The sequence below is a fragment of the Phyllobates terribilis genome, unplaced genomic scaffold, assembly GCF_046119375.1.
Source record: "Phyllobates terribilis strain yellow unplaced genomic scaffold, ASM4611937v1 Scaffold_10__3_contigs__length_209671492, whole genome shotgun sequence".
Lineage (NCBI taxonomy): Eukaryota > Metazoa > Chordata > Amphibia > Anura > Dendrobatidae > Phyllobates > Phyllobates terribilis.
The window spans coordinates 169,071,992-169,144,080 of NW_027362770.1; the positions used below are offsets into that span (position 1 = coordinate 169,071,992).

Consider the following 72,089-nt stretch of genomic DNA (forward strand, 5'->3'; position numbering starts at 1 on the left):
CGGTACTGGAACCCGGATGGGTAGCAGAAGGTACCCATGTAAAAAAAAGTTCAAGGCCGCGAGCCGGCCGCAGTTACCAAAACCCACAGTCCTACAGGGGGTGCTTGTCCTATTGGCACTATGGAACCAGCCTTCATTGCCAGATCCCGCAGCCCACATAGGAGTCACCTAAACTGCAGGCACCATAGAGTCGGCTAACCCGACCGCAACACGACAGGACAACGCATTGGAGGCAAAGTGACGTTGACACTACCCGGAAACAGCTGGCGTGCTGGAACCAGGCTGGGCAGGAGGGAGTACCCGTGCCAAGGACACTGCCGAGAACCAGCTGACGGTACTGGAACCCGGATGGGTAGCAGAAGATACAAGAGCAAATGGAACTACCGAGGACCAGCTGACGGTACTGGAACCCGGATGGGTAGCAGAAGGTACAAGAGCCAATGGAACTACCGAGGACCAGCTGATGTTACTGGAACTCGGTTACTAAGCAGGAGGTACCTGTGCCAGAAAGCACTACCAAGGACCAGCAGACGTTGGTGGAACTTGGATACCGAGAAGGAGGCACCTAATCCAAAGGCACTGCCGAGAACCAGCTGACGGTACTGGAACCCGGATGGGTAGCAGAAGGTACCCATGTAAAAAAAAGTTCAAGGCCGCGAGCCGGCCGCAGTTACCAAAACCCACAGTCCTACAGGGGGTGCTTGTCCTATTGGCACTATGGAACCAGCCTTCATTGCCAGATCCCGCAGCCCACATAGGAGTCACCTAAACTGCAGGCACCATAGAGTCGGCTAACCCGACCGCAACACGACAGGACAACGCATTGGAGGCAAAGTGACGTTGACACTACCCGGAAACAGCTGGCGTGCTGGAACCAGGCTGGGCAGGAGGGAGTACCCGTGCCAAAGACACTGCCGAGAACCAGCTGACGGTACTGGAACCCGGATGGGTAGCAGAAGATACAAGAGCAAATGGAACTACCGAGGACCAGCTGACGGTACTGGAACCCGGATGGGTAGCAGAAGGTACAAGAGCCAATGGAACTGCCGAGAACCAGCTGGCGGTGCTGGAGCCCAGGGTAAATACTAAAAACAGAGGAGCCAGAGGTGTATTTGGAGGAGGTTTTAAATCCATAGTACAGTGGATGTGGACAAAGCAGGAGAATTTGCCGGACACACAGCTGGGGATCAGCTGACGTTACTGAACCCCAATAACACTGGAGCAAGCGTTGACTGTGCAGACGGCACTTCTGAGCAGCAACTAGCGGTATTGGAGCCCAGGGTAAATACTAAAAACGGAGGAGCCAGAGGTGTAATTGGAGCAAGTTTTAAATAAGTAGCACAGTGAATATGGACAGAGCAGGAGAAATTGCCGTGAACACAGCAGGGGAACAGCTGACGTTACCGAACCCCAATAACACCGCAGCAAGTGTTGACTGTGCAGACGGCACTTCCGAGCGCCAACTGGCGGTGCTGGAGCCCAGGGATAAGAATGAAAACAGAGGAGCCAGAGGTGTAATTGGAGCAACTTTAAAATGTGTAGTACAGTGGATGTGGACAAAGCAGGAGAAATTGCCGTCCGTACAGCAGGGGAACAGCTGACGTTACCGAACCCCAATAACACGGCAGCAAGTGTTGACTGTGCAGACAGCACTTCCGAGCGCCAACTGGCGGTGCTGGAGCCCAGGGATAAGAATAAAAATAAAGAGGAGCCAGAGGTGTAATTGGAGCAAGTTTTAAATAAGTAGCACAGTGAATATGGACAGAGCAGGAGAAATTGCCGTGAACACAGCAGGGGAACAGCTGACGTTACCGAACCCCAATAACACGGCAGCAAGTGTTGACTGTGCAGACAGCACTTCCGAGCGCCAACTGGCGGTGCTGGAGCCCAGGGATAAGAATAAAAATAGAGAGGAGACAGAGGTGTAATTGGAGCAAGTTTTAAATAAGTAGCACAGTGAATATGGACAAAGCAGGAGAAATTGCCGTGAACACAGCAGGGGAACAGCTGACGTTACCGAACCCCAATAACACGGCAGCAAGTGTTGACTGTGCAGATGGCACTTCCGTGCGCCAACTGGCGGTGTTGGAGCTCAGGGATAATACTGAAAACAGAGGAGCCAGAGGTGTAATTGGAGCAACTTTAAAATCTGTAGTAGTGAGAATGTGGACAGAGCAGGAGAAATTGCCGTCCGCACAGCAGGGGAACAGCTGACGTTACTGAACCCCAATAACATGGTAGCAAGTGTTGACTGTGCAGACGGCACTTCCGAGCGCCAACTGGCGGTGTTGGAGCTCAGGGATAATACTGAAAACAGAGGAGCCAGAGGTGTATTTGGAGGAGGTTTTAAATCAGTAGTACAGTGGATGTGGACAGAGCAGGAGAAATTGCCGTCCGCACAGCAGGGGAACAGCTGATGTTACTGAACCCCAATAACACGGCAGCAAGTGTTGACTGTGCAGACGGCACTTCCGAGCGCCAACTGGCGGTGTTGGAGCTCAGGGATAATACTGAAAACAGAGGAGCCAGAGGTGTAATTGGAGCAACTTTAAAATCTGTAGTAGTGAGAATGTGGACAGAGCAGGAGAAATTGCCATCCGCACAGCAGGGGAACAGCTGACGTTACTGAACCCCAATAACATGGTAGCAAATGTTGACTGTGCAGACGGCACTTCCGAGCGCCAACTGGCGGTGTTGGAGCTCAGGGATAATACTGAAAACAGAGGAGCCAGAGGTGTATTTGGAGGAGGTTTTAAATCAGTAGTACAGTGGATGTGGACAGAGCAGGAGAAATTGCCGTCCGCACAGCAGGGGAACAGCTGACGTTACTGAACCCCAATAACACGGCAGCAAGTGTTGACTGTGCAGACGGCACTTCCGAGCGCCAACTGGCGGTGTTGGAGCTCAGGGATTACAGTTCAGGTGGTAGAAACATGAACAGAACAGGAGACCTGGATACTGTTGCCAACCAATTATTTATTCTGGAAGAGGACTGGCAAATTCATGAGAGATCCAGGCCTTGTTCATTTTGAGAAAAGTAAGCCGGTCAACGTTATCGGAGGATAGTCGCATGCGACGGTCTGTTAGTACACCACCTGCGGCACTAAAGACGCGTTCCGATAATACACTAGCAGCAGGGCAAGCTAGCACCTCCAGTGCATACTGACTAAGCTCTGGCCATGTATCCAGCTTACAGACCCAAAATTTGAAGGGAGAAGAGCCGTCTGGGAGTACACTAAGAGGGCAAGACATGTAGTCTGTCACCATCTGACGGAAACGTTGCCTCCTGCTGACTGGAGCCGTCTGTGATGGTGTAGACATTTGTGGCGGCGGGGACACAAAACTTTGCCACATTTCGGCCATACTGGTCTTGCCTTGTGCTGAGGCGCTGCTTCTGCTCCCTCTTTGTGCAGAGCTTCCTCCACTGCCTCGACGCACTGAGCTGCTTTGTAAAGCACTAGCAGCACTGCTCTCGGTTGGAATGGAGAACATGATGGAATGCACCAGTGCGTCTTGGTACTCCCGCATTTTACGCTCCCGGTTCAACGGTGTTATGAGGCTTTGTAAGTTGTCCCGGTAGCGAGGATCTAGGAGGGTGGACACCCAATAATCAGCCGTGTTGAGAATGTGGGCGATGCGGCGGTCGTTTCTCAGGCACTGCAGCATGAAATCAACCATGTGCTGCAGACTGCCAACTGGCCAAGAAACGCTGTCCCCTGCTTGAGGCGTGATCTCTGCCTGCTCTGCATCACCCCACCCTCGCTCTAGATACTGACTACTAGAGCATTGTGTACCTCCCTCCTCTGGACAGATGTCTTCCTCATCCATTGACTCCTCCTCATCCTCCTCACAAAGTGTCCCCTGCCTAGGCCTTTGTGAGGAACCACGTTGCGCAGACTGTAGAGAAGCAGATGGCATTTGTGACTCCTCATCCTCCACCTCTTCCAAAACCTCGTCCCTTAGTGCTTGCAGTGTTTTTTCAAGCAGGCAGATAAGGGGGATAGTCATGCTGACTAGTGCATCATCTGCACTCGCCATCCGCGTGGAATAATCGAAGGCACGCAAAACGTGGCAAATGTCCTTCATAGAGGCCCACTCAGTGGTGGTGAAGTGTGAACGGCGCGCACTGCGACTTGTTTGCGCCTGCTGCAGCTGGTACTCCATTACTGCTGCCTGCTGCTCACACAACCTCTCCAACATATGTAACGTTGAATTCCATCTGGTGGGTAGGTCACATATGATGCGATGTTCCGGAAGACATAATCGGCGCTGCAGAGCTGCAATGCGTGATCTTGCATTGCTGGAACGCCGCAAGTGAGCGCACTCTATGCGGACCTTGTGAAGCAGTGCATCAAGATCCGGATAGTCCCTCAAAAAACTCTGCACGACCAAGTTGAGCACATGTGCCAGACATGGGATGTGAGTGAGGTTGCCTAGGCCCAGAGCTGCCACCAGATTTCGGCCATTGTCACACACTACCATGCCTGGCTGGAGATTCGCTGGCACAAACCACACGTCACTCTGCTGCTTGATGGCATTCCAGAGCTCCTGCGCTGTGTGGCTTCGATTCCCCAAAGAAATTAATTTTAATACGGCCTGTTGACGTTTGGCCACGGCTGTGCTCATATCGGTCATCATAACAGGTAACCGTTCACAGGTCGATGTGGAGGTAGACCGTGACGGCTCCTGCAGCGCTGATTCAGAGGAACTGGAGTATGAGGAGGAGTCAATGTGTACAGACTGGATTCCTGCAATCCTTGGAGTTGGCAGAACACGTACAGCGCCACTCTCAAGATCTGTACCCGACTCCACAACATTTACCCAATGGGCAGTGAGGGAAAGGTATCGTCCCTGTCCATGCTTACTGGTCCACGCATCAGTGGTCAGGTGGACCTTGCTACTGACGGCGTTTTGTAGCGCATGTTTAATTTTTCCCTCCACATGATGTTGCAGGGCAGGGACGGCTTGCCTGCTGAAATAAAAGCGGCTGGGCACGTTGTATTGTGGGACTGCCAATGCCATAAAGTTACGGAATGTGTCAGTCTCCACCAGCCTGAATGATAGCATTTCAAGGGCCAGTAGTTTAGCAATGCCAGCATTCAGAGCCTGTGCTCGGGGGTGGTTTGCCGAGTATGGGCGCCTTTTCTCCCATGCCTGTGCTAACGATGGCTGTAGACTGGCCTGGGAGTGTGAGGATGACTGGGAAAGTGGTGCTGTGGGTGGAATTACACTGTGTCTCTGTACAACAGTGCCAGAGATTCTTCCATGGCGATCCTGTGAGGAAGCCGAACCAGCTGTGTGTGAGCTGGAGGAAGAGGCTACAACACGAGCTGAAGAGGTGGTAGGTGGCGCTGTAGGTTGGCCTAGGTCTTCAGTGTGTTTGTGTAACTCCACCACGTGCTTGGTCCGCACATGTTTCCACATATTTGTGGTATTGAGGTTGCTGACACTTTTCCCTCTTTTCACCTTCTGATTACACAGCTTGCATTTGACAAAGCAAATGTCATCTGCAACTGTGTCAAAAAAGGACCAGGCACTGCAAGTCTTGGGAGCGCCCGCTTTGGATTTTGGAAGAGCCATGCTCCTAATGGGTGCCGAAGTGGAGGCTACAGGCAACCAAGTCTGCCCCCTCCCTCTCCCTCCTTTTTGGGCCGTTCGGGGAATCTCTTCCTCAGAGCTACTCCCACCACCTTCCTGTCCCTCACGCCATGATGGGTCAAGGACCTCATCATCTACACCACCCTCTTCAAACAACTGCTTCTCCTGGGTAGTCTCGACAGCACAGTACGCACCAGAAAGTGGCACCTGAGTCTCATCATCAGATGCGTACTGAGGTGTGCTGCTGACCATAGGCACTGGCCCACCCGCCTCTTCAGATTCAGAGAGACAAAACGGTTGCGCATCACTGCATACTACCTCTTCTTCAAATTCTCGAATTCTGCTTGGCTGGCCCCCTCTTTCCAAGCCAAGAGATTGAGAGAACAGAAGTAGAGATGGCTCCTGTCCAGGGCTCTCTGACTGCCTGGGCAATTTGGCAGGTGGTGAAGAGACAGATGGGTGCTCTTCAGTGCTCAGGACCTGAGAGGATCTGGAACTAATTGAAGTCGATGCGTTAGCTGCCATCCATCCGACAACGGCTTCAATTTGGTCCTCGCGCAGCAGTGGGGTACGGCTAGCTCCTACAAAGCTGCGCATAAAGGACTGTTCCCTGGTAAAACTGGGGGATGCTGAGTCACTGGTGCCCGCAGCAGGCACAGAATCCCCACGTCCTCTCCCTGCAGGCACAGAATCCTCACGTCCTCTCCCTGCAGAAACTCCACGCCCACGCCCACGACCACATGCCTTACTCCCTGCCTTCTTCATCTTGGTAGACTGATAATGATAGGCAGAAAAGTACTAAGGGCTTAGTGTGCTTATTCCTGAACAGCTGCTAACAGGTATAAGAAACACTAATTTTATAAAGTGTGGACTAGACTTTAATATGAGCTAATGTGGCCTACACAACTGTAAAGTGGAGTGTTTGGTGAACTTTATTTAGGTTTTTTTTTGTCACAAAAAGACACTGGATGTGCCTAAAGATGTAATAACGATAGTATCACAAACTTTTTGTAGCTATTACAATGTAGGAAGGTAACCTACAATGCAATAGATGAGGCTGCAAAAAATAGGCTAATACTAATCTGGCTGGGGCTGCAGGGCCCAAGGCTGCAGAAAGGCTCCTCTATCTACTCCTATATAGTGTGTTTGGAATCAATTTAGCTGAATACGGATGGAACCACCACACTAATAGGAGAAATCAGGAAAAATTATGAATTGGCAATAAAGGACAATGTATGAGGCAGTGACACACACTGAGTGCACTACAACCAGACGGGGTTGAAGCACACACTACAGGGTGAGCTGCACTCACACACCAGACCTTGCAGACAGCGGTGAACAGTACAGATGCAGAGCACTGTGCACTAGCGCTGCAAGACCAAAAAAATTTCTCTATCTACTCCTATATAGTGTGTTTGGAACCAATTTAGCTGAATACGGATGGAACCACCACACTAATAGGAGATATCAGGAAAAATTATGAATTGGCAAAAAACGACAATGTATGAGGCAGTGACACACACTGAGTGCACTACAACCAGATGGGGTTGAAGCACACACTACAGGGTGAGCTGCACTCACACACCAGACCTTGCAGACAGCGGTGAACAGTACAGATGCAGAGCACTGTGCACTAGTGCTGCAAGACGGAAAAAAATGTCTCTATCTACTCCTATATAGTGTGTTTGGAACCAATTTAGCTGAATACAGATGGAACCACCACACTAATAGGAGATATCAGGAAAAATTATGAATTGGCAAAAAAGGACAATGTATGAGGCAGTGACACACACTGAGTGCACTACAACCAGACGTGGCTGAAGCACACACTACAGGGTGAGCTGCACTCACACACACAGACCTTGCAGACAGCGGTGAACAGCACAGGGAACTGTGCACTAGCGCTGCAAGGCACAGTGATTTAGAAAGTAGCTTGGGTAAAGCAGTATAGAGCAAAAAGGTAGCTAAAACTGTCCCTCAGAACAACAGCGTCCTATCCCTAACTGAATTCACAGCAGAGTGAGCTCAAAATGGCGGCGGTGGCTTTTATAGTGCATCATGACATCATTTCAGCAGCCAATCACAGCCATGCCATTAGTTAAGATGCCTACATGCCTAACAGGATGTGCCCACACTTCTTAGGATCCTCATTGGCTGAATAAAATGAAAATGTCTCATTGCATTATGGGAACTTCCGATTCCGGTATACGATATTGCAAAAGTATCGGAATTAAGTATCGGAATTCCGATACCGCGAATATCGGCCGATACCCGATATTTCAGTATCGGAATGCTCAACACTAATCCTGAGACATAAAACTGCACAAAGCAAATGGGAGACAATTATTAGCATCCTGAATAGGACCTGTGCACAATATATACCCTATGGGAATAAACATGCTAGAAATAGGAGGAAACCACTATGGCTAAATAGAGCTGGAAGGGGCACAATAAGTGACAAAAAGAAAGCATTTAGAGAACTAAAGCAAGTAGGTAGTGATGAGGCATTAAATAAATACAGATGATTAAATTCTGTAAAAACCAAATCAAGGCAGCAAAGATTGAGACAGAGAGACTCATGGTCAGAGAAAGTAAAAATAATCCCAAAATATTCTTTAACTACATACAGGTGCATCTCACTAAATTAGAATATCATCAAAAAGTTAATTTATTTCAGTTCTTCAATACAAAAAGTCGTTACAGACAGAGTGATCTATTTCAAGTGTTTATTTCTGTTAATGTTGATGATTGTGGCTTACAGCCAATGAAAAGACAAAAGTCATTATCTCAGTAAATTAAAATAATCAACAAAAAACACCTGCAAAGGTTTCCTAAGCATTTAAAAAGGACCCTTAGTCTGTTTCAGTAGGCTCCACAATCATGGGGAAGACTGCTGACTTGACAGATCTCCAGAAGGCAGTCATTGACACACTCCACAAGGTCCCAGAGTTCCAATTTTCATTTGGAAATCAAGGTCACAGAGTCTGGAGGAAGAGTGGAGAGTCACACAACCCAAGCTGCTTGAGGACTAGTGTGAAGTTTCCACAATCAGTAATGGTTTGGGGAGCCATGTAATTTGCTGGTGTAGGTCCACTGTGTTTTATCAAGACCAAAGTCAGCACAGCCGTCTACCAGGAAATTTTAGAGCACTTCATGCTTCCCTCTGCCGACAAGCTTTTTGGAGATGGAAATGTCATTCTCCAGCAGGACTTGGCCCCTGTCCACACTGCCAAAAGTACCAATACCTGGTTTAAAAACAATGGTATCACTGTACTTGATTGGCCAGCAAACTCGCTTGACCTTAACCCCATAGAGAATCTATAGGGTATTGTCAAAAGGAAGATGAGAGACACCAGACCCAATAATGCAGACGAGCTGAAGGCTGCTATCAAAGCAACCTGGGCTTCCGTAACACCTCAGCAGTGCCACAGGCTGATCGCCTCCATGCCACGCCACATTAATGCAGTAATTGATGCAAAAGGAGCCCCGACCAAGTATTGAGTGCATTTACTGAACATACATTTCAGTAGGCCAACATTTCGGATTTTAAAAACATTTTTCAAGCTGATGTTATGAAGTATTCTAATTTACTGAGATAATGACTTTTGTGTTTTCATTGGCTGCAAGCCATAATCATCAACATTAACAGAAATAAACACTTGAAATAGATCACTCTGTTTGTAATGACTCTATAAAATATACACACGTGGTCAAAATTGTTGGTACCCCTCGTTTAATGAAAGAAAAACCCACAATGGTCACAGAAATAACTAGAATCTGACAAAAGTAATAATAAATTAAAAATCTTTGAAAATTATCAAATGAAAGTCAGTCATTGCTTTTCAGCCCTGCTTCCACAGAATTTAAAAAAAAAATAAACTCATGAAATAGGCTTGGACAGAAATGATGGTATCCCTGAAAATAATGTGACAAAAGGGACATGTTAAATCAAGTTGTGTCCACTAATTAGCATCACAGGTGTCTACAATCTTGTAATCAGTCAGTGGGCCTGTATATAGGGCTACAGATACTCACTGTGCTGTTGGTGACATGGTGTGTACCACTCTCAACATGGACCAGAGGAAGCAAAGGAAAGAGTTGTCTCAGGAGATTAGAAAGAAAATTATAGACAAGCATGTTAAAGGTAAAGGTTATAAGACCATCTCCAAGCAGCTTGATGTTCCTGTGACTACAGTTGCACATATTATTCAGAAATTTAAGATCCATGGACTGTAGCCAACCTCCCTGGACGTGGCAGCAGGAGGAAAATTGATGACAAATCAAAGAGACGGATAATACGAATGGTAACAAAAGAGCCCAGGAAAACTTCTAAAGAGATTAAAGGTGAACTTCAAGCTGAAGGAACATCAGTGTCAGATCACACCATCCGTCGTTGTTTGATCCAAAGTGGACTTCATGGTAGACGACCAAGGAAAACACAATTGTTGAAAAAAAATCATAAAAAAGCCAGACTGGAATTTGCCAAACTACATGTTGACAAGCCACAAAGCTTCTGGGAGAATGTCTCATGGACAGATGAGACAAAAATGGAAGTTTTTGGCAAGGCACATCAGCTCTATGTTCACAGACAGAAAAATGAAGCATATCAAGAAAAGAACACTGTCCCTACTGTGAAGCATGGAGGAGGCTCTGTTATGTTCTGGGGCTGCTTTGCTGCATCTGGCACAGGGTATCTTGAATCTGTGCAGGGTACAATGAAATCTCAAGACTATCAAGGGATTGTAGAGAGAAATGTGCTGTCCAGTGTCAGAAAGGTTGGTCTCAGTCGCAGGTCATGGGTCTTGCAACAGGATAATGATCCAAAACACACAGCTAAAAACACCCAAGAATGGCTAAGAGGAAAACATTGGACTATTCTGAAGTGGCCTTCTATGAGCCCTGACCTAAATCCTATTGAGCATCTTTGGAAAGAGCTGAAACATGCCGTCTGGAGAAGGCAACCTTAAAACACGAGACAACTGGAGCAGTTTGCTCATGAGGAGTGGGCCAAAATACCTGTGGAGAGGTGCAGAAGTCTCATTGACAGTTACAGGAATCGTTTGATTGCAGTGATTGCCTCAAAAGGTTGTTCAACAAAATATTAAGAAGAACCATCATTTCTGTCCAGGCTGATTTCATGAGTTTAATTTTTTTTAAAATTCTGTGGAAGCAGAAAAGCAATGTCTGACTTTCATTTGTTCATTTTCAAAGATTTTTGATTTATTATTACCTTTGTCAGATTCAAGTTATTTCTGTGACCATTGTGGGTTTTTCTTTCATTAAATGAGGGGTACCAACAATTTTGACCACGTGTGTATGAGTTTCACTTTTTGTATGGAAGAACTGAAATAAATCAACTTTTTGATGATATTCTAATTTAGTGAGATTCACCTGTAAATAGTAAGAAACTAAAAAATGATAGTGTTGGCCCCCTTAAAAATAGGATGGGTGAAATGGTGGATGAGGAAAAAGCCAATATGCTAAAAACATGATCAGTGATAACAAAAAATCTCCATTAAATATCACTTGCTTAACCCAGCAGGAAGTACGGCGGCGTCTAAAAATCACTAAAGTTGACAAATCCCCGGGCCCGGATGGGATACACCCGCGAGTACTGCAGGAATTAAGTAAAGTCATAGATAGACCATTATTGTTAATCTTTAAAGATTCCATAATAACAGGGTCTGTACCACAGGACTGGCGTATAGCAAATGTGGTGCAAATATTCAAAAAGGGGACAAAAACCGAACTTGGAAATTATAGGCCAGTAAGCTTAACCTCTACTGTGGCTAAAATCCTGGAGGGTTTCCTAAGAGATGCTATACTAGAGTATCTGAAGAAGAATAACCTCATGGCCCAATATCAACATGGGTTTACGAGGGACCGTTCCTGTCAAACTAATCTGATCAGTTTTTATGAGGAGGCAAGTTCTGGACTGGACCAAGGAAATGCAGTGGATGCTGTGTATATGCACTTTTCAAAAGCTTTTGAAACGGTTCCACACAAAAGGATGATACATAAAATGAGAACAATGGGGATAGGAGAAAATATATATAAGTGGGTTAAGAACTGGCTCAGTGATAGGAAACAAAGGGTGGTTATTAATGGAACACACTCAGACTGGGTCACAGTTAACAGTGGGGTACCACAGGGGTCAGTATTGGGCCCCCTTCTTTTTAACATATTTATTAATGACCTTGTAGGGGGCATACAGAGTAGTATTTCAAATATTTGCAGATGACACTAAACTCTGCAGGGTAATCAATACAGAGGAGGACAATTTTATATTACAAGAGGATCTATGTAAACTAGAAGCTTGGACTGATAAATGGCAAATGAGCTTTAATTGCTTAATTGTAAAACACTGGGCAAAACTGTTACTGAAAAAGACCTGGGTGTATTGGTGGACGACAAGCTCACGTTTGGTGGCCAGTGTCAGGCAGCTGCTGCAAAGGCAAATAAAATAATGGGATGCATTAAAAGAGGCATAGATGCTCATGAGGAGAAGATAATTTTACCTCTATACAAGTCATTAGTGCGACCACACTTAGAACACTGTGTACAGTTCTGGTCTCCGATGTATAAGAAAGACATAGCTGAACTAGATCGGGTGCAGAGAAGAGCGACCAAGGTTATTAGAGGACTGGGGGGTCTGCAATACCAAGACAGGTTATTACACTTGGGGTTATTGAGTTTGGAAAAACGAAGGCTTAGTAGTGATCTTATTACTACGTACAAATATATGAGGGGACAGTACAAAGACCTTTCTACTGATCTTTTTACTCTGTGGACGGGGACAAGGGGGCATCTTCTACGTCTGGAGGAAAGAAGGTTTAACCATAATCACAGACGGGGATTCTTTACTGTAAGAGCAGTGAGACTATGGAGCTCTCTGCCGCATGATGTTGTAATGAGCGATTCACTACTAAGATTTAAGAAGGGCCTGGATGCCTTTCTTTAAAAGTATAATATTACAGGTTATATATACTAGATTCCTTGATAGGGCGTTGATCCAGGGAACTAGTCTGATTGTCGTATGGAGTCAGGAAGGAATTTTTTTCCCCAATGTGGAGCTTAGTGTTTGCCACATGTTTTTTTTTGCCTTCCTCTAGATCAACATGTTAGGCTATGGGGTGAACTAGATGGACATAGTCTTCCTTCAATCTTAAAAACTATGTTACTATGTTATCTTGCCTGTGCAGAAAAATCAGTGAGGGACATGGCGTCCCGTGTCCTCACACATCCCACAACACCAGAACTTGATGCTCCGCAATATTGGGACAATTTCCCTGCACGCATGGTTAATCCGCCTCCCGGGTCAGGACAATGGCGGCGCTTGAGAGCGGAGTAGCACCATACTGGACCAGCTCCATTACCAGGTGGGAGCACAGAACCACGATTCGTAACAGTACCCTATTCCCTAGGAGATCTCCGGGCTCTCACTACCCACCTTGTCCTGAAACCTCTTATGGAACTCAGCGATGAGATGATTGGCATGTATATTACCTTTCGAGACCCAGGACCTCTCCTCAGGACCGTACTCCTTCCGATGAATCAAATACTGAATGGAGTTCCAAACTCTAAAAGAGTCCACAATACTTTCTATCTCATATTCTTCCGTATTATCAAGCAGAATAGGAGGAGGAGGATCCTGGGTCACAAGCGGAGTAACCACCTTCTTTAACCCCTTTCTGACTTGAGGCACAATATTGCGTCCCTGTGCTTTAATAACCAAGTACGGATTATTACGCCTCGGCGATCGCGCCAGCACAGAGGCTGTGTGGGCGTGATCGTCTGGTGTCAGCTGATTCTGTGCCAGGAGTGGTCCTCCACTGCTCCTGGCACATTAACCCTCGAAATGCTGCAGTCAAAGTCGATCGCAGCATTTTGGGAGCAGACAGAGGTGAGCCAGCCCCTCTTACATTGGATCGGAGACCCCGCGACTTCATTGCGGGGTCCCGATCATTGCCATGGTGACCCGATGTCGTAGTGACGACATCCGGGTCAACAGGCACCAGCAAGTTAGTTAGATTATGCGCAGTGCATAATCTATCCAACTTGTGTCAGTGCAGCGCTGACAGCCCGCATAGCATAGGAATGCTCCTGTATAGATATGCTATACAAGCGATCAGCCTGCAAAAAATGAAAGTCCCATAGTGGGACAAAGTAAAAGAGTGACAGTAAAAAAAATTGTAAAAATATAAAAAAAAAGAAAAAATTTTTTTTCACCCATAAATAAATATTATTATGAAAAAAAACAACAATAAAAATACATAAATTTGGTATTGCCGCATCCGGAACGATCTGACCTATAAAACTGTCCCACTAGCCAACCCCTTTAGTGAACACGGTAAAAAACATTAAAAAACGAAGCAAAAAACTGTGCTTTATCATCATACCTCCGAACAAAAAGTGAAATAAATCACAATCAAAAAGACGAATGTAAATAAAAATGGTACAGCTGAAAACGTCATCTTTTCGCGCAAAAAACAAGCCGCCATACAGCTCCATCAGCCGAAAAATAAAAAAAGTATAGCTTTCAGAATAAAGCAATATAAAAAATATATATTTTTCTATAAAATAGTTTTTATTGTGTAAAAGCGCCAAAACATAAAAAAATTCTAAATGTAGTATCGCTGTTAACGTACTGACTTGAAGAATAAATCTGCCTTATCAATTTTGCCATACGTGAAACATGTAGCATACCTGGCGGCGTTCTTGCATAGGGCACCATCTCCCACTATGCAAGACCGCAAACTTGGTCATCAGTCCAGTCTGCTAGCCTGGCTTCTTTCCATGCTGTCTGCTTGCCTCTGTTCTGGCTGCTTAGGGTGGCGGCCCGGTCACTTCCTGCTTCTTGTAGCTGCTGTGGGCACACCCCTAATGCGTCCTCAGTCTATTGCTGTCAGTCACTGGATATTTAAACCAGCTTCACCTGGAGGCTGATGCCTGAGCAACGCTTTCATTCAGTGTGCCCCTTGACTCTGATTGTGCCAGGTCCTGTTCTGTTCTTGTCTGTTTCCACCACTCTGGGGACTGTATTCCCAGACTGGCTCCTGTATCTCTTTCAGTAGCAGTTCCTGTCTGAACTGTATCCTAGCCTGTTTGTCCCGCCTTCTAGGGGCCGCATACCTTGACCTGTTGTCTGTGTTTTCTTGCCTGTCTGTCCGCCTTCCTGGAGGCTGTATTTCCAGGCCAGTCTGAACACGCTCCTAGCCTGTTCGTTCCACCTTTTCTGGGGGCCGCATACCCAGACTCGCTCCTGTATCTCACTGCAGTGTCAGTTTCTGTCTGAACACTCAGTTCCTGTCTGAACACTCTCCTAGCCTGTTTCTTGTTTTTCTCTATGTCCGTACCTTCCCTTTTTCTGCAGAGTCTGAACCTGCACCTAACTCCTACTCGTTGTCGCTGTACTTCCGTTTGTGAGTTTAGAGTCCACTCGCTACTTCATTGCAAGTATCTTGTGTGTATCTGGTTCTGCCTTTCCCTTCCACTCTGTTCCGTGTGAACAGAGCCCTGTCCCCTCTGCTCTGCCTTTGCTCACCGCTCCGGCGGTTCTTGCCTGCTGTGCCTTGCTCACCGCTCCGGCGGTTCTCGCCTGCTCTGCCTTGCTCACCGCTCCGGTGGTTCTTGCCTGCTCTGCCTTTCTCACCACTCCGGCAGTTCTTGCCTGCTCTGCCTTTCTCACTGCTCCGGCGGTTCTTGCCTGCTCTGCCTTTGCTCACCGCTCCAGGCGGTCTCGCTCTGCTCTGCCTTTGCTCACCGCTCCAAGCGGTCTCGCTCTGCCCTGCCTTTGCTCACCGCACCAGGCGGTCTCGCCCTGTTCTGCTCTTGCTCACCGCTCCGGCGGCCTCGCCCTTCTCTGCTCTTGCTCACCGCTCCGGCGGCCTCGTCCTGCTCTGCTCTTGCTCACTGCTCCGGCGGCCTCGCCCTGCTCTTGCTCACCACTCCGGCGGCCTCGCCCTGCTCTGCTCTTGCTCACCGCTCCGGCGGTTCTTGCCTGCTGTGCCTTTGCTCACCGCTCCAGGCGGTCTCGCTCTGCTCTGCCTTTGCTCACCGCACCAGGCGGTCTCGCCCTGTTCTGCTCTTGCTCACCGCTCCGGCGGCCTCGCCCTTCTCTGCTCTTGCTCACCGCTCCGGCGGCCTCGTCCTGCTCTGCTCTTGCTCACTGCTCCGGCGGCCTCGCCCTGTTCTTGCTCACCACTCCGGCGGCCTCGCCCTGCTCTGCTCTTGCTCACCGCTCCGGCGGCCTCGCCCTGCTCTGCTCTTGTTCACCGCTCCGGCGGTCTCGCCCTGTTCTGCTAGTCTACCGCATCTGCGGTTCTGTTCCTGAGTCCCAGTCTGTACTGGACCTTATCCAGTCTGTGCTCCAACCTGCTAGTGCCTCCCTGTCGGCACTCCAGCCGTGCCTGCCAGTACTCCCTGCCTGCATACCAGTCGTGCTTACCAGTGCCCGTCTGTCTGCATACCTGCCGTGCCTGCCTATACCCACCAGTCAGTGTGCCAGCCTAACCTGCCTGTTCCTGTATTCTCCGGTGTGGGTCAACAGCCGTGTCCGGGGTCTGACCTGGAGTAGCACCTGGTCCCTCTGCTCGGTTCCTCCCTGGTGCACTGGCGTCGTTAGCCGTCGTGCGACCTTGGTCGGATCGGGTAGATACTTAGTTACGTCCCTCCAGGCACTCTCCGGTTCATGGTCCAGTGGGATCACTAAACACGCACACGCCAGTCAGTCCGGGCGTGTGCATAACAGTTTGCTCAGGCCATGGTTCCCGTTGAGCCCCACGGCCTTTCGCTTTCAGAGACATTTTGAATCCGTGTCCAGCGAATACGTGCATTAAAAATAAAAAAAATTAAAAAAAAAGATAATTTTTTTTTTCTCTAGCTATGGCCCAGGCGATTTACGCACCAGTCCAAATGGAGCTTTCTGCACCCGTTCCTGCGGATCTGCCACGGTACTATGGGGATCCTAAACAAAGCCGTGCGTTTGTGGAGCAATGCATGCTGCAATTCCAGTTCTATGCTCACTTTTTTCCCACCGATCGGGTTAAAGTGGGATTTTTGATGTCCTACCTAGCGGGTGATGCCTTGAAGTGGATCACCCCCCCCTATGCGAAGCACAGGATCCCATCGTCCTTGACCTGCAGGCCTTCCTGGTGGCCTTTCTAATGGTCTTCGATGACCCTAATCCTGGGGCCTCTGCTGAAGCTGCCCTTCCCAGTGTCCCGGAGCAGCCCCGATGGGTGATGTGTGTGGGTAGCTCACCAGTTCTCCTGCCCGAAGAGACTGCTGCCCACCCAGAAACCAGACTGAATATGGTCCCTAAGCAGGAACTCTCCATCTTTAATGAATCTGGCGATACGTCCATCGAGGCAGTGGATACTTCCAAGTCTCTGCACCCCTCTGACCAGGCGGAGGACCTCCAGTTGCCTCCTGAATCCTCCGGGATACCACCTGATGGCAAATGGAGAGAGACTTTCCTAAACCCGGTACCCGATACTTCGCCCGCTCCGTCCAGTGAGCTTGACAAAGGGTGCTTCAAAGCAGTGGTTACCCCCGAGTCCCTGCACCCCTCCAACCTGGCGGAGGACCCCCTGTTGTCTCCTGAATCCTCCGGGGTACCACCTGATGGCAAATGGAGAGAGACTTTCCTACACCCGGTACCCGATACTTTGCCCGCTCCGTCCAGTGAGCTTGTCAACGGGTACCTCAAAGCAGTGGTTACCCCCGAGTCTCTGCACCCCTCCAACCAGGAGGAGGACCCCCTGTTGTCTCCTGAATCCTCCGGGGTACCACCTGATGGCAAATGGAGAGAGACTTTCCTACACCCGGTACCCGATACTTCGCCCGCTCCGTCCAGTGAGCTTGGCAAGGGGTATTTCAAAGCAGTGGTTACCCCTGAGTCCCTGCACCCCTCCAACCTGGCAGAGGACCCCCTGTTGTCTCCTGAATCCTCCAGGGTACCACCTGATGGCAAATGGAGAGAGACTTTCCTACACCCGGTACCCGATACTTCGCCCGCTCCGTCCAGTGAGCTTGTCAACGGGTACCTCAAAGCAGTGGTTACCCCCGAGTCTCTGCACCCCTCCAACCAGGCGGAGGACCTCCAGTTGTCTCCTGAACCCTCCGGGATGCTACCTGATAGCAAATGGGCAAAGACTTTCTTACACCCTGTACCTGGTGCTTCGCCCACTTCATCCAGTGAGCTGGACCAAGTGCTGTCCGAATCAATGGTTACCCCTGAGTCTCTGCACCCCTCCAACCAGCCGGAGGACCTCCAGTTGTCTCCTGAATCCACCGAGGTGCTATCTGAAAATAAATGGAGAGAGACTTTTCTGTGTGCTGTTCCCGGTACTTCACCCATTTCATCTGTTGCTGAGGATGGCTTGATGGGAGGAAGCATCCTAGTTACCAAGATAATGAGACCAGGTTCGTTTCCTCTGGTGGACAGAAGAGGTAGTCCTCTTAAAGAGAAGGATTGGCCTCCAAATTCTCTGCGGAACACCTTGCAGGCTTGAAGAAGAGGAGGCGTAAAGGGGGGGGGTACTGTAGCATACCTGGCAGCGTTCTTGCATAGGGCACCATCTCCCACTATGCAAGACCGCAAACTAGGACATCAGTCCAGTCTGCTAGCCTGGCTTCTTTCCATGCTGTCTGCTTGCCTCTGTTCTGGCTGCTTAGGGTGGCGGCCCAGTCACTTCCTGTTTCTTGTAGCTGCTGTGGGTACACCCCTAATGCGTCCTCAGCCTATTGCTGTCAGTCACTGGATATTTAAACCAGCTTCACCTGGAAGCTGATGCCTGAGCAACGCTTTCATTCAGTGTGCCCCTTGACTCTGAATGTGCCAGGTCCTGTTCTGTTCTTGTCTGTTTCCACCACTCTGGGGACTGTACTCCCAGACTGGCTCCTGTATCTCTTTCAGTAGCAGTTCCTGTCTGAACTGTATCCTAGCCTGTTTGTCCCGCCTTCTAGGGGCCGCATACCTTGACCTGTTGTCTGTGTTTTCTTGCCTGTCTGTCCGCCTTACTGGAGGCTGTATTTCCAGGCCAGTCTGAACACGCTCCTAGCCTGTTCGCTCCGCCTTTTCTGGGGGCCGCATACCCAGACTCGCTCCTGTATCTCGCTGCAGTGTCAGTTTCTGTCTGAACACTCAGTTCCTGTCTGAACACTCTCCTAGCCTGTTTCCTGTTTTTCTCTATGTCCGTACCTTCCCTTTTTCTGCAGAGTCTGAACCTGCACCTAACTCCTACTCGTTATCGCTGTACTTCCATTTCTGAGTTTAGAGTTCACTCGCTACTTCATTGCAAGTATCTTGTGTGTATCTGGTTCTGCCTTTCCCTTCCACTCTGTTCCGTGTGAACAGAGCCCTGTCCCCTCTGCTCTGCCTTTGCTCACCGCTCCGGCGGTTCTTGCCTGCTGTGCCTTGCTCACCGCTCCGGCGGTTCTTGCCTGCTCTGCCTTGCTCACCGCTCCGACGGTTCTTGCCTGCTCTGCCTTGCTCACTGCTCCAGCGGTTCTTGCCTGCTCTGCCTTGCTCACTGCTCCGGCGGTTCTTGCCTGCTCTGCCTTACTCACCGCTCCGGCGGTTTCTCTCTGCCCTGCCTTGCTCACCGCTCCGGCGGTTTCTGCCCACTCTGCCTTGCTCACCGCTCCGGCGGTTCTTGCCTGCTCTGCCTTTGCTCACCGCTCCAGGCGGTCTCGCTCTGCTCTGCCTTTGCTCACCACTCCAGGCGGTCTCGCTCTGCTCTGCCTTTGCTCACCGCTCCAGGCGGTCTCGCTCTGCTCTGCCTTTGCTCACCGCTCCAGGCGGTCTCGCTCTGCTCTGCCTTTGCTCGCCGCTCCAGGCGGTCTCGCTCTGCTCTGCCTTTGCTCGCCACTCCAGGTGGTCTCGATCTGCTCTGCCTTTGCTCACCGCTCCAAGCGGTCTCGCTCTGCCCTGCCTTTGCTCACTGCTCCAGGCGGTCTCGCGCTGTTCTTGTCTTGCTCACCTCTCCGGCGGTTCTTGCCTGCTCTGCCTTGCGCACCGCTCCGGCAGTTCTTGCCTGCTCTGCCTTGCTCACCGCTCCGGCGGTCTCGCTCTGCTCTGCTTGTCTACCGCATCTGCGGTTCTGTTCCTGAGTCCCAGTCTGTACTGGACCTTATCCAGTCTGTGCTCCAACCTGCTAGTGCCTCCCTGTCGGCACTCCAGCCGTGCCTGCCAGTACTCCCTGCCTGCATACCAGTCGTGCTTACCAGTGCCCGCCTGTCTGCATACCTGCCGTGCCAGCCTATACCCACCAGGCAATGTGCCAGCCTAACCTGCCTGTTCCTGTATTCTCCGGTGTGGGTCAACAGCCGTGTCCAGGGTGTGACCTGGAGTAGCACCTGGTCCCTCTGCTCGGTTCCTCCCTGGTGCACTGGCGTCGTTAGCCGTCGTGCGACCTTGGTCGGATCGGGTAGATACTTAGTTACGCCCCTCCAGGCACTCTCCGGTTCATGGTCCAGTGGGATCACTAAACACACACACGCCAGTCAGTCCGGGCGTGTGCATAACAAAACAGTATTAAAAAAAAAAAACAATTCCTGAATTGTTGGCTTTTGTTTATTCTGCCTCCAAAAAATCGGAATAGAAAGCGATAAAAAAATATCACGTGCACGAAAATGGTACCAATAAAAACGTCAACCTGTCCCTTAAAAAACAAACCCTTACATGACTGTCTGCCGAAATATGGAAAAATTATAGCTCTCACAATACGGCGATGCAAAAACTAGTCTTTGCAACAACAAAAAAGCGTCTTTTACTGTGTGACAGCTGGCAAACATAAAAATCAGATATAAATCTGGTATCGCTGTAATTGCACCGACCCGAAGAATACAGTTGTCTAATCACTTATACCGCAAGAGGAACGGCGTAAAAAATAAATAAAACCAATTCTTCACCTTCTGCTGATTTGTTCATTCTACCTCCCAAAGATTGCAGTATGGCTCGGCTCACATTTATCTGTGCTCTGCGCTGAGCACTTACACCAGGGTTTCCATGTAAATCTCTGAAATATGTGATTCAGACGGAACCCCCGGTGGAAGATTCCCTGTAATGAGGGAGATGGAGGCACCGTGGACGCCGTCTGGCCTGTGATCCCATGGTGTCTGTCTTTTTATTAGGCGTGCATAAAAGTGCGGTCGGCCGCAGTTTTGTGAACCTCGGAAAAAAAAGGACACCACTAAACAGAGGCTAGACGGAGTCCAGAGTAACTCTGTTGCCTCATTATAGTGAATGGATCCCATGGGATATGGTTAGGGTTGTGTCAGGTTAGGGTTCTGTTAGGGTTAGTATTCGGGTTAGGGTTGTGTTAGGATTAGGTTTTACGGTTAGGATTAGTGTTGTGCTAGAGTTAGGGTTGTATTAGGGTTGGAGTTAGGGTTGTGTTAGGGTTGGTATTTTTTTCGAAAGTAAAAAAAAATGATGATATGGTGACTAGTGTTGAGCGCGAGTGCTCGCTACTTGAGTTTGCATCGGATGCTCGGGTATGCACCGAGACGAGTATCGTGGGTGCTCAAGTGACATGCTCGAGTCTCTGACCCCTATGTTTCGCGGCTGTTATAGAGCCAAAAAAACAAGCAGGGATTGCCTGCCATACACGAGTAATCCCCGAGTGGTTTTTTTTTGGGGTGTCTAACAACCATGAAGCATGCGGAGCGGGGACTCGAACATGTCACTCGAGCATCCACGATACTTGGTGCATACCTGAGAACCCGATGCAAAGTCAAGTAGCGAGCACTTGCGCTCAAGACTAATGACAGCATATTCAATATGATGACTTAATGTCGTACCTCCGGGTTCAAAATGTTCACTATACCCCTTGATAAAATCCTTGAGGGGTGTAGTTTCCAAAATGGGGTAGTTTGTGGGGGTTTCCACTGTTTAGGCACATCAGGGGCTCTCCAAAACGCAACATGGCGTCCGCTCTCGATTCCAGACAATTTTGCGTTCAAAAAATCACACAGTGCTCCTTCCCTTCTGAACCCTGTCGTGCGTCCAAACAGTGTTTTTTCCCCACATATGAGGTATCGGCTTACTCAGGAGAAATTGCACAACAAATGGTTTGGTGCAATTTCTCATGTTACTCTTCTGTGAAACACCTGGGGGTTTAGGGTGCTCACCACACACCTAGATAAGTTCCTTGAGGGGTGTAGTTTCCAAAATGGGGTCACTTGTGGGAGGTTTCCACCATTTAGGCACATCAGGGGCTCCCCAAATGCGACATGGCGTCGCTAATTATTCGAGCAAATTTTACATTCAAAAAGTCAAATGGTGCTCCTTCCCTCCCGAACCATGCCGTGCGCCCAAACAGTAGTTTTCCTCCACATATGGGGTATCGGCTTACTCAGAAGAAATTGCACAGCAAATGGTTTGGTGCAATTTCTTCTGTTACCCTTATGAAAATGCAAAATTTTGGGCTGAAAAACATTTTTGTGGGCAAAATGTGAAAATTATATTTTTACGGCTCAATGGTATAAACTTCTGTGAAGCACCTGGGGGTTCAGGGTGCTCACCACACATCTAGATAAGTGCCTTGAGGGGTATAGTTTTCAAAAGTGGGGGGTTTCCACTGTTTAGGCACATCAGGGGCTCCCCAAACGCAACTTGACGTCCGCTAATTATTCAAGCAAATTTTACATTCAAAAAGTCAAATGGCGCTCCTTCCCTTCCGAACCCTGCCATGTGCCCAAACAGTGGTTTTCCCCCATATATGGGTATCGGCATGCTCAGGAGAAATTGCACAACAAATTTTGTGGTCTATTCTTTTCCTGTTACCCTTGCGAAAATAAAGAAATGTGGGTCTAAAGTAAAATTTTTGTGAAAAAAAGTTAAATGTTCATTGTTTTCTTACACATTCCAAAAATTCCTGTGAAGCACCTGAAGGGTTAATAAACTTCTTGAATTTGGGTTTGAGCATCTTGAGGGGTGCAGTTTTTAGAATGTGTCACTTTTGGGTATTTTCTGTCATAAAGGCCCCTCAAAGTCACTTCAAATCTGATGTGGTCCCTTCAAAAATGGTTTTGTAAATTTTGTTGGAAAAATGAGAAATCGCTTGTCAACTTTTAACCCTTATAACTTCCTAACAAAAATGTTTTATCCTGAGATGGATACGGGCCTCCCCCCAAACCTTCCGGAAACGATGGATAGTAGCAGAGACGGCTGGAAGGACATCATCCTCTCCCTCAAAACAAGGAAACCTAGGATGGAGTCCTAAATTACAAAACAAGGGAAACAAATTAGAAATTGCTGGTCAACTTTTAACACTTATAACTTCCTAACAAACAAAAAAATGTTGTTCCAAAATTGTGCTGATGTAAGGTAGACATGTGGGAAATGTTTATTAACTTTTTTGTGTGACATCTCTCTGATTTAAGGGCATGAAAATTCAAAGTTTGAAAATTGTGAAATTTTCAACAAATTTCAGATTTTTTCACAAATAAATGCCAGTCATATCAATTAAATTTTACCACTATCATGAAATACAATATGTCACGAACAAACAATCCACAGTTATTACTTCATAAAGTGGTCAGAATTGTAAAAATTGGCCTGGTCATTAATGTGCAAACAACCTTTGGGGTAAAGGGTTTAAAATTATTAATGGTTCCGATCTCCCCCCAAAAAATCAGGAAGGGATAAGGTGCCCCTATGGGAATGACCCCCACTGTGGGACTGGGTGTAGAACTTGCATGTGTCGGGGGGACCCTCTGAGCCAGGGTTTTTGCCAAACAAAACCGCGTCCTGTGTGGCTTGGCAACCAGGGAAGACAGCGTCCCATCTTCCCTGGGCAGAGAAATCAGTGAGGGACAAGGCGTCCCGTCCCAGCGTCCCGTGTCCTTACACATCTCACAACACCAGAACTCGACGCTCCACAAGATTGGGACAATTTCCCTTCACTTGTGGTAACTCCGCCTCCCGGGTCAGGACAATGGCAACACTTGCGACCGGAGTAGCTCCGAACTGAACCAGCGCCATTACCAGGTGGGAGCACAGGACTACGATTTGTAACATGTACGCAGTCCACAGATTATATTAGATTTAAGGTTAGATGGCACGGAGCTCCTCTCCTTTCCACTTACGGATCTGTATAAATTGTGGATACCTTCTGCGCTGCTGGTTTATTGAAAACGTCAATTCCAATGGTTTTATTAACTTGCGGTTTTACTCAACGCGTTTCTAAGTGTAAAGAACTTCTTCCTCAGGAAACAACCACGTACAAACAATATCGTACAGGACTGTTTTTAAAATCTTGAATTTTGAATTAAGGCGTCAAATCAACAATAATTTTGAATATGTTTATAGTATATGAATTATGATACACCTACTAGAATTTTTTTTTGTATAATTGATATGTACTTAATGTTGTTATTCTTTTATGTAATCATGTGCCAATTCAGTGAACTTTGACAGTACTCAGACACTCATGTGTTGATTTGGCTCCTTAATTCAAAATGCAAGCCTTTAAAAACAGTCCTGTACAATATTGTTTGTATGTGATTGTTTCCTGAGGAAGAAGTGCTTGTCACTTCAAAACACGTTGAATAAAACTGCAAGTTAAGAAAACCAGGTGGAATTTATTTTAATGATTCTACTAATTAGAGGGACTGTTGATGTTTAATACATCAGATTTAGTGAGTTTTTTTCTGAAGTTGGATCACTCCCCAAATTGCGACAACTCCAAAGTCTGGGAAGGGAGTGATGTGCAGGTTCTTGATATAGAAATCCTCAGCAAATGGAGAGGCCTTGTATTCATGACCACCAAATATGGTTTTGCCAATATAAGGGTTGGTCTGAATGGAAGCAATTAGGTGCTCCATGATAAGAATGTAAAAATGGGGGGCCAAGAGGCATCTCTGTTCAGCACCACTCTGGATGGAAAAAGTCTGCCAGGAATCCATTGATTTTTAGTTTTCCAGACGGAGACTGGTAAGGTCCAGGATTTTTGAAGAGAATATTGAGCTACGGCATACGTTCCAAGGTTTGGGAGAGGATAGGTCAGGAAATTTTATCAAGAGCCTTTTCAACATCAAAAGAAAGAATCATAAGGGGGATTTTTGTGTGTGTGGATAGTGAATAATGTCTGTTTTGAGAGTCTCTCTGGTACAAAGTCAACCTGGTGAGGATGGATCAGTTAGGTAGATTAATTTTCAATTTGTTTAACGAGAGTTTAGCATGTATTTTTAAATTCACCTTTAGGAGAGAAATTGGTGGGCTCTGTGAACATTCCTTCTGCAATGCATCATTTTGCTGGCACTATTATATTCTATGTCCCATCAGCACATACGTCCGAATCTCGTTTTGCGGTAGTCAGAACGTATGCCCTGGCGGGGCCACTGAACCGGTGCATAGATGTGACGCGCCCCCAGGGCCGTGGGGTACTTGGCAGCCGCGCCTCTGGTTGCCGGGGGATATCACGGTGGCTGGCCTGGTCCGTGACCCAGGGCGGTCAGTGAAATGGGAAAACTTCTATTATTTTAGGTTTTTGGAATTATTCGTGACGCCACCTGTGGTGTCTGGTGAGGATCACCAGTGCTGCAACAGTCCTCTGAGGCAGATGTTAGGGCAGCAAATGATGGGACAGCTCCCCACAGGTACAGCAGACCTCAGGGCAGTGTAGGGGATGTACTGGATGGTGAGTAAGTCCCGGAGGAAGGATGGACACTCACACAGGGGTAAGCTTCAGTACCTTTACTGGTGATGCTGCAGGCATGGTCCCGGGTACTCCAGGTAAAGGGCGCACTTCTGGACTCTCCCCAGTTAGCGGGTATAAGGCCTCCTGATCCGTTGCTTATTTCTCTAAGCTTCTGGCCTGCCTGGAGCTGGGCCTAGCTTGGTTACTGTCTCTCTCTGCACCTGCTGACTTGGTGGTAGGGCCTTCTCTTTGGAGATAACTTTCCCTGGAAGCTGGGACCTCTGTGACTCCTAGCCCTGGTACTACAGGTGGACCTGGGACCTGTAGTTCTCCAGGGGTTCCGGTGGTTCCTACTGGGTGTAGAGAGTCCCTGTAGGCACGGACCCGGTCTCCGGTATATATGTATCGGGGTGAGCTTACTATGCTCCTCTGCCCCCTAAGTTCCACTCTCTCTTTCTCCTCACCGTCGACCACACTCGGGGCCCTCACTACTCGGCAGCTGGCGTGCTGCGTCTTCACCGCTCTCTGAGTGTCGGCACGCTCTCAGCTCCTTCTGAGCTGTGTTCCTCTCTGAACACTAACTGCTGAATCATTGACTGTGAACTAACTGAGCTGCCTAGCTCCACCTTTCCTTTATATATCTCTAACGGGCTCCCTCTGCTGGTCTGAGATGGAAGGTGGAGGTGTATGAATATAGTGAGGGCCTCTTGTGGAGAAGTCCGTCCATGCACCCTTCTGGGTTCTGTGGCACCAATGCACAGCAGGGCGCCACATTCCCCCCTAGTAAAACTCAGTACTCCTGGACTGAAGCAATTTTCAAAAACAGGTTAACAATAACTCTTCCCTTTATGGGAGGCACATCTCTTGAACGTTACAGGTGTAAAAACATAATAAATATATACAAATATAGAGCGTCCTCAGAGTCTTACAAGTTAATGCTGTCCATCTCACCGGTGAAAGAACATGAGGCACATGAGGGGCCCACCTGAAAACCCTCAACGTAGGCCCTGGGCGTGGCTACAGGGCATAGGTGATCCAGGTGCTGGACCACGTCTTCGGCCACGCCAAACGGGTTTTTGCTCCGTGGTCAACTAAGGGGCACTCCAGGGACTGCAACTACATACATAAGAGTTTTTGGGCTGCTCACAGTCCTCAGCCACTGAGTCCTTTATATATATATACCCTTACAGGTAACTAATGTTCATGTAAATTGTCCACCATAAGCTGAAACCAATAAATAAATACATGAAAATCACACAAGAATAACATACCACAGGAGCAACTATTTATACTATAGGTATTTCTACTTATTCACTGAACCTGACAGGGGCCTGGCATTTGGTGCTACGTGTTGATCTGCGTAGTACGGGAGTGTGGATGGCATCTGTGTTTGCACCATCTGCTACCCTGTCAGTTCTACGTGTGGGTAAATTGTAAAACTGCCTTAACCTCTCCATGGGACTGGCAAGTGTACCATTGGCTGGGCCTTCTTGCTCTGCTCCAGCCGGGGATCCTTCTTCCGGGGATTCTTCTTGAGCAGGCTCTTCTGGGGCACTTACAGGTTCTACTTGCTGTGGAGGGTCTTCTGGCTGTTGGTAGAAGGGGATCACAGGTATTATCACTGCTCCATCCAATTGAGGCCAATCTGCCGGGAAATCTCCTAATTTAGTGTGGAGTACTTCTTCTTTAGGCTCCTCCAGAACGGTGAGAGGCACTTCTTCCTGGGGCTTCAAAAGACCTGGACACAACTTCAGGTGGTCTCTTGATACTGTCGCAGTTGTTCTTCCTCCGTCTCTACTAATTAGGCAGGTCTTCCTATTATCGAATCTGGAGTTCAATACAGTGTAGGGTTCTCTCTCCCACTGGTCGCCAAGTTTGTGGCTTCTCCTTTTTCTTTTTAGCACAACTTCTCCAGGTGAAAAGGGTTCTGCTGGTGCACTCTTGTTGTACTGTGCTTTTTGCTTGTCTCTTACCCTATTCAGACTGTCTTCGACACAGGCTTGTACTCTCCTGTACTGTTCCTGTCGAGTCGTATCCCAGTCCTCAGTGGACATATCTGCTTCGGGTTCTACTACACCAAGCTCCAGGTCCATGGGCAACTTTCCGGGTCTTGCTCGCATGCTGGAGAACTCACAGGTATGTGGTTGTAGAAATCTACCAGGTCAGGTAGCTTGTTGGGCCACTGGTTTCTTTTCTCTAGTGGTAAGGTCTTTAACAGGTTGATGACGATGTTATTCATCTTTTCACATAACCCATTGGTTTGGGGGTGGTACAGTGTAGTCCGGATCTTCTTACACCCGTACAGATGGCAGAACTCCTTGAATAATTCGGCTTCAAAGGCAGGGCCTTGATCTGTCAGCACTTGCTCCGGGTATCCATGAGGCCTGAAGAAGTACGCCAGAAATGTCTTCGCTGCAGTTTCTGCTGTCATATTCTTGATGGTGGCGACCACCAGGAACCGGGAGTAGTGTTCCACCATGGTCAGGGCATAAGAATATCCTGACCTGCTGGGTGACAGCTTGACATGATCCAGGGCCACGATCTCCAAGGGTCGAGTTGTCTTGATGGTTTGCAGGGGTGCCTTCTGGCTGCTGTAGTCTTTTCTTCTGAGGCTACAGGGTCCACAATCCCGGCACCATCTCTCTATGGAACTGCGCATTCCAACCCAATAAAACCGACCTTTCAGCAGGGTTTCTAGCTTCTTCCAGCCAAAGTGCCCCGCTTGATCGTGGTAGGCCTCCAACACCATCTGGATGTCCGTCCTAGGCACTAAGATCTGCCATACCATCTCATGGGTCCTCGGGTTGACGTACCTTCGGCACAGCTTCTCTCTATAGATAAACAGCCGGCTTCTCTCATTCCACAGTTGCTTGGCTTGTGGAGACGCGTCCTTCTCCAGGGAGGATCCTTCCTGGGTTATCAGTTCTTTGATATGGCTGACAACCGGGTCGCTGTCCTGGGTCTCCTTCCAGCTGTGGTGAGGCAAAGGGTTTAACGTCTTACCGCGATGCCTCTTGGAGGCTCGTTGCTCGTGGACCATTCCATTACGGTGGAAGGCAAGTAGCTCAACCTCCTCCAGGTCATCCACTTCTTCTTCAGTGTCCGACTGGTGAGGCATCCTGGACAGGGCATCAGCGTTGGCATTCTTGCGGCCTGCCCGGTACTTAATAGTGAACTGGTAGTTTGACAGCTGAGCCATCCATCGTTGTTCTATGGCTCCTAAATTGGCTGTTTCTAGATGAGTCAAGGGGTTATTATCAGTGTAGGCAGTGAACTTACTGGAGGCTAGGTAGTGCTTGAACCGCTCGGTGATGGCCCAGACCAAGGCCAGGAATTCCAACTTGAAGCTGCTATAGTTCTCTGGGTTCCTCTCAGTCGGGCGGAGCTTCCTGCTTGCATAGGCGATCACCTTCTCTCGGCCATTCTGCTTCTGACTTAACACAGCTCCTAATCCCTCGTTGCTGGCATCAGTGTACAGCAGGAACGGTTGGCTGTAGTCAGGGTAGGCTAGGATCTCTTCGCCGCCGGTCAGGATCTCCTTCATCACCTCAAAGGATTCAGCTTGCTCCATGCCCCACTGGAACGGGGGGTTTCTGCCTCTCCCGGACTGTCCTACCAGGAGATCTTGCAAAGGTGCCGCTTTCTTGGTGTAGTCCTTCATAAACCTCCAGTAATACCCGACTAGTCCCAGGAACTGACGTACCTCCTTGAGGCTCTTTGGCTCCAGCCATTTCCGAATGGCAGTGACCTTCTCCGGGTCCGGTGCTACTCCTTCTGGACTGACGATGTGTCCCAGATACTGTACCTTTCGCTTGAGCAGGTGGAACTTGGAGGGCTTCAGCTTCATCCCATACCGGGACAGCGACTCAAATACCTCTGCCAGGTGCTTCAAATGGTCCTCGTACGTTTTGGAGTACACTATCACGTCATCCAGGTATAGCAGTACAGTCTTGAAGTTGCGGTGTTCCAGTAAGCACGCCATCAATCTCTGGAACGTTCCGGGGGCGTTGCAGAGTCCGAACGGCATACTGTTGAACTCGCAGAGTCCCATCGGGGTAGTAAAGGCCGTCTTTTCCCGATCCTCCTCAGCAACAGCTGCTTGCCAGTACCCACTAGTGAGGTCAAGGGTGGAGAAGTAATTTGCAGACTTTAATGCAGCCAGGGGTAAAGGGTATGCATCTTTGTGTGTTATGCGATTTACCTGTCTATAATCTACACACATTCTCATGCTTCAATCCTTTTTCCTGACCAGGACCAGGGGAGCTGCCCAGGGACTACAGCTATCCCTTACTACCCCTGCCTTCTTCATGTTGTGCAACATCTCCTTCGCCTTCTGGTAGTGTGCTGGTGGTATGGGCCTGTAACGTTCTTTGATGGGTGGATGGTCACCTGTGGGTATATGGTGTTGTACCCCTTTAATCTTCCCAAAGTCAAGTGGGTGTTTACTGAATACCTGCTCGTATTCTTGAACCACCCGGAGTACACCCTGTTTCTGATGGGCAGGAGTGGTGTCTGTCTCAACATGGAGCTGTTGACACCAATCCTCCACCTGGGTTCCTGGGTCATTATCCTCCACTTCGGCTGGTGAGGTTAAAGACTCCACTGTGTGTATGGAGTTGTTATCTATGGTGTACAGTTTGGCAACAGTGACGTAGTGTGGTAATCTAATCTCGTCCTCCCCATAGTTTAGGAGGCGTACAGGCACCCTCCCATGGCGTACATCCACTACCCCTCTGGTAGTCAAGAGTGTAGGTCTATGCTCTGAACTAAGGGGCTCTACTACCACCTGGTAGCTCCGTCCTCTGAGACCTATTGCTGCTCTACACCAAATCAGCATCTCACTCATTGGGGGAATCACAATGGGTGTCGGGTCTGTCACCCGTACATTACCGATTTCACCACTTGATAGCTTTAAATGTTGCTGGTACATAAGGGCTCGGATCTCTTTCTGGAGCACCCTCCTCTGCCCTGGTCTGGTGGTGTCAGTCATCTGTTGGAGCAAGAACAACACTTCTCCCAAACAGTTACTAACAATATTTGTGCCAAGTACCATATACAAGTCTGTATCATCAGGATTAGTCTCTACTACAATTAGTCCCTGGTCCTTCAGTTCCACTCTTCCCACCTTTACTGCCACATCCTTAACCCCGACTAGGTTAAGGGGGAGGCCATTAGAGGCATAAACGGAAAGGTTGGGATCTGGCGGGTGAAGTTCATCTATGGACCAGAACCTTTTGTAGAGGACATCAGGCATGATGGTTACCTGAGATCCTGTGTCCAGCAGGGCAGGTGTTGCGATGCCATCCAGCACAATGGACAGGAAAGGTCTTCCTCCCACGAACCGGTGGTACCAACCAGGCCGGTCTACTCCTGGGTGTCGGCCCTCGGCCCCAGAGTTTCCTCATGTAAAGGGCAGGTCCGCGTGGTGTGGCCTGCTTTATTACAGTGGTAGCAGATGAAGTCTTCTGGAGGGCGCTGTTGGTCGTTGGTCCTCCCACGGGGTGGCGTTGTCCTCCTCCGGGGTGGCGTTGTCCTCCTACGGGGTGGCGCTGTCCTCCTTCTTCTTCTCATCCAGGGGACATCCTCAGGGCTATCGGCTAGCAGGATCCTTCCTTCCGGCTCAGGCTCCGTCTGTAGCTGCAGAGTGCTCATGACAGTGGCCAGGGTTTTACTTAACTGGCACACTTCAGAACGTAAGCCTCCCTAGTGCACTGGAGCCTACCTTCTTCAACAGGTAGGCCGCAGCTCCGTGGGCGACGGTCTTCTTTCAGGACCTTGCGTCGCTCGTGTCTGACGTCAGAGCATCCTCTGGCTCCTTCCAGGACCTGACGCTTCCTGGTACGACGTCAGGGGCGGGGCGAGTCCTGGGCTTCGCGCGCTTCCAGCAGTTACGCCCCTCTTCTTTCCGCGGGGCAACAGGAAAAATGGCGGATATGGCGGGAAAAATTCAGGAATGGCGGGAAAACTTCACCACAGTGAGTAACACAGTCTTTTAAGGCGCACAGTACCCGGTGGCAACGGGCACGGAATCCTGTTCATGACGCTAAAACAATGACGCGCCCCCAGGGCCGTGGGGTACGCGGCAGCCGGGCCTCTGGTTGCCGGGGGATATCACGGTGGCTGGCCCGGTCCGTGACCCAGGGTGGTCAGTGAAATGGGGAAACTTCTATTATTTTAGGTTTTTGGAATTATTCGTGATGCCACCTGTGGTGTCTGGTGAGGATCACCAGCGCTGCAACAGTCCTCTGAGGCAGATGTTAGGGCAGCAAATGATGGGACAGCTCCCCACAGGTGAAGCAGGCCTCAGGGCAGTGTAGGGGATGTACTGGATGGTGGTGCAGGGGAGAGACGGCAGGTCGGTCCCGGAGGAAGGATGGACACTCACACAGGGGTAAGCTTCAGTATCTTTACTGGTGATGCTGCAGGCATGGTCCAGGGTACTCCAGGTGAAGGGTGCACTTCTGGACTCTCCCCAGTGAGCGGGTATAAGGCCTCCTGATCCGTTGCTTATTTCTCTAAGCTTCTGGCCTGCCTGGAGCTAGGCCTAGCTTGGTTACTGTCTCTTTCTGCACCTGCTGACCTGGTGGTAGGGCCTTCTCTTTGGAGATCACTCTCCCTGGAAGCTGGGACCTCTGTGACTCCTAGCCCTGGTACTACAATCAGCATTAGGTGGACCTGGGACCTGTAGTTCTCCAGGGGTTCCGGTGGTTCCTACTTGGTATAGAGAGTCCCTGTAAGCACGGACCCGGTGTCCGGTATATATATTTATCGGGGTGAGCTTACTATGCTCCTCTGCCCCCTAAGTTCCACTCTCTCTTTCTCCTCGCCGTCGACCACACTCGGGGCCCTCACTACTCGGCAGCTGGCGTGCTGCGTCTTCACCGCTCTCAGAGCGTCGGCACGCTCTCAGCTCCCTCTGAGCTGTGTTCCTCTCTGAACACTCACTGCTGAATCACTGACTGTAAACTAACTGAGCTGCCTAGCTCCACCTTTCCTTTATATATCCCTAACGGGCTCCCTCTGCTGGTCTGAGGTGGAAGGTAGAGGTGTATGAATGTAGTGAGGGCCTCTTGTGGAGAAGTCCGTCCATGCACCCTTCTGGGTTCTGTGGCATCAATGCACAGCAGGGCACCACAGATGCAATGTAAAAACACCCTAATACTTTTGCAGGGCTGTCCTTAACCCCATAACGCCCAGTGACAGACACTGCATGGCATGAGCTGGTATAAGTTACTGCTCCTTGCCGTGCAGTGTCCGTCATGCATTTAAACAGTCACTGTGTGTAAACACACTGTGATAGTTAAGTGTCGACAGCTGTCTGTGACAGCTGAGCGGCAGGGGAAGAGGTACAGGGACCCATGCCGTCGGTCCCCGCACCCAGATTTCTGTGATCGGTCAGTCAATCTGACTGACCGGTCTCAGCATGATCGCGCAGAAGATGCTGTAATATCAGCACCTCCTGCCCGATCAGCGCCGGAGGTCAGGGCTGCCAGTGGCTGAGCTACGGCACTAAACATCGAGGAGTGGTGTCATTACTGCCCCTGGCTATTAACCCCCTGAATGCTGCGATCGAGCGCGATCGCAGCGTTCAGGAGGCAGGCAGAGGGACGGGAGCTCCCTCTGCCTTCAGATCGGCGCCCACGTGATGTAATCGCGGGGCCCGATCGTTGCCATGGTGACTAGGGGTCATCATGACGACCCCCGGGTCACCAAGCTACGGACAGCTGCTGAGACTATGCTCACAGCATGGTCTCAGGAGCTTTCACTATAGGTATAATGCACTGCAATTTAGTGCATTGCAATACATTATACCTGTGATCAAAAGGAAAAAAGTGAAAGTCTCAAAAGGGACTAAGTAAAAAAGTAAAAAAAAAATGGAAAAAAATATTACATAATATTAATAATAATAATATTCCACTAATAAATACAAATTTTTATGTAAAAAATAATAATAAAAAAGTACACATATTTGGTATCGCTGCGTCCGGAACGACCAAACCTAAAAAAGTGTCACACTAGTTAATCCCTTTAGTGAACGTCGTAAACCCCCCCAAAAACGAGGCAAATGATGCTTTATCATCATACTGCTGGAAAAAAGTGGAATAAAACGCGATAAAAAAAATGAATATAAATAAAATTGGTACCGCTGAAAAACAAGCCACCATACAACTCCATCAGCGGAAAAATAAAAAAGTTATAGCTTTCAGAATACAGAGATGGAAAAAAAAATCTTTTTTTCTATAAAAGTTTTTATTGTGTAAAAGCGCCAAAAAAAAAAAACGCTATAAATGTGGTATCGCTGTAATCGTACTGACCTGAAGAATAACGCTGCCTTATCAATTTTACCACACGCGAAACGGCATAAGAAAAAAAAAAATCCTGAATTGCCGGTTTTTGTTTATTCTCCCTCCCCAAATCTTGGAATAGAAAAAATGTCATGTGCCCGAAAATGGTACAAATAAAAACTCCAACTCGTCCCGCAAAAAATAAGCCATAACATGACTGTCTCGGAGGAAGATTCCCTATGAGGCAGATGGAGGCACTGTGGACACTGTCTGACCTGTGACCCGGCAGTGTCCGTCTTTTTATGTGTGCATAAAAGTGTGGTTGGCCGCAGTTTTGTGCACCTCTGAAAAAAAGGACAAGGCTGAACAGTGGCCAGACGGCGTCCAGAGTAACTCTGCTGCCTCATTATAGTGAATGGATCCCTCGGGGGTTTCACCTGAATTACATCACTCAGAGATTTAGATGGAAACCCCAAAGCAATTGCTGAGCGTAGAGCGCCGGATAAATGTGATCCCAAATGTTATGTAAAATGTTCCCAATAAAATCTTCAACTTAATCCCCCAAAAAAACCCACTTAGGTCCATCATCTGTCAGTGGAAATATAGGGGGCTTCCACGTTACTGGTAGCACAAAGGCTCTGGAAAAGTGAAATGGCTCCTCACCCCCAAAAGAAATTCAGCAAATTCTACGCTCCGAAATTCTAATGCCCCCCCGACCTTCTGAGCTCCAGTGTGTGCCTAAACCACATTTAGCATCCACATGTTTGGCAGGGGTATAATTTCCAAAACGGGGTCACTTGAGGGGGGATTCTGCTCTTCTAGCATTTAGGGTCTGTGTATATGGAGTCCGCAAACTATTCTAGGAAAATCTGTGCTCCAGGAGGCAAATAGCGCTCCGTTCCTCCTGAGTGTCGCCGTATAGCTAAGCAGTACTGTACAGCCACATATGAGGTATTGCCACATTCAACAGAAATTGTGGGACAAATTTTGGTGCCAGTTTTATCCATTATCCTCATTTGAAAATGTAAAATCTGGGGCTAAAACATTTTTTTTGCGGTAAAAATGTAATTATTTTTTCTTCACTGCCGAATAGTATAAAATTCTGTGACACACCTGTGGTTTCAATATGATCATTGCACCCCTAGATGAGTTAATTGAGAGGTGTAGTTTGTAAAATGGGGTCACTTATGGGGAATTCTGCTGTTATGGCACCTCAGGGGATCTCCTAGTGGGTCATGGCACCCTCAAATAATAACAGTAAAATCTGCTCTTATAGGGTATTGGCGTAGTCAGAAGAAATTGCGCAACAAAATGAGAGGTAAATTTTCTCTTACCATTGTGAAAATAAAAAAATTGGGGCCAAAAGAATATTTTTGTGGAAAAAAATAGATTTTTTTATTTTCATGGCTCTACATTATAAACTTCTGTGAAGCACCTGGGGGTTCAAAGTGCTCACCGCACATGTAGATAAGTTCCTTGAGGGGTCTAGTCTCCAAAATGGGGTCACTTGTTGGGGGGTTTCTGCTGTTTAGGCACATCAGGGACTCTCCAAATGGCGTCTGCTCTCAATTCCAGCCAATTTTGCGTCCAAAAAGTCAAATGGTGCTCCTTCCCTTCCGAACCCTGCCGTGTGCTCAAACAGGGGTTTTCACCCACATATGAGGTATCAGTGAACTCAGGAGAAATTGCAGAACAACTTTTGGGGTACATTTTCTCCTGTTACCCTTGTGAAAATAAAAAAATTGGGGCTAAAAGTTCAATTTTGTGGAAAAAACAGTTAGAAACTTCTGCTCACCACACATCTAGGCAAGTTTATTGAGGGGTCACTTGTGGGGGGTTTCCACTGTTTAGGCACATTAGGGGCTCTCCAAACGCGACATGACATCCGCTATTTATTACAGCAAATTTTTAATTCAAAAAGTCAAATGCCGCTCTGTCCCTTCCGAGCCCTGCCGTGTGCCCAAACAATGGTTTTCCGCCACATATTGGTTATCGGCATGCTCAGGACAAACTGCACAATACATTTTGGGGTCCATTTTGTATCTGTTACCCTTGTGAAAATAAAAAAAAAATGGGTCTAAATTAAATTTTTTGTGAAAAAAAGTTAAATGTTAATTTTTTTCTTCCTCATTGCTTCAGTACCTGTGAAGCACCTGAAGGGTTAATAAACTTCTTGAATGTGCTTTTGCGCTCCTTGAGGAGTGCAGTTTTATCATGGTGTCACTTTTGGGTATTTTCTGTCATATAGACCCCTCAGCACTTCAAATGTGATGTGGTCCTTAAAAAAAAAAATGGTTTAGTAAATTTTGTTGGAAAAATGAGAAATCGCTGGTCAATTTTTAACCCTTATAGCTTCCTAACAAAAAAAAATGTTGTTTCCAAAATTGTGCTGATGTAAAGTAGACATGTGGGAAATGTTATTTATTAACTATTTTGTGTGACATATCTCTCGGATTTAAGGGCATAACAATTCTAAGTTTGAAAATTGCAATATTTTCAACATTTTCGCCAAATGTCAGTTTTTTTCACAAATAAACACAAGTGATATCGAAGAAATTTTACCACAATCATGAAGTACAATATGTCACGAAAAAACAATCTCAGAATCAGGAGGATCCGTTGAAGCGTTCCAGAGTAATTACCTCATAAAGTGACAGTGGTCAGATTTAAAAAATAAGGCCTGGTCATTAACCTACAAAGTGGCTTGGTCCTTAAGGGGTTAATTATCCTTTTTTCAATATTGCAATGTAATGTGATCTTTGTGATCTTTTTTACTGTGTATTTTTCACTTTAGACTTTTATGACACACAAGGCCGAGAAAGGAAAAATCCTTCCGGGGTATGTAAATTTTTGAGCACAACTGTAACTCCAGATATGACATAAATGTCTCATAGGTGAGGGTCCCAGCAGTTTGTCCCTCATCATTCTCAAGAATGGGGAGCGTGCGACCCCATCTAACCTGCCTGGCACTACACCTGCTGTCAGTGGAGAGATGGACATTTACCTCTTCCTGTTGACATGTTATTTTCCATTGAAGGAAATCACCAATTTCTGGGAAGTTTCAAGGCTGTTGGGATTTGCTGACTCTTCCATGAGTCTGGATCGTCGCTGGCCATGAGCCCTCCACAGCTATGCCTCAAGCCCTCACTATATCACAAGGAGACACATGACAAAAGAGTAATATTACAGAAGGAGAGAACAGTTTATTATACCGACCGGTTACATTAGATATAATATAGTGTGAGGATTACAAAAAAGGAAAAACACAATCTCCAAAATGATAGAAAACCCAGAAATATCACAGAATTGATCAACACGGGACATAACGACAACCCTTGTCCCGTTAGATCGAAAGGTGTAATAAGGTTGTAATAAAGATTATTGTATGATGAACAGTTAGTTATACATTCTTCTGTTCCACTTTATCTATCAATTCCTATCTATGTGCAATATGTCTAGGCCCCCCGTATCTGCAACCTCGGTCCTATTGTAACGCCCAGATTGTGACTGAGCTTCATAGGAAACTGTCAGTATGACTATATCCTGCAGTACTGAGATTATACAGTATATAGTACAAGCGATCAAACGATTGAAAGATTGAAAAAGATGTATAAACTAAAAAAAGTTTTAAAAAAATATGCGCAAAAATGTAAAAAAAAATAATAAAAAGCCCAACTAAAATATTGTACCTTCCTAGTTAGAAACAATGACAATTTAAAAAAAATAAAATATTTCGTATTGCCATGTTCACAAAAGTTCAACCTCTAAAAATTATTTCGCCCGTACAGTGACTATCATGAAGCAAAAAAAAGCAAGAAATCAAAACTCCAGAATTTTTTTTTTTTTCCGCCACCACAATCAAAAGTGATCAAAACATTGTATGCACCACAAAATGGCACCTATAAAAGCGACAGCTCATCATGTCGAAAACAAGCCCTCAAAAGTAAAACAGATCTCTAAAAAAGGGGGAACATAAACCAATTTGTTTTCAGGCCACGTGCAAACGTTCAGTATTTGGTCAGTATTTTACATCAGTATTTGTAAGCCAAAACCAGGAGATGAACAATCAGAGGAAACGTACAAATATAAACCACTTCGGCATTTTTCACCCACTCCTGCTTTTATGTTACATATACTGATGTAGAATACTGAGCAAATACTGATCGTGTGAATGTGCCCTAAAATAACAATAAATTGCCTTTTTTCATCATTTTTTTGGTAATTTTCAGTCATTGTATAGTAAAGTATATAGTGTCATTGAAAATTACAACTAGTCCAACAAAAAATTAGCCTCGTGATTATGTTGATGGGAATAAAGTTATGTCTCTTGGAAGAAGGGGAGAGAAAAATAAGAGTGGAAACTTACGATTTGGTAACATTAGGATTGGTGCTAAAAGAAAATGGAGCTATCTAAAAAATATAGCGAGGAAGTGCATTCTTACAATAAGGCTACTTTCTCGTGATCAGTATTTGGTCAGTATTTTACATCAGTATTTGTGGGTGAAAAATGCAGACGTGGTGCACGTGTTTCTATTAGAATTTTCCTGTTATTGTTCCACTCCTGGTTTTGTTTTACAAATACTGATGTAAGATACTGACCAAATACTGAACGTGTGAACGTGGCCTAAGGGTAGGTTCACACGACTGTATAAAAAAATCGTCAAGAGTTTGAGAAAAAAATCATTCTATCTTTCTGGATGAAACTCTGAATGATTTTTTATACGGTTGTGTGAACCTACTGTAAAACTAATAACAGTAATAATCTTGAAGGGTCATCCATAATAGAGTCCACAGATCAAATGACCAATTTTATTAAATTTTCAGCCAATCAGATTCCCTTCCCTGTGATGTAACCAATCTCTGGGAAAACTTCTTACAACAAATGTTATTCTTCAACTGCAGATTCTAATCCAGCAACCACCAAACAATGATGGGTCATTTACACTTAGCGTAGCATGAAGGGTCTCGGAGAAGGTGGCAGTGAAGGTGTGTAAGTGTCTGATGGGGTCACACAGCTCATAAAAGGACAGCTGCCCGGCCTCATAATCCAGACATATCCTGACTCTATCACTGGAGATCTTGTCAGGTAACCGGATCTCTTTCCTGTCATGTATCACTAAATACTGATTATTACATCTCCACAAACTCCAGGACTTGTTATTATTTCCAATCACTGACTGACGCCCCCTCCTGTCTATACTGGGATAACACATCCCCACCCTCCACCACCCTGATCTACTGCTCTCCACATCCCAGTAATGTCGTCCTGAGGTAAATCCCCTCCTGCTCATCACCTGATTATACTGGAATCTCTCTGCTGTTTCTGGACGTTTCTTCTTCTCTTCTGTCCCGGTTGCAGTTTTCAGGTCGTCTGATATAAGGAGATTATTAGCAGCTGTGTTTACATCCAGTAATATGTCTGCAGGACCCTCCACATAGATCCCAACCCTTATACCTGATATTACCTCACATAATGTGTGTAATGTGTGTGAGATCACAGCCACATCCAGGTCATCTCCATCATGGGGCTGTTTATCATGTCCCCCTGTGTCCTCATCACCTCCCTCCTCCTCAGGATCACACAAGTCACCGGTGTCTGGTTCCTGTAAGACAGTCAGTGGATCCGTCATGTCACACAGCTCCTCAATGTGTCTCTGTGGCACCCCAGGGGTCTGGTTTTCCACAGTAATGTAATGTTATGTCTGAGAGCAGGTGGGAGGTCCTTTGGTCAGGGATCCTGTGCATGCCACACCTCCTGCCCAGTCTTGGGAGGGGAAGAACTTCCCCTGTATAAACCCGGGGCTGAGGCAGGGTGAGTCAGACAAGTGGAGTAGAGACAAGAAGCAGCATAGGAAACAGCAGAGTTACAAGGAGTCAGGGGCTGGCAGCCGCAGAGCTCGCCCTGACTAAGAAGACTTCTTTCCGGACCCGGAGTCCGAGGCTGTGGGGACTAACTCCTACCCAGCAGCAGAATCCGTCAGGCAGGGGATTTCAGGTCCTCTGGCCCAGAAGCCCGAAGGCACGGTCACACGCGTGGGACCAGCACCGCCATCGTGGAGCGGAAGCCATTAGAAGGCCCCGAGTCACCGGCCATACGGGTGAGCACCACACGGTACACTCAGGGACGTGGGCTACTTACATCAGCTTCTAGCAAGGTAGCCAGAAGAGTACAGTCAGTTTGGGAGGCCTACAACTACGCCTGGCCAGGGGAGATCCCATCTGCTCAAGGACTGACCAGGCCCCGTTCGCTAGCAAGTACTCCGGGAGGGTCTATCATTGTCACCAGTAAAGACCCTGAACTACACCGTACCGTCTCTGAGTGGTTCCTGCTACCCCCATCATCCACGTCGGCTGCCCTGAGACCATACCCCTCCCGTTGGGGGTTATACTATCACGCTGCATAATCCTACCATCGGCCTCAGCGGTCTGCCCTGCAGCAGCAGCTCCCTGGCTGCACTCAACGGGTGGCGTAGTCATCAACTGTTTACTACTAGTAGACTGCCGTCCAGTTTGACTCCCTGGGCACGGACCGGGTCACCGCCACGAGACTACAACCCTCCACGGATCCGGCTCCGGGTAAGCTCCCGCGTGCGCACCGCAGCGCGACACAGGCCCAGGGGCGCGTCAACTTTGGCGTAGTCGGCAGGATTTCGTGCCCGCAACCACCGGGTACTGCGTGCCTGAAAAGCAAAGACTGTTCAAACTTACCAGTGGTGAAGATTCCCGCTATCCGTGGAGGTTTCCCGCCATCCGGCGCCATCTTCTACCTTCTTCCCGCCATCCGCGAAGTTTTCCTGCCATCCGGCGCCATCTTCGACCTTCTTCCCGCCATCCGTGGAGTTTTCCCGCCATTGGACGCCATCTTGAGGACGCCGCGCGGGAAGAAGAGGGGCGTGGACTCCGAAAGCGCGCGAGAACTGAAGCCCCGCCTCACGTCCGGACGTTGCGTAAGGTCCTGGAAGGAGCCCAGCAGACGCCGACGTCACAGGAGCGCGACGGAAGGTCCTCAACCCTGACGATCCACTGCGGAGCCGCGGCCTACGGAAGAGGATCATCGCAAGGTAGGCCACGGTCCACTAGGGGGGAGGAAGATGTCGGATACGGAGGAGAGCTTCACTGCCTCAACCCCCGCCAGCGCTACCGCTGCTGCAGTTATGCCCTTCACCATGCCCTATATCCCGGGAGCAGCTTGGCTACCCCAGTACTCAGGGGAGTCACATACCCTGCATGACTTTAGAGAAAAGCTGGATAGCCTCTTCCAGGTGTACCCCCTCACAGAAGAGCAAAAAGTGAGCATCCTGGTGGCCCAACTAACAGGGGCAGCCAAAAGGGAAGTAAAATCCTGGCCACCTGGGAGGAAGACTGTCGCAGGGATACTAACCCGGCTGAAGGACACCTTTGATACCCGCACCTCAGCCGAGATTAAGCTTAGATTCTACGGGTGCAAGCAGCGAGCGCATGAGAGTATAAGGGACTATGCACTAAACCTACAAGAGGCCCTGAGGGCCATAAAGCAGACCGACCCTGATGGGGTGGGAAACGAGGACAGGCTGTTGACTGAACAATTTATAGAGGGTTTATATTGCAATGCCCACCGAACCCAGTTGCGGGCAATGGCCTTACAGGATCCCCATCTGGACTTTGCACAGTTCAAGGACAGAGCCATCCGGGTGCTCCGAGAACCGGCACCAGGTGGCGTTGTGACCCACAGACGCCCCACTACCACTTACTACCAGGAGGCGGCGCCCTTGTCAGCAGGGCCTGTGGGAGCTGATGCGCAGGCTTTGGACAATGACCCGGCTCCAGACCTACACCATCAGGTCCAAGAGCTAGCTAAGAGCGTTGCTGCGCTAACCCGAACTGTGCAGTCTTTACAGGTTTCCACCCCAGGGAAGATCCAGCTGGCATCCGGACCGGAGGACATCCCGTGGCGTCGACCAAGGAGGACCCCACCGGCCAGAGGAAGACCCAGTGACCGATACAGTGAGGACGGACGACCCATCTGCCGCCGCTGCAATCAACCCGGACATATGGAAAGGTACTGTTCTTTAAACGGGCACAACCTGGGGTAGAGGGCCAACCCCCAGGAAAAAGATCACCAGGCCCATCGAACTGGCGCGACAGATATGTGGGAGGACGTCCAGTCTTGCCTGTGGTACTGGATGGCATTCCCATGAGTGCCCTACTGGACACCGGGTCACAGGTCACCACCATCCCGTACGTGCTCTTCAAGCAGTACTGGAATGACTCGGATATTACCCGCTACCCCGACGACGACTTGAGTATCATCGCCAGCAATGGTCAGCCCGTGCCACAGATCGGATTTAAAGAGGTGACCATCAAAATTGGTAGAGTCGAACTGGCCGCACAGGGACTGATCATTGTAGATATTGATAAACATGAGAGTCACCCAAAAATAACTCTAGGAACTAATGTAATTGAAAATTGTCTTGCAGAGGTGATTTTCCTTTTACAGCAGGTTGCCAAGAATGCCAGCTCCGGCGAGCAGCGGGTGCTCCAGAAAGAGATCCGGGCACTGATGCAACGGCAACAAGTGGAACTCTCCGGCGGTGAGATTGGTAGCGTAAGAATGTGTGACCCTTTTCCTATTGCCATGCCCCCAAAAAGTGAAATGATGATTTGGTGCCGGGCAGCTATTGGTCTGAGAGGTAGAGATTACCAGGCAATGGTAGAACCAGTTTACTCAGACAGTAGGCCCACCATTTTGACAGCACGGGGGGTCGTCAATGTACGCCATGGGAGGGTGCCCGTTCGCATAATAAATATCGGGGAGAGGGAAGTGTACCTGCCCCGGTATGCCACGCTAGCCAAATTATATATCACTAATCAAAATTCTATACAATCTGTGGAACCCTTGCCTCCATCTCACCCGGAGGAAGGTAACGGCTCTAAGAAAGACATGGAGGACTGGTGTCAGCAACTACATCTGGGTACTGACTCCACTCCCTCACATCAGAAACAAGGAGTCTATCGGGTGGTTCAAGAGTATGAGAGAGTGTTTAGTAAACACCCGTTAGACTTCGGGCGAGTCAAGGGGGTAGAACATCGCATCCCCACGGGAGATCATCCTCCCATAAAAGAGAGGTATCGACCCGTACCCCCTGCACATTACCAACACGCCAAGAGGATGCTTAGAGACATGAAGGAGGCTGGGGTAATCCGGGATAGTTGTAGCCCCTGGGCAGCCCCATTAGTTTTAGTCAAAAAGAAAGACAACACCATGAGGATGTGTGTAGATTACCGGAAAATCAACCGTATCACACACAAGGATGCGTACCCCTTACCAAGGATAGAGGAGTCATTGGCTGCTTTAAGATCTGCTAACTTCTTCTCTACCTTGGATCTCACTAGCGGGTACTGGCAGGTTCCTGTAGCAGAGGCGGACCGGGAGAAGACCGCATTCACCACCCCGATGGGACTTAGCGAGTTCACCTGCATGCCGTTCGGACTCTGCAACGCACCAGGAACCTTCCAACGCCTAATGGAGTGTTGTCTGGGCCACAGAAACTTCGAGACGGTCCTGTTGTACCTGGACGATGTCATCGTATATTCCAAGACGTATGAGGACCACCTGAAACACCTGGCGGAAGTGTTCGAGGCTCTGGCGAGTTACGGCCTAAAGGTGAAACCCTCCAAGTGTCACCTCCTGAAACCAAAGGTGCAGTACCTGGGACACGTAGTGAGCGCTGACGGAGTGGCTCCCGACCCTGATAAAATCACCGCAATTAAGGAATGGCCAAGCCCCTCCAGCGTAAAAGAAGTGCGGCAGTTCCTCGGGTTGGTAGGCTACTACCGAAGGTTTATTCCCGGTTTCACCAAAAAGGCAGCACCTATGCAGGACCTCCTGATAGGCCAGTCCCGGAAGGCCAAGAACCAGAAGCCGCCCTTCAAATGGGAAGAGCTGGAAGAAGAGTCCTTCCGCCAGCTGAAGATGGCCCTCACGGGGGACGAAATCCTGGCGTACCCGGATTATAGCCAGCCCTTTATCCTCTACACCGACGCCAGTAACATCGGGCTAGGAGCCGTACTGTCCCAGATCCAGCAGGGGAAGGAACGAGTAATCGCCTACGCCAGCCGAAAACTGCGACCCACCGAAAGGAACCCCGAGAATTACAGCTCATTTAAGTTAGAGTTCCTGGCCGTAGTATGGGCAATCACTGAGCGCTTTAAGCATTACCTCGCTTCTTCCCGGTTCACCGTGTACACGGATAACAACCCGCTGACACACCTGGACACGGCAAGACTCGGTGCCCTGGAGCAGAGGTGGATGGCCCGTCTGTCCAACTACGAGTTCACAATTAAATACCGGGCAGGACGCTCCAATACCAACGCGGACGCCCTGTCCAGGATGCCCAACCTGCCGGACGGAGGAGAAGATCCGGAGGGACTGGAAGAAGTTGAACTCCCTGCGTTCCACCGTCATGGGACTATTCAGTATTCCCACCGGGTAAGGAGTAAGCAGGCTGCTACGTTGAACCCCTTACCCCACTACAACTGGGCGGAAACGCAAGACAGCGACCCTGCCGTCCGACTGGTGAAGGAGATGCTGACTCGGCCGGAGGCTCGCCTTGAACCAGACGCTCCGGAGGAAGCCAAACAACTATGGGCAGAGAAGAGTCGACTGTTCCTTTACAAAGGGAAGTTGTGCCGCAGAATGGTTAACTCCCGGACGCATGAATTACTCTGGCAAGTAGTGGTGCCACGAAGAGACGCAGCCATGGTGATGGAGGCATACCACGACGGAGCTGGACACTTTGGGTGGAAAAAGCTGGAGTTCCTGCTGCGCGAGCGGTTCCACTGGGTAGGCATGAGGGGAACCATCGAGAAGTGGTGCAGAGATTGTGGCCCGTGCAACCTGAGAAGGAAGGACCGAGCCAGCCAGAAGACTCCCCTGCAGTCCATCGTCACCCGGCAACCGTTGGAACTGGTAGCCTTGGATCATGTAAAACTGACCCCAAGCAGAAGTGGCTACGTCTACGCGTTAACCATCGTGGATCATTACTCCCGGTTCTTGGTTGTCGTCCCCGTCAAGGACTTAACGGCTCAAACAGCAGCTAGAGCCTTCCAGCAGCACTTCTGCCGTCCACACGGGTACCCGGACCAAGTGCTGACGGACCAGGGACCTGCCTTTGAAGCGGAGGTCTTTCAGGAATTCTGCAATCTGTATGGCTGCCGGAAGATAAGGACGACACCCTACCATCCGCAGACTAATGGACTTTGTGAAAAAATGAACCAGGTGGTAATGGATCTTCTAAAAACGTTGCCCCTGGAAGAACGCAGTCTGTGGCCTGAAAAGTTGCCCGATCTGGTGGACCTATACAACCACATCCCGGTAGGTTCCACCAACTGTACCCCGGCTTACCTAATGAGGGCAAGACCTGGTAAGTTACCTGTTGACCTGGAAATGGGAGTCCTGACCCCCGAGGACACTTCACCAGAAACAGACTGGGACACAGAGAGGCAGCAGCAGTACCGGAGAATACAGGAGAGCGTGGAGCGAAGTCTCTGTCAGGCTAGGGAAAGACAAGAGAAAACTTACAACCAGTATGCTCCCGCTGTTCCCCTGGTACCCGGAGAGCAGGTCTTGAAGAGGAAGAGACGGCTCCACAAGTTGGACGACCAGTGGGAGAAGGACCCGTACACCGTACTGCCTTCAAGCCACGAGAACCCGAAGGTCTGTACCATCAGTAAAGACGGAGGGGAAACCACAGCCATTGTATCCCGGGACCACCTGAAGAAGTGTCCCGAACAACTGAGGAACCCTGAAGAGGAACAAGAAGACCATCGACCCGTGGAAGAAAGGGAAGATATGGTTAGTACCGTGCTCGGGGACTTCCCTCAGTCTTGGACTCAAGTCAATGGTGCAGTTGTGGTACCCGTACTCACCTTCCTCCAACCATCATCCCAAGAACCTACGGAGCAACGGGTAGAGCTGGAAGAACAGCCGGTCCAGGAGGCAGAAGACTCCACACAAGCAGAACAGGAGAATCAACCCTCTGCTTATAGTGAGCCTGCCGTACCCCTAGTGAGACAAAGAGCCGGTAGACAGCTGCCCAGTTTACCCTTGACAGCTCCTACACCCTGTAGTTCAGGGCCAGACAGTCAGCTCCGTAGGTCCACTCGGGCCACTAGAGGCCAGTTACCCGCACGCTGGAGAATTTAAAGTGTATAAATTGTTTTATTTATGTTTTTCTGTGTCTTGTTGCTTGTGTATAATTTTGTGTTTCTAGTTATTTTTAGGAATCCTTGGTGGATTTACCGGGAATCCTTGTACATAGTTGGAGCGTAACCCAGGATGGACTAGAGACTGTTAAGGACTCGGGGTAGGACAGACCCCTACCTGGTTACGTCTCCCTGTGTTGGTGAAATGGACACCTTGCTCTCTTCAGAGACTGCACCCGGTTGCGGACACGCCGTAACCATCTTTATATGTTTTCTTATTGTATTATTAATGTTTTTGCCTTGTTATGTTTTTCTAAATGTGTTTAGTCCCGGAGTACTAAATTTCACTAGGGGGGAATGTGGCACCCCAGGGGTCTGGTTTTCCACAGTAATGTAATGTTATGTCTGAGAGCAGGTGGGAGGTCCTTTGGTCAGGGATCCTGTGCATGCCACACCTCCTGCCCAGTCTTGGGAGGGGAAGAACTTCCCCTGTATAAACCCGGGGCTGAGGCAGGGTGAGTCAGACAAGTGGAGTAGAGACAAGAAGCAGCATAGGAAACAGCAGAGTTACAAGGAGTCAGGGGCTGGCAGCCGCAGAGCTCGCCCTGACTAAGAAGACTTCTTTCCGGACCCGGAGTCCGAGGCTGTGGGGACTAACTCCTACCCAGCAGCAGAATCCGTCAGGCAGGGGATTTCAGGTCCTCTGGCCCAGAAGCCCGAAGGCACGGTCACACGCGTGGGACCAGCACCGCCATCGTGGAGCGGAAGCCATTAGAAGGCCCCGAGTCACCGGCCATACGGGTGAGCACCACACGGTACACTCAGGGACGTGGGCTACTTACATCAGCTTCTAGCAAGGTAGCCAGAAGAGTACAGTCAGTTTGGGAGGCCTACAACTACGCCTGGCCAGGGGAGATCCCATCTGCTCAAGGACTGACCAGGCCCCGTTCGCTAGCAAGTACTCCGGGAGGGTCTATCATTGTCACCAGTAAAGACCCTGAACTACACCGTACCGTCTCTGAGTGGTTCCTGCTACCCCCATCATCCACGTCGGCTGCCCTGAGACCATACCCCTCCCGTTGGGGGTTATACTATCACGCTGCATAATCCTACCATCGGCCTCAGCGGTCTGCCCTGCAGCAGCAGCTCCCTGGCTGCACTCAACGGGTGGCGTAGTCATCAACTGTTTACTACTAGTAGACTGCCGTCCAGTTTGACTCCCTGGGCACGGACCGGGTCACCGCCACGAGACTACAACCCTCCACGGATCCGGCTCCGGGTAAGCTCCCGCGTGCGCACCGCAGCGCGACACAGGCCCAGGGGCGCGTCATCTCATCTTCCTGGACAGCTCGTCCTTCTTTATCTCCAACTGATGGATCAGAGCAGACAGTGACAGGGACTCTTCCTTTTCCTGCCTGGAGATCTCACTCAGGACCTTCTTCTCCAGGTCGTCCACCCGTCTCCTGATGTCTGTACACAGGGCAGTGACTCTCTCGGCTTCTCCAGCTGCTTTTTCCTGAGATTTCCTCCATTGCTCCTCCAAACTCCGGACTCTTTCCTCAGTCTCCTCTCTCTTTGTGGTCAGTTTCTGGAGAACATTTCTCAGTTTCTTCTTCCTCTTCTCAGAGGCCTCATCCAGCAGCTCCACCCGGTGTCCCCGATGTTCTCCAGCCAAACTACAGGACACACAGATACAGATGGCATCCTGAGTACAATAGTACTTTAAAAGTTCCTTATGGACAGAACATTTCCTTTTCTCCAGAGAAGTGCTGGGATCAGATAAGACGTGTTCTGGTGATTTGCTGTGAGACCTCAGGTGTTTATCACACAGAGAAGCCTCACAGTGTAGACAGGATCTAACAGCAGGTACAGGAGAGTCCACACAGTAAGTGCAGCAGATCCCGGTGATCTCCTCTTGTTCTTGCTGAGTAATCAGGAAACGTTCCGCTACATTATGAAGATTTATGTTCTTCATCGGTGCCGGCCGAACATGAAACTCTTTTCTGCATTCAGGACAGGAATAAACTCCAGACTCGTCCTGTGTATCCAGCACACGATCAACACAGACCCGGCAGAAGTTGTGTCCACATCTCAGCGTTACAGGATCCTTAAAAACAGATAAACAGATGGAGCAGAGCAGCTCGTCTCTCAGAATAGCAGACGCCATGGCTGACGGAAGAAGGAGGAAACGAAACTGAATGTGTCTAATGCTGGACAAATAACAAAGTTCTAGTTACACCCATTTACTTAAACCTTTATTTTTTCCTTCCTAAAGCAATACATTTTCCAACCAATATAGCCATATGAAGGTTTGGTTTACTATGAAGATTATATGCAGTAAATTCACAATTTTGATGCATGTGTACTGTATTGGCTGATTATTTTTTGTTGAGGGTGGTGCGTCATTAAATGAAAGGACAGGCCGGAGTACAGCCGCCCCCTCCCCCGCAGGCTTGGACGTAGGCCTGCATGACAATGGGTTGGAGGGAGTGGCTAAGGCTATTAGCATTGGGAGGGGTTTAACGGGGGGTTTAAGGGCCAGGGAGGGGAGGGGAGTCACATTTTCCCGCTCACAAGGGTGGTGAGTTGTCTCCCCCACTTCGTGCTGCGTACCTCATGGCGTCCATGGCGCAGCTGTTTGAGTCCCTGAGGGCGGCTGCAGAGTCGCACCCTGCAGGCTGGCTGGAAGAGCAGATTGCGGCGATCATTGGAACGGTGGCTGTGTCAGCGCAGCCTGAGCGGCGTTCCCGTCGGGCGCGGCCTCCTGCCAGGCTGTCGCCTGATTTAGCTCCCCAGACACAGCGCAGGCGCAGGAGCCCCTCCGGGGACCCTCCAGGCCGGGTGCCGGTTAGGAAGCGCAGCAGCAGGCCCCGGTCTGGGAGGAATCCGCTTGCCAGCACGTGTCATGCGGCGGTTAGTAGGCCGCAGCCTGCGCTCGGGCAGGGGCCTACATGCGCCAGTCCTCGCAACACCAGTGACGTCATGGGGGGTCGCATCGGCGATGCTCCGGTCGGGCGGCCCGCCTCCTCAGACACAGTGGATGGCATGATTACCCACGATGGGCAGCAATCGGGCGGTGATAACAGGCAAGTGTTGTTACCGCCCCTTATTGATGGTCGCGTTAAATTCAGGACCGGATGCCAATACACAGACCTTGTGGGTAGTGCGCAGAGCGGACAGGGGGTCGGGTGATATTAATATGTCCCCACATACACAACCCTTTGGTCCTTCTTCAACTCCAGTGCATGTCAGTAACTTTCGGCCTTACAGGGCTGCGTCGGCGGGATCCAGTGCATCGGTGGTGCTCGGGCCTCAAGAGATAGAGGGTCCAACGGGAAGAATCGGAAGTCGGGATGGACGGCTGGAGTTGGGAGTATCGGCTGGGGGGACCACAGCTCCTCCGCAGCCCGGTGAGTTGGGTTCTATGTCTTGTTCGTTGTCCCAGAATTTTTTATCCCCAGTTTTAAGTGCTAATCGGGGGTCAGTGGCTGGGGGTACAAGTCAGGAACAGGTTGGGGAGAGTGTGAGTGAGGTTTTAGCAAATGTGAGGGAGTTATTGTTGCGTTTGGAAAGGGGTAGTAGTGCTGTTTCGGGCCATTTAGCCGCATGGGTGAGCCCGCAAGGGGGCGGGCTGAACAGCTTCGGTAATAGATTTGGGGGCGCGAGCCAATTGCCTGAGCCCATTTTGGTGTCAGTCCAGACAGAGAAAGAAAAAGAGTGTAGAATTCATTTGGATGATAGGTCTCACGGCGAGGTTTACGTGTGTTTTGAGGGTCCGTTGGGTGCACACCTCAAGAAGGAGGTGAGGGAAAAAATTTGGAAAGATGAATACGTCGAAATTTTTTCTCTTTTGCCTCTGGTGAAATTTAACCTGGAAAAAAGTAAGAAGGATGATAGTAAGAAGGAGTAGGAGGAAAAGAAAAGATGGCGCTTAATCCCGCAGACTTTTACTAATTGGCTGCAGGCATTCGCCATTTTGGCGAGCGTAATAGGTGAAAAAGCACCGGAGAATTGCTCTCCCTTGTTTTGCTATATGGATGCTATTGGGGAGGCTCACAGAACTTATGGGGGACAAGCATGGCTTCGTTATGACGAGCAGTTTCGTCAGAGGAAAGCTATTCGTCCTGCCATAAGATGGGATCAGAAGGACATTGGCCTTTGGTTACGGGTGATGGCTCCTTCTAGATTAGGTCATTCCTTTCATGGAGGGGCCGGTTGTGCCGGCCATTCCGGGGGTCAATCAAGTACGCAGGGGAGCGGAGGCACATCAGGGCAAGCGGGAACGCAGAAACCAGGTTTATGCTGGCAGTTCAACGACGGCCAGTGCAAATTTGGGGCTAACTGCAGGTTCAATCATCTTTGCTCGCACTGCAGTGGATCATCACACGGTGCTGCCAGATGTTTTAAAAAGAAGGCTAAGCCAGGGGCCAACAATTCCCAAGGGGGAGACGCCGGTGAAACTAACCGCGATGCTCCCTTTTCTAAGTAGGTTTCCCGATAGGGAAAAAGCTGCAGTGTTAGTATCAGGTTTTGCTGACGGTTTTAAAATTCCTCCACCTCCATTCGAGATTCCCCGGGTGTTGAAAAATCTTAGATCAGCAGATCAATATGCGGAGGTGGTTTCTGCTAAGTTACAAAAGGAGGTAGCTTTGGGGGCGTATGGCGGGTCCGTTTTCCGATCCTCCTTTTTCGAATTTAGTAGTATCGCCATTGGGGGTGGTGCCCAAAAAGGAGCCTAATAAGTTTAGGCTCATTCACCATCTTTCCTATCCACGGGGAAAGTCAGTGAATGATGGGATTGATCCGGAACTATGTTCCGTGGTTTATACATCATTTGATGAGGTGGCTCGGTGGGTCAGACAGTGTGATAAAGGGGCATTGCTGGCTAAGACGGATGTGGAATCAGCGTTTCGGTTGTTGCCCGTTCATCCTGAAAGTGTTAGGTTGTTGGGTTGTTACTGGGAGGGCGAGTTTTTCGTAGATAGATGTTTGCCCATGGGATGTTCTTTATCCTGCTCCTTGTTTGAGGCTTTCAGCACATTTTTGGAATGGGTCGTACAGAATGTGACAGGGCTCGAATCCATTATACATTACCTGGATGATTTTCTGTGCATCAGTTCGGGCGATTCTTCATGTTGTGAAATTTTGCTGAGAGCGACTCAGTGGGTAGCAGAGCGTTTCGGAGTGCCTTTGGCTCCAGAAAAGACCGAAGGTCCAACTACCACCATTTGTTTTTTAGAAATTGTAATTGATTCAGTGAATTGGGAATTTAGGTTGCCTGAGGAGAAAGTGAAAGCTTTGAAGGAAGAGGTCGCACGGGCTAGGAAGTTAAAGAAGATGACTTTGAGAGAAATGCAGTCTCTTCTTGGGAAACTTAATTTTGCATGTCGCATTATTCCTATGGGGAGAATTTTTTCTCACCGGTTAGCCAGCGCTACGGCGGGTCTAAAATTGCCGCATCATTACATGCGTTTGTCAGCTGAACACAGAGACGATTTGGTAGTGTGGGAGAAATTTTTGGAGCAATATAATGGACGCTCATTGCTTATGGAGGAAGTACAGGACAACTGTGCTTTGGAGTTGTACACGGATGCGGCGGGAAGTTCAGGTTTTGGGGCGTACTTTAGTGGTCGATGGTGCGCATCCAGTTGGCCTAAGGAGTGGGTAACATCAGGATTGGTAAAGAACATAGCCCTATTAGAGATTTTTCCCATTTTGGTGGCAATATATTTGTGGAAGGGGGAACTGCAAAATAAGAGGGTGAGGTTTAATTGCGACAACATGGGGGTTGTGTTTGTAATTAATAACATTACAGCATCTTCACCTCCAGTGATTAGGGTTCTACGACAGTTAGTGCTGACTTGCCTTTCCATGAATGCTTATGTGACAGCGTCTCACGTACCGGGAGTCCAGAATGCCATTGCTGACTCACTTTCTCGTTTTCAGTGGGAGCGCTTCCGGCAGTTGGCACCAGAGGCGGCAGACAAGGGGATGGAGTGCCCTCCAGAGCTTTGGAAGGTGGTATGCGGGCCGCTGAGTCGCTGATTAGGTCATCGTTGGCGGGGGGAGCTTGGGAAGCGTATCAGTTTATTTGGCATTTATGGGAAGATCGGTTGCTTAATACAGTCGGGCTTATGGCTCAGGATGACGATCAGTTAGGCGCACTATTGGCATGGATTAGTCAAGGGGCTGGGGAGGGTTGGTCGGTAGCAAAAATCTCTCGGACTATGGCGGGTTTGGCTTTTGGTTTCAAGTTTCATGGTCAGAGAGATTTGACAAAAAGTTTTTTGATCAAACAGGCTTTGAAGGGGTTTCGGAAAGGGAAAGGACAAGTGGACTCCAGGAGACCGGTTTCATTTGGCATTTTGGAAAAGATTGGGGGGGTGTTACCTTCTGTGTGTTGCTCCAGGTTTGAAATCTGTCTTTTTAGATTGGCCTTCTCCCTGGCCTTCTTTGGAGCGTTGAGGTTGGGTGAGATCGTGTCACCCAGCAGGTCTGTGGGCGGGGGGCTTTTGTCAGCAGATGTGATTGGTACCTCAGGAGGTGTGGAATTTTGGATCAGGAAATCTAAAATGGACCATTTGGGTAAAGGGAGGCGTGTAGTTTTGAGAGCAATTGGGAATTCCATTATGTGTCCGCTAAGATGCTTGCAGCTGTTTAGGGAGGCCGAACCAAAGCCAGGTGGTCCGTTATTGTGTCATGAGGACGGTCCTTCTTGTCCAGATATCAGTTCATAGCGGTATTTAGGAAGTGTTTAAATTCATTAGGGTTAGATGCATCCCGTTTTGGGTCCCACTCGTTTCGGATTGGAGCAGCAACGGAAGCGGCTGCGGGTGGTCTTAGTGGGGAGACTATACAGCGCATTGGGCGTTGGGAATCGAGGCGTTATCGGAGTTATATCAGGCCTCAGGCTCAGGGTAAAATGCAACTTTAATGTTTGATTTACGGCAGGTGTTGTTATTGCGAGAGTTGTTCAAGTTTGTTTGTATTTTCTGCAGGTTCCAATTCCGCGTTGGTATGGATTCTGGGACACTCCTACGTGCACTGGGGAGCACTGAGGGCGGATATAAGGCCTGCAGGAAGGCAGCTCGGTTTTGACAGAGAAACAGCTGTGATTAGGTGGTTGGGCTTTAGAGGCATGAGTTGGTCCAGAGTGCTGCAGGAGGTACATCACAGTGCGCGCTTAGATAGGTCACCTGACATTTTGGTGTTGCACGTGGGGGGGAACGACCTAGGTTCACGCCCTTTTAGAGAGTTGATAAGGGATGTTAAACATGATTTGTTGGGTTTGTGGGTGGCATTTCCAGGCTTGTTTATTGTTTGGTCGGAGATTGTTCCTCGAAGATGTTGGCGTAGGGCTAGGTCAGTGGAGAAAATCAATAAAGCCAGGATTAAAGTTAATAGGGCAGTCTCTAGTTTTGTTACTAGGAATGGGGGGATTGCTGTGCGGCACTTTGAGTTAGAGAAAGGAGAGGGTGAATTTTGGTTGGCAGATGGAGTGCATTTGAACGCAGTAGGTATTGACATGTGGGCTTTGGGGTTACAAGAGGGCATTGAGATGGCCATAGCTTTTCGTTTGGGGGGGGTCTCGGGCATTTGAGATATTCAAAGCGCCCTCATTGTGGCGGTTGGGGGTCCTTGAAGTTGGTTTTAAATTGGTATAAGGGGTCCATTTGGGTACGGATTCCTTAATTAGAAAGCGTTGATTGCTGATCTGGTTTTGGGGGTCTCACGGCAGGGAATGTCAGAGCCCAGGAAGTGGAAGTAATTTTTGGAACCCATGTTTGGTTGTGGTGCTCTCGAGCCAGTGGGTATCGGCTGTGGGCAAGTTGGTGTTAATTGTTGGTTTATGTTAATCACCAGATCTTTGGAGCTTCAAGGACCCTCCTACCATTGGGTGTTAATTTAATTACTTATCTATGTAATTTTGTTTAAATAAAGGCTGCTGTGGCCAGTTTTTCCCAAAGTATATGGTGTTTTGGTCTTATTTTAGTTAAGTAAAGGAGTTTCATGGGAAGATGGGTATTAATTTAGATGGTTTGGTTAAACGGATCATCGACAATACCAGTGTCAAGGACAGGCCGGAGTACAGCCGCCCCCTCCCCCGCAGGCTTGGACGTAGGCCTGCATGACAATGGGTTGGAGGGAGTGGCTAAGGCTATTAGCATTGGGAGGGGTTTAACGGGGGGTTTAAGGGCCAGGGAGGGGAGGGGCGTTACATTTTCCCGCTCACAAGGATGGTGAGTTGTCCCGCCCGCCCTAAGGTTCGTATTTGGTTAAGGGGTTGTAGTTTGGTTTTGGGTCACTGTGGCTCTTGGCGGTTGGGGGTCCTTGAAGTTGGTTTTAAATTGGTATAAGGGGTCCATTTGGGTATGGATTCCTTAATTAGAAAGCGTTGATTGCTGATCTAGCTTTGGGGGTCTCACGGCAGGGAATGTCGGAGCCCGGGAAGTGGAAGTAATTTTTGGAACCCATGTTGGGTTGTGGTGCTCTCAAGCCAGTGGGTATCGGCTGTGGGCAAGTTGGTGTTAATTGTTGGTTTATGTTAATCACCAGATCTTTGGAGCTTCAAGGACCCTCCTACCATTGGGTGTTAATTTAATTACTTATCTATGTAATTTTGTTTAAATAAAGGCTGCTGTGGCCAGTTTTTCCCAAAGTATATGGTGTTTTGGTCTTATTTTAGTTAAGTAAAGGAGTTTCATGGGAAGATGGGTATTAATTTAGATGGTTTGGTTAAACAGATCATCGACAATACCAGTGTCAAGAGCAGCAATTCTATCATTTTTAATTTTTGCAAGAATTGTTTTAGAGTATTCATCTCTCTTTAAAGGGGTTGTTTGGTCCAAATCGATAAGCCTGCAGTCACTCTGTGTGACTGCAGACTTATGAATCCCCCAATGCAAGCACTGTCTACTGCAGGAGTTCACCGGATTCTGACCCGTGACTGGAAGTTATTCATCCTCCTGGCCAGTGGGCGCGGACATGCTTCCATACACTTGTGTGGAGCAAGGCTGTGCCCACTAGACTGGCCCTAGCCGGGAGTATAATGCTTACATATCGTCCGTTCCCTGCTCAGAAACCTGCGAATCCCCACAGCGCACAATGTGTGCACTGGGGGATTCATAAGTCAGCAGCCACACAAAGTCTGTTTGCCTTGGATTCTGGAGATTCATTCACCCGACATTGTCTATGGGATTCCGCATCGTGTTCCTGCGTAGCGGCAGTGTGTTGTGGTGTCTCCCGTTCCCGACGTTTTCTGTGAGATTCCGCATTCTGGGCTTGTGTGGCAGCAGTTTGTTGTGGTGTCTGTTGCTCTCGACGTTGTCGTTTCCTTGCTGCTTCAGTGGCGTATTTTCGCTTACGACCCATTGGAAGAAAGGAAGCGTAAATCGTGATAACGTGCAGTAAAGAAGTATCTGGTCAGCGCGCTGTGACTGGCAGAACGTGTTCAGTAAACGTGACAGAAGTACGTCACACTGTGACTGACAGAACGTGTTCACTGAACGTGACAGAAGTATATCACACTCTGACTGACCGTATTTAGTAAACGTGACTGAACTATGTCAGGAATATTAGAAAATATTAATATCAGGAAAATGTCCTTCCACCTGCGTGACACAGATGTTCACCCCCCTCCCTTATTCCCTTTCTGCTCAGCACAAAAGCCCCAATTAACGCACGACTGATAAATAGTTATTCACACACGGCCAGGGAAGAAGTGTGAAAACTTCGTTATAAGCAGGCCTCTTGTCCCTGAAAGACGCAGGAGGTACTTAAAATGCAGGCTTCCCTAATTTGTGTGTAACTGTGAAGGGTCTTCCCCGAGCTTCAAAGGGGAATTTGCAGACGAACTGACTCCGATATTAGTTATGAAATAATATGAGTTCCATAGGTCCGACAATAACGAGACCCAAATGGGTAGTGACCAAATCAGCCCCAGAATATGCAGGTATTTTTCCACGGCTGTAACCACAATCAGGGAGCTGCAGCGCAAAAACATCCGAATAGTAGACTGCAGCTGTGGGATGCGTGATATCAAAAGAAAGATAAAATCGTGAGGGAAAATATGGTGTAGTTTGCGAGCTTCTGTGATCAACGATCATTGCTGGGGGGAATACGAATTATACGCAAAGGGTCCTGTTCAATAACAGCAATCTGGAGAACCCCCCCTCCCACTATATTGAATCGTCTCTGCGATCGTGTAGTGTAAGTAATTTTCACTCTTTAACCTGTTTATTTTATGTAACTGTTTATGTATTTTAATGCCCCCTTTGTAACATCCTTATGTATATATTTTTCCTAAACACTGCCTCCCTTTTGGATTAAATATAAAATTTAATAGTTCTGTTTCTTTTGTTCTGTAATCGTTCTCCTCCCCGAAGCCATAAACACTACCGGGTTGGTTCCTGACCCGATACAAGTCCATTAATATCGGGCTGTATCAAACCAGAACTTGTGGCAGCATACCATCTGGGGGATTTGAGGAAGGCTGGCAGTGACGGTCGGAGGTGTGGATATATATTACTGGCGCAGCCAGGGAAATATATATATATACTGCCCTCACTGCAGAGGGCCTCAAATACCCAGTGGGCTACAGGACGGCCTCTCCGGCGACCACTCGCTCTAGGTGCAGTACCTTGACTGATCTGAGAGGCGAGGGGGCGCCAGAGAGTTGTGCCTGTATTGTGGCGTCACGGATTGGTGACGTGTAAGGGACACACACCCCACAGTGTCTTCCCCCGCTGGTGGCAGCTTCTTGGCACTACTTACTCTAGGTGCAGTACCTTGACTGACCTGAGAGGTAAGGGGGCGCCAGAGAGCGGCACCCACCGGCCGGCAAGCTTTCCTGACAAACTATGTCGCACTGTGACTGACAGAACGTATTCATTAAACGTGACAGAAGTACATCACACACTGTGACTGACAAAACATGTTCAGTACGTCATGGGCAGTTGGTGAGTTACATGATCACATGGGCGGAGTCAGCCCTGCTATCTCCCGACGGTGGCGTACTTATTTTAAATCCGGCGCCAATTGGCCGGAGAGCGTGTTTAAATTTGGCGCCAAAATCGCTGAGTGGTCGCGGCCGGCTTGGGCCGCTGATCTCCCGACGGCAAGTGTGAAGGGAGGACCAGGGAGCGGCGCCGCCTAGGCCGGTCATCTCCCGGCTGCTTCGCCGCTGACCTCCGTGCGGCAGATGAGCCGCTAACGGACGCCATCTTGTTCTGAAATCCCGCGTCGCTGATTGGCCGCGGCCGGACCAATCAGCGACGCGGGATTCCCTGGATGGACGGACAGACAGACGGGATAAGCCGATTATATAGTAGATGTGGGCAGGATCTGCTTGCTTATATCTGACGTAGACATCTTTCCTCCACCTCTGAATATTTTCAAAAGAATAAGGGAGAATTAAGTTTAAGATCACAGTGCAGAGACATTTTGTTGGTGACTGCAATGTGATACCAAAATGTGGACAGTGTCACCGAGGACTGCTGGCAGTGCCAATTTTGTTAGTTGGCGTCGTGATTGGTGTCTTTACAGAGATCTGAGTGGAGCAGTCATATAACTGTGACTGCAGCTCTCAGATCACAGTAATTAGACAGTTTAGCAGTCATTAGCAGACACTTTCACAAATTCAGCACCTTGTCTTTTCTTCTATACCAGACCCAGAAGGACTAGAGGGGTGTCATTCATTGAAGCCTGGATGGTTGTGAAGAAACATGTGAGGAAATATTTGATTTCAAGGGCTATTACAAGACTGATTAACCAGTCCAACCTGGCTATTTAATGGATCCGTTTTCCATAGACTTCAAGAATAAAAAAACTGATCCAGTTGAAATGTTTTTTTTTAGCTGGACAAAATAGTTGTCTCTGCACAACTTTTTTGTTAACCGATTGCTGCATGATCCGTTCTAACTGATTATTACTGGTCATGTGACCATGGCACTAATGTGTGAGAAAATCACTGAAGGAACTGTAGAGTTCAATTTCTTTAATCTAATCATGTCTTTTATGTAACTTACTAAAGCCATACACTTTAGATTAATGCCGACCGAACCTGCTGATATCATTGGGTTCGTTCAGCAGTCTAATGTTTATGAGATATCGATCCGATGTGTCCAATTCCAGACTGTGAATCATATTGTTAGCTTGGATGGAGATAAGTTGCTGTCAGACATGTCTGGCTGTGGCTTTCACATAGAGGACACAGGTGCCAGCTAAACGAGCACTTGTGTGTATAGCAGAGCAGACAGAAATGGCTGCCAGCTGAACGATCTGTAAGGGGAAGCAGAGGTGTCCCTGGAAAGCTCTTGCGGGTTGTCAAATTAGTGGTGGAATATTGCCATCTGCTGGCCAGGCAAAATGAAGTGGAACCAATTTATTCTGGAAGATCTCCAGTAGGAACGACTTCATGTTCTGGACTTGATCAGGTGACCCGCATGAGAGACTTCCTTGATATTAAAACCCTGTGCGCCAAACCACAGGTGGATTTGGCACCAGAAAAGAGTGGAACAGATGCGCTGCAGCGATGTTGCCGGGGCCAGCGTGACAGATCTCAGTGGGAAGTCTACGCCACCAAGGTGTTGGTCACCGCCTGGCAAGGCCTATATTCCGCTCAAGAGGACTCCGCATTCTGCCTGCACTGGTCAGGACTAGGATCAGCGCCCTATGCCAGTTAAACATCAGAGACCAAATGTCGCCTGTCAAGAGCTGAGGCCTAGTCCAGTTCTGCTTCAAGTCCAAGAGACTTCCGCCGACGGTCAAGCCGAGAAGATCCGCGAGGAGACGGCAACAGGAGAGACATGCCTGCAATTGCGGTGGGACAGTGCGCGTGAGCAAGGCCGTCACTTCCAGCTATCACCTGCAGTATGATTGTCAGCTGGGACTAGGAATGCAGGTTGGGGAGGGGGTCGGTTGGTGCGTGGAGACTCAAAGGGCTTTGATAGACTACGTCAGAGAGAGACTTGTGGCCTAGCGGAAAAACCTGGTGACCCCCACTAGGACCACAGCTGCAGAAAACACTTACGTGGTGACTCCCACGAATGGGCGCACCACCTTTGTTAAGGGAACATTAACGTCATATAGTGAAAGACTTTTTGTTATTCCAAGCTTATTCTTATTCGTTTCATTGTTGATTTGCTTTGTTATTATGACTAATTGTTCAGAGTTACTTTAAATGACTGTAAAATCACCACTGCATTTAAATAAGAATTATATCGTTCACCGACTGTTGTTGCCTTGTGTTATCTGTGCGTTGCATCCAGACACCGGCAGGATGCAACATTCAGACAGATGGCAGACTACTCCATGACCAGGGCCATCAGGGGACATATACCCTCGGGGGCTATGCTCAACAATCTTCCCAAGTTCACGGGAAGCAGCGTGTCGTTGTGGGACTGGGTAGAGAGGCTTAAAAATATGTTGCACATATATCCTCTGAACCCTTCCATTCAGGCCGAGTTAGCTCTCCTGACCCTTGACAGGGAGGCCCGACAGACTGTTATGTACCGTCCACTTAGGGACTGTGACACTATGGATAAGGTGATAAAAATCTTGGAAGATATGCTCGGTGACACCATGGACCTAGGGCACCTCTGCATGCGGTTGTTCCAGTGGGTCCAAAAGGAAAGTGAGAACATGGCTCAATATGTTAATCAAGGGGACCCCTGCTGCCATCCCTCAAGCTGTCCACAAAGCCCAACGTGAAAGGAGGTCAGAGCAGGAGGTTTCTCACGAGCAACGCTGTGTACATAGCCCATCAGCGGAACGTTGGACCTGCAGAGGGATGAGGCATATCTCAAGGGACTGCCCGAGTCGAGAAAGGAGAAGATGGGGGCACCTGTTAAACTAACGTGCCCCACGGTCATGGAGCATACCGTGGGGTTTCGCTCTTCAGAGGGCAGATAATAGAACTCTGAGTATATTGTCTCTGAGAGACTCATTACCTGGGCTGAATTCAATGGGCAACGCATTCGCTGCTTGATGGACACAGGGTCTCATGTGACCACTATACCTGAGTCACTTTCCCGAAGTTGCTCGCTCCGGAATCAACTGCCTATCCCAGTAGCAGGAGTAGTGTGGATGTTTGTCTGGGTGTGCGGAAAAGACCTGGCCGAAAGGGAATAGTGCTGACAAAAGGTCCGGAGGAGAAGGACTCATTTTAATCCTGGGCATGAGTGTGCTAAAAGAAGTAGGACAATTCTTGGCTGAGGGCCCCGATAAAAACAATTGGACCCATGCTAGTCGTGATTCAACCTGTAAGAAGGTGTTTCAGCAATTTGTGCGAGTCAGCCAAATTCAGAAGTTACCCGCTGTCTCCCAGCATCTTGGCAAAGTATTGATACCGCCCGAAGCCACCATGACACTGCCGATGGGACAGACTGTACTCACTGTGCCGGTACTGCCCCATGTATCCTTAGAGGATGTGGACGTCCAGATTGAGCTCATAGAGGGAGAATAAGCGATCTCCGGATTATTAGTTGTCTGCACCCTGGCCACCGTGTGACAGGGGTGAGATTCGGTGTGCTGTATAAACTTGAGTGGAGAAAGTCTACAGTTGATGCCTTGAGAAGAAGTGACCTGAGTTTGCATAATGCCGGAAGATCTCACCAGAGTTGATGCTGTAGGACTGACACCTGTGGGAGGAGACCCGTGGACCTTAGTGGTGTCGTTCGATAGTCAGGAGGACAATAAGTGAGCCACTGGCTGGACGCCACCTTTTGGAATAGATGGAAGCCAACATCACAGAGGTTTCCTTGAGGCAAGTTGGACAGGTTGAACAGTTATTACAGCGATATTGGGGGGTGTTTGCATGATATGAAGATGACTTTGATTGCACCAAGGCTATTCAAGATGAGATCCCTACAGGAACCACTGCTCATTATCCGAGAGAGATATCAGCAGATCCCACCTCAGATGTACCAGGAGGTGAAAGAACTGCTAGCCCACATGCTGCGCAATGGCATGATTGGCGAGAGCATGAGTCCCTGGGCGGCCCCCATCGGGTTAGTTTGGAAAAAGGACGGTACCCTGAGATTCTGTGTAGACTACTGGAGGCTGAACGCGTGTACTGTATGGGACTCCTATGCCTTGCCCAGAATTGAGGAGTCCCTATCTGCGTTGGGAAAAGCCAAATATTTCTCCTCCCTTGATTCAGCCAGAGGCTACTGGCAAGTCCCGGTGGCTATGGAGGATCCCCAGAAGACAGCCTTTGTCCTCCCTATGGGCCTGTCTGAGTCCAACCGGATGCCTTTTGGACTGACAAGTGCATCAGTAACCTTTCAGCGTTTGATGGAAAGATGCTTGGGAGATCTGGACTTCGAAGCCATTTTGATATATCTAGACGACATAATCATTTACTCCGCCACATTTGAAGATCACCTTAACCGGCTGGAGCATGTGCTGGAGCACGGATTAAAAGTTAAGCCCTGGAAGTTTCACCTATTCAAGCGGGAAATTGAATACCTGGGGCACACTGTGTCGAGTGTGGGAGTTTACCCCACCACAGAGAAGGTGGCTGCAGTACAGAAGTGGCCCACGCCTACCTACCTGAGAGAACTGAGAGCGTTCCTGAGGCTAGTCAGATACTACCACAGCTTTATAAAAGACTTTGCAAAGATTTCGGTACCACTCAGCGAGTTGTTGCATGGAATGGCCGGGGGAGCCAAACGTCAAACAATTCAGTAGGGCCCACGACAAGAGGAAGCGTTTCAGACACTGAAGATAGTGTTGACGGATGCCCCAGTCTTGGCCTACACTGACTTTTCGCAGCTCTTGGTGCTGTACACTAAAGGAAGCCTGTACAAATTGGGGGCAGTACTGGCCCAGGTGCAAGAAGGAAGACAACAAGTGATCACGTATGCCAGTAGGTCACTGAGAGACACGGAAAAGAATCCGGACAATTTCAGTTCATTCAAACTGGAGTTGCTGGTGCTGGTATGGGCCATGACTGAGAAATTTGCAGAATATTTGTCGGGGTCAGAAATACATGTGCGGACGGATGACAACCCCTGGCCCACCTAGAAAATGCAAAGCTGGGAGCACTAGAATAGCGGTGGGTCGCGAGGATGTCCAAATATAAGTCCCATAACACACATGCAAATGCCGTGTCCAAAATCACCCAAGCAGGACTGAAGAGAGATATAGTTGAAGAGCTTGAAGGTGACGAGATCCCGCATTTTAGGCAGTTTGCTGCGGCTGTAGTAACTGCCCAGGAGTCTAGAGAAAAGTTCAGACCCATCCAGATTCTGTGTCGTTCAAGAGATGAGTGGATATGACACGCCCCCTGGGGCCGTGGGGTACTCAGTAGTCGGGCCGATTGGTTCCTTGGGGGTAGTCACGGTGGCAATGACCCGGTCCGTGGCCCAGGGCGGTCAATCAATGAAAAGTCAATTGGGGAAATAAAGTTTTGGGGATAAAGTTTGTGACACCACCCGTGGTAAGCGGCTATAGGTGGCCGCCGCTGCTATTCAGATCCACAGGGGCGGTTGGTGACGCAGCAAAGATGGTTCAGCTCTCCACGGGTATAGCTAGGCCTCAGGGAAATTAAATGAGAGATCTAGGATGTTGGCGTTGTGGTGCAAGGCAGGTGACACAGCAATTAAGTCAAGGACACAGCAGGGTGTAGTCTTCAAGTATTTACTCACAGTTGTTAAAATGCTCCAGGTTACAACTGCCAGATTATAACCACCCGCCGAGTCCTGTGTCCTCCGGGGAAGTGATCCAGCCAACTCTCACATAATTTGGGTGCACTTGATCGGTACCCCCTTCTTGTGTACCTTCCCAGGTCGTCTCTCTGTGCTGGCTCTCGCTCTCCTGCCCTGCGCCTCACACACAGTGTCCCGAGCCAGTGGCCGCGGGCCTGGTTGGGCGACATCTTTTCTGTTCCCTTTGTCCTATATGGCCACCTTTTCAGCGAATGTGTGTGGTGTTTGGCTACGGCACGTGAAGATACCGTAACCTCCGATTTGCTAGCTGAGTCTTGCAGTCCTCCACTAGTCTGGGGCCGGTCCCCTACTGCAGCCTGATCCCTTCACGGTCAGTGTGAATTCGGGCGCACGGGTGGACTCTGCACTTCCCGTGCCCCTAGGATCCTCTCTCTCTCTCTCTGGAGCCCTCCTCAACGGTCCTCGCTCACTGGGCCTGGATCCAGGACTGGAACTTAACTGGAACTCCTCTTCTAGATGTTTCTACCCTTCCTTTTATACTCTTCCTTCAGTGCTCCCCTAAACTACTTCCTCCACCCACCTCCTCTACTTAGTTTCACCTTCAAGACAGGGACCGGGTCTGTGCTCTCCCTTAGGAGCTATCTGGAACCTCCCTATGGAGTGGTGTAGCGTTGGATGTGAATATGTGGGTCCCGAGTAGTGCTCCCTCCTTACCTGAGAGTGGGGTACCACACCTCTGGCTAAGATGCAGTACCTCTGTGGCAACTGGACCCGCAGGGGCACCACAGATACACCTACAACAAGTCTGATCCGGAGCTGGCGAGGCTGAGAATATGCGTCGCTCGGGGCAAAGGCCTTACCAGGAGGCTAGGGCTGCTTCCTCCCAAGTACCCTGCAGATCTTGGGCCAGTGGGAAAGGCTCTTCCTGAAAGATGGCTTGCTGTGCTGAAGGATTCAACTTCCTCGAGAGTTCGATGTTACCTGGCAGGTAGTGGCTCCAGAAGCGCTGGTAGTACAGCTAGCTAAAGAAGCTCATGAGAGGGGTGCCAACTTCGGTGTAGATAAGACCTTTTGGTGGTTGCAACGACTGGTATACTGGCCCCAACTGCGGCAAGAGGTCAAAGGAGTTTGCCGAAGATGTCGCCGGTGTGAGCTGTACAAACTGTAGCGTCGGCATCCCTGCTTCCTGCTAGGCAGAGACGCCGTTCCTCTCACCTCCCTGCTCCGTCCTCGGCGTCCTCTTCCCGCGCTGCTGACAGCGCTCGCCGCTTCCCAGGCACTGTGCTTAGGGCGTGCGCGCGCGCGCTCCCTCTCTCTTAAAGGGGCCACGCGCGCCGTCCTAAGGAGTCCCCGGCCAATTGCCGGTGGAGCTCCCATATATAAAGCACCTCCTCCAAAATGGAGGTGCCCGAGCAAAGTTGTTGCAAAGCCTTTCACCTCCGCTTCAGCCCTCAGGTCCCGTTGCCAGTCTGTTTTCCAGCTCTGTCTACCTGCTTGCATCCCCTGCTTGCATCCCCTGCGGATCAGGAAGCACCTGCCTGATACCTGCCTGATACCTGCCTGATACCTGCCTGATACCTGCCTGAGACCACCTGCCAGCCAGCCGAGAGACTCTTATCCGCTCACCTGGGAGCGCTCACCTGCTACCCGCCAGCTAACCTACCTGGAGGCTCTGTCGTCACTTGCTGTGACCACCTGCGAGCCAGCCGAGAGACTCTTATCCGCTCACCTGGGAGCGCTCACCTGCTACCCACCAGCTAGCCTACCTGGAGGCTCTGCCGTCACTTGCCGTGACCACCTGCCAGCCAGCCGAGAGACTCTTACCCTGCTGTCACTTGCTGTGACCACCTGCCTGTCTAGAGACTCCTACCCTGCTGTCACTTGCCGTGATCACCTGCCTGTCTAGAGACTCCTACCCTGCTGTCACTTGCCGTGACCACCTTCCTGTCAAGAGACTGTTCCCGTCACTTGCCGTGACCTCCTGCCCTTCTATCCAGAGACTGTCCCTGTCACTTGCCGTGACTACCTGCCCGCCTTCCCTGGGAGCCACCCGCTTCCGTACAAGGACTGCCCCTTTGTATAGTAGCTCAGAGGTTCCACCTCCCAGACCCGTTACAGTTTGCTCGGGCCATGAAACCCTGTGGCACCCAAGCTCCCTCACTCTCGGACCTATGTCATGAACTTTCCCGTCAGAGGTCCCAACAGGACTCCATCTTGGGCCACCTGCGTAGTGTTCACTCCCGCCTGGACACACTGACTACCTCGTCGGGAGCTGCTTCCACTCGCACAACTACTACCCCGGCAGCGCCGCTGCCCATCAATACCATGGCATCCTTTCCCGTTCCCGCCTTTCCGCTCTGCCTCGTTTTGGTGGAGATCCCGGTCAGGCACGGGGCTTCATTAACCAGTGCACCCTGCACTTCGAACTTTTGGCACACCAGTTTTCCACCGACCGAGCCAAAGTGGCCTTCATCATGTCCCATCTCACTGGGGAGGCGCTGGCCTGGCTAAATCCTCTATGGGAGAGAGGAGACCCCCTGGTGTCCAACCTGCCAGCTTTTCTCACGGCCTTCCGGAAAGTCTTCGACGAACCAGGACGAAAGACCTCATCCGCCTCATCTCTGCTATGCCTCCGTCAAGGGAGTCTCACCGTGGGCCAATATGCCATACGGTTCGGTACCCTTGCTTCTGAGCTTGCCTGGGATAACGACGCCCTGGTGTCCGTGTTCTGGGAAGGTCTATCTGGCCGGATTAAAGATGAACTTGCCGGTTGGGACATTCCTACCACTCTCGACGACTTAATAACTCTTGCCACCCGGATTGACATCCGGTTCCAGGAGCGTACCAAAGAGGTCCCCCTTGAGAGGAGGTTTCCTCGCCTTGCTCCTACCTTCCAGAATCCCGTCACTTCTTCTGTTACTCCCCAGGCGCACTCACCCGAGCCTATGCAGGTCGACCAGACCAAGATGGTCAAAACCCGTCAAGAGTCACGCCGTGCCGAGGGGAGCTGCTTCTACTGTGGCAGTAAGGAGCACTGGATCCGTTCCTGCCCGGAGAGGTCGGGAAACGCCTGTGTCTAGGATCGCTCAGAGAGGTCGTCCTAGACAAGAGTAAACCCTCTCCATCTCTGATGCTGTTGGTCTCTATCATCTGCGGGGAGAACCGTTACTTTGAACTAGCTCAACTTGATTCTGGAGCTGCCGGAAATCTAATTTCTCAGTTCCTGGTAGAGAAATAAAGCATTCCCACCAAACCTCTGGTCGAACCCTTATCTGTCGCCTCTGTGGACGGGGGTCTCTTACCGCATCCCATCCAACTTATCACCGAACCAATAACTCTGCAGGTGGGAATGCTGCACTCTGAGAGCATCTTCTTTCATGTTCTACCTGGACTCTCTCATGCCCTTTTGCTTGGCCTACCTTGGCTCCAGAAACATGCACCCATGCTTGATTGGCAGACCGGAGAAGTCCTTCGCTGGGGACAGGACTGCCATAAGACTTGTTTAGTTCCCGTTCATCCTGCCCGTCCTTTTCCTCCCCCAGCCAATCTAACCGGCCTGCCGGTACCCTATTGGTCTTATGCTGATGTCTTTAATAAAAAGGAAGCAGAGACATTACCTCCTCATAGACCATATGATTGCCCCATCGACTTGGTACCTGGCGCTACCCCGAGGGCGTATCTACCCTTTGTCCGCTGCTGAGACCCGGTCCATGTCTAAATATATCGAGGAGAACCTGGCCCGGAGATTTATCCGGAAATCTACCTCCCCGGTGGGAGCAGGCTTCTTCTTCGTTAAAAAGAAGGACGGATCACCCCGTCCCTGCATAGACTATAGAGGCCTTAACCAGATCACGGTGAAGAATAAATACCCCCTTCCGCTCATTCCCGAATTATTTGACCGTCTGAGGGGTGCTAGAATCTTCACCAAGCTGGATCTCCGTGAGGCCTATAACCTGGTTCGTATCCGTCAGGGGGATGAATGGAAGACGGCATTCAACACCCGGGACGGCCACTATGAATACCTCGTAATGCCCTTCGGTCTCTGTAATGCTCCCGCCATCTTTCAAGAGTTGGTCAATGATATCTTCCGTGACCTTCTCTACTCCTGTGTGGTGGTATACCTGGACGACATCTTGGTCTTCTCTCCGGATCTCCCCACACACCGGAGGGACGTTCGTCAGGTCCTGCTCAGGCTCAGGCAAAACCACCTCTACGCAAAATTTGAGAAGTGCCTCTTTGAGCAGACCTCACTTCCATTTCTGGGCTACATCATCTCTCAGACCGGTCTACGAATGGATCCTGAGAAACTTTCTGCCATCCAGAAGTGGCCCCGACCAGAGGGGTTAAAGGCTATCCAGCGGTTCCTGGGCTTCGCCAACTACTACCGCCTCTTCATTCCGCACTTCTCTTCCCGGACTGCCCCTATCTCTGCCCTCACCTGTAAGGGCGCTAATCCCAAAGAATGGCCGCCCGAGGCAGAGGAGGCCTTCCTGTCTTTGAAACAAGCTTTCTCCTCCGCTCCTGTGTTGCACCGTCCGGACAGCCACAAACAATTCTTCTTAGAAGTAGACGCTTCCTCCTCCAGAGCCGGAGCGGTGCTCACCCAAAAGTCGTCTTCCGGATGAATGGTAACCTGCGGCTTCTTCTCCAAACTCTTCTCCTCATCTGAGCGCAATTATTCTATAGGAGACCGAGAATTGTTAGCCATTAAGTTGGCACTGGAGGAGTGGCGTTACCTGCTCGAGGGGGCTCTTCATCCAGTAATAATCTACACGGATCACAAAAACTTGGCTTATCTCCAGAGTGCCCAAAGACTTAACCCGCGCCAAGCCCGGTGGTCCTTGTTCTTCGCCCGCTTTGATTTCATTCTTCATTTTCGCCCGGCAGACAAAAATATCAAAGCTGATGCCTTGTCCCGATCCTTTTTGTTCTCTGATCTAGAGGAGGAGCCAAAGCACATCATCGACCTCGCCAAGGTAATGCTGGTGGCTCCCGTGGATCTTAATCGTCTTCCACCCGGTAAGAAGTTCGTAACAGTACCTGATCGTGAGAAAGTCCTACACTGGGGACATTCGTCTAAGCTAGCTGGCCATGCTGGCCAGAAAAAGACCCTCCTGCTTATTACCCGGCATTACTGGTGGCCTACCCTGCACAAGGACGTAATAGACTTTGTCTCAGCCTGTGCGTCCTGCGCCCGCAACAAGGTTCCTAGACATCTGCCAGCCGGCCGCCTTCTGCCTCTTCCCATACCTGCTGCCCCGTGGCAGCATATAGCCATGGACTTTATAACGCATCTTCCTGTCTCTGCTGGTTGTACGGTCATCTGGGTGGTCGCTGACCGCTTCTCTAAGATGGCTCACTTCATTCCCCTGCCGGGCCTTCCGTCTGCATCTGAATTGGCTAAAGACTTTATCCATCATATTTTCCGTCTTCATGGTCTCGCTTTCCACATCGTATCCGACTGTGGAGTTCAGTTCACCTCTCGCTTCTGGAGAGCCATGTGTAAACTGCTGGGGGTCACCTTGGACTTCTCCTCTGCTTATCACCCACAGTCCAATGGTCAAGTAGAGCGGATCAACCAAAGTTTAACCAGCTACCTCCGGCACTTTGTTAATGCCCACCATTCTGACTGGGTTGATCTTTTACCGTGGGCCTAATTTTCCTATAACAATCACGAGAGCGAGTCTTCCTCCAAATCCCCATTTTTTATTGTCTACAGTCAACATCCTCGGATCCCGTTTCCCGTCTCTGCCTCGGTGGATAATCCGGCCGCGGAATCTCTTGTTAGCGAATTCTCCTCCATTTGAGAGAGTACCAGATCCGCACTTCTTCAGTCCTCCGAGCGGATGAAGAAACAGGCTGACAAGAGACGTCTGGATCCGCCCCAATTCCGTCCTGGAGATAAAGTCTGGCTCTCGTCCAAGTATGTCCGGCTCAAGATTCCTTCCTACAAGTTAGGGCCTTGGTTCATCGGCCCACTGGAAGTTATCAAACAAATCAACCCGGTGGCCTATAAATTGAAACACCCGGCCAACTTGCGGATCCCTAACTCCTTCCATGTATCTCTCCTCAAACCTGTGGTACTTAACTCTTTTTCCAAATCTACAGGTACGCCTCCTGCTCCGGTTTCCGCTGAAGACGAGTTTGAGGTAGAGAGCATTCTGGCCACCAAAAGGGTAAGAGGAAAGACCTTTTTTCTAGTGGATTGGAAGGGGTTTGGCCCTGAGGAGAGAACGTGGGAGCCCCGGGAGAACATCCATGCCCCGCTCATCCTTGATAAATTTCTCTCCGGCCTAAAAAAGGGAGGGCCTAAAGGGGGGGGTACTGTAGCGTCGGCGTCCCTGCCTCCTGCTAGGCAGAGACGCCGTTCCTCTCACCTCCCTGCTCTGTCCTCGGCGTCCTCTTCCCGTGCTGCTGGCAGCGCTCGCCGCTTCCCGGGCATTGTGCTTAGGGCGCGCGCGCGCTCCCTCTCTCTTAAAGGGGCCGCGCGCGCCGTCCTAAGGAGTCCCCGGCCAATTGCTGGTGGAGCTCCCATATATAAGGCACCTCCTCCAAAATGGAGGTGCCCGAGCAAAGTTGTTGCAAAGCCTTTCACCTCCGCTTCAGCCCTCAGGTCCCGTTGCCAGTCTGTTTTCCAGCTCTGTCTACCTGCTTGCATCCCCTGCGGTCCGACAGTCTGTCTACCAGCATCCGCCAGTCTGTCTATGGACCAGTCCGCCTGCGGATCAGGAAGCACCTGCCTGATACCTGCCTGATACCTGCCTGATACCTGCCTGAGACCACCTGCTAGCCAGCCAAGAGACTCTTATCCGCTCACGTGGGAGCGCTCACCTGCTACCCGCCAGCTAGCCTACCTGGAGGCTCTGCCATCACTTGCTGTGACCACCTGCCAGCCAGCCGAGAGACTCTTATCCGCTCACCTGGGAGCGCTCACCTGCTACCCGCCAGCTAGCCTACCTGGAGGCTCTGCCGTCACTTGCCGTGACCACCTGCCAGCCAGCCGAGAGACTCTTACCCTGCTGTCACTTGCCGTGACCACCTGCCTGTCTAGAGACTCCTACCCTGCTGTCACTTGCCGTGACCACCTGCCTGTCTAGAGACTCCTACCCTGCTGTCACTTGCCGTGACCACCTTCCTGTCAAGAGACTGTTCCCGTCACTTGCCGTGACCTCCTGCCCTTCTATCCAGAGACTGTCCCTGTCACTTGCCGTGACTACCTGCCCGCCTTCCCTGGGAGCCACCCGCTTCCGTACAAGGACTGCCCCTTTGTATAGTAACTCAGAGGTTCCACCTCCCAGACCCGTTACACAAACCCCCAGATCAGAGGGCTCCTATTCAGGCTATCCGAACTTCTGCACCTTTGGAGGTCCTGATGATCGACTATCTGATGATCGTAACTTCGTACAACAGCTATGGGTATTGCTTGGTGATGACTGATTACTTCACCAAGTTTGCGGTGGTGACCCCTACCCGGGATCAGATAGCCGAAGCTGCAGCCAGGGCCATTTGTCAGGACTTCATCCGCATATATGGGTGCACGAAGCAAATTCACTACGACCAAGGGGCCTGCTTCCAGGGGCGAGTAATGGACGAACTGTATCATATCTACGAAAACGATAAATCCCGAACCCGTACCATACACAATTGAACGGGGCCTGTGAGCGCTTCAACTGGTCCCTGTTACAAATGTTGCGGACCCTGGAAGAGGACAAGAAGATGAAGTGGCCCGAATTCATGTCTGAGCTGGTGTGGGGTTATAACAATCGAGTCCATGCGACTACTGGTTACACTCCTTACATGCTGCTGTTTGGATGAAGTGGATGAGAGATCACTGAACTGGAGCTAGATTTGGAGGACCCCTGTCCGGGCAGTAGTCCAAGCACCTGGATCCGAGAACACCAACATCGACTTCAGACAGTAAGTTGGTTGAGCAGAAGTTTCGGTAAGTGGAGCATTCAGGTCGATCCCCGATGTCAGGTGGGCAACTCCAGCCAGGGGACCATGTGCTAGTGCAGGCTAAGCGACCCAGAAACAAGCTGGATCATCATTGGGAGGCGGTACCCTACAGAGTAGTGAGGAAGATCCACCTAGATAACTATGAGGTTAGGCCTGAGGGAGATGACGCAGCGGTTCCTCGGGTGTTGCACCGAAATATGCTACGACCCTGTTTGTCAGAATTCCAGTTGTCCTTCTACAGTTTGACCACTAGTGGCTGCTATTGTTCACCTTACTAATTGTGCTGCAATCCCACTCCTTACCATTGGAGGCTGTTGTTGTGTTTTGCAATTGCCCTTTACTAAGATGGCGATTCTGAATCTGTGGGATCCATCTTGTTTTCTGTTTGGGCCTACTTAAAGCCGTATGGATCTCTCACTCATTGCTTGAATATTGTGTCTAGCTGTTAGCCTAGTTTCCAGTCTCCAAGCTCCTGAACATTCTTACCTAGATTGTTCTCACGTATCTGAGGATTGTTTCCTACAACTGTTTGCTAACTACAAGAGCTTCTACTACCGCTTGCTGTTTCTGCTCGTGCTCCTTCAGCTACTGGTTTCCAGCAGTACTACACCAGTATCATAACACTGCTTCTCCGAAGCAGAAGACCGTACCGAAGCTGGGCCCCCAACAAAAGTGGCCAAGGTCTCACAAAGGGGAGTCTTAGAGGAGGAGGAAGGATGGCTTGCAGTGTCGCTGAGTTCACCGGAGATGTCGATGGCGCTCTCAAGTGGAACAGAAAAAGAACCAGAAGTCGACCTGCAGTCTCTGATTGCCGGGTCTACAAGAACCCCAAAAGTGCTTCCACAGCAAGAGCCTCACAGGACTGAGCGAGCCAACGCTGGAATTCCCCCCAATCGATATGACGTGCCCCCTGGGCCGTGTGTGTAGGGGAATACCTGGAGCCGAGTCTCTGTGTAATGCTAGGGGTTGTAGTCTCCGTGACGGCGACCCGGTCCCGTGGCTCAGGGTGGTCAAACCAGTGGCGGATCTATTTCTTTAGTTTTTGTAATGCTTAAATGTCCGACTACGCCACCCGTGGATTGCGGTCACCGAGAACCGCCGCTGCGGGGCAGACCGCTGAGGCTGATGTTGTGTGCGCAGCAGAGGGTAGTATAACTCCCCACGGGAGGAATATAGCCTCAGGGCAGTGAGTGCAGATGGTGGGGGTGATGGTGCGCGGGAGCAACAGTAATGACTCAGAGTCCAGTGATGCAGTCCAGGGTCTTTACTCACAGTTTTACACTCCAAGCCACTTCTGCAGGTAATGGCTGCCCACGTCGTGCTGTGCTCACCAGGTGAGGGGCTCGGCCAACTCCCAGGTACCTTTGGAATGCTTTTCAGGACCCCCTTCGTGTGTCCTTTCTCTGGCCTGTCGTACCCCACAATTGACCACGTTTCTGTCCAGCTGCCTCGGGCCTTGGCGGGCAAACGTATGTTCCCTGGGTCCTATATGGTGCCTTCCTAACGGGTGTAGTGAGGAGCCGTGCATGTACAATGCCATGGCCTCTGGTTACTAGCTGAGGGTAGCTGCTCTCCTGCACTAGATTTGGGATCCGGTTCCCTTTCTTGGCCTGACCCCCCTACTGTGATAGCGGCGGGCGTGCGGTGGCGGCTGGCCGGTCCGCACCCCTGGGGTCCCTTCACTTCACTCCTGGAGCCTCCTCCGTTCCTCTCCTTTCTTCTCCTCCAGGCCCAGGCCTTAAGACTTG

The 72,089-nt window shown here is 49.6% G+C and overlaps 1 pseudogene; it reads right to left on the reverse strand.

Annotated features, from left to right (window-relative positions):
• Positions 1-36,710: 36,710 nt before the first annotated feature.
• LOC141164635 (E3 ubiquitin/ISG15 ligase TRIM25-like) lies at positions 36,711-47,911 on the reverse strand (annotated as a pseudogene).
• Positions 47,912-72,089: the final 24,178 nt, after the last annotated feature.